The 72,089-nt window shown below is 40.9% G+C and overlaps 1 long non-coding RNA gene across 1 annotated transcript; it reads right to left on the reverse strand.

The window, feature by feature from the left end:
* Positions 1-4,799: 4,799 nt before the first annotated feature.
* LOC137206481 (uncharacterized) lies at positions 4,800-21,636 on the reverse strand. The gene is made up of 3 exons (XR_010934669.1): positions 21,498-21,636; positions 8,779-8,837; positions 4,800-5,160 (listed from the first exon to the last, which is right to left on the reverse strand). It is a non-coding gene; the product is annotated as an uncharacterized lncRNA (long non-coding RNA).
* Positions 21,637-72,089: the final 50,453 nt, after the last annotated feature.

Below are 72,089 nucleotides of genomic sequence, written 5' to 3' on the forward strand. Positions count from 1 at the left end.
GCGGGCCCCTCACTGTCGTGGCCTCTACCGCTGCGGAGCACAGGCTCTGGACACGCAGGCTTCGCGGCCATGGCTCACAGGCCCAGCTGCTCCGCGGCATGTGGGATCCTCCCACACCGGGGCACGAACCCACGTCCCCTGCATCAGCAGGCGGACTCTCAACCACTGCGCCACCAGGGAAGCCCCGTAATGTCTTGTTCTTTGGAAAATGCTTCAAATTGTTACCTGGTAGATATTAAATACAAGGAATTCTCTTTCAAAAGAGTTCTCAGTGCTGACATTGGTAAGCACTCTAATTAGGAAGGAAGATGTGAGGTACACTAATTAAAGGCAAGATGGTCTTGTGGAAGGAGAGCTAGTTCCTACCTAGGCACCAGGGGAGACAGACAGTTCGGTCCATTACAGATGCCTGTTTCTCTGACTCGGGTTCAAAAACCCCTAGAGTTCTGAGAACATAGCCTCTGGATTGGACTGTTCCCAGGTTTGAGAAACTGCCTTAGTAAATCAAATTCTCTTTGAAGGAAATGGTTGGAAATGTGTGTGCAGGCAGTGGTAAAGCGTGGAGGGAATCATAATGTAGGCTTAAATATATTGCTTGAATCTATTTTACAATGTGGAAAAATGATGTTTTCTTTGTTATAACTAAAAAATAAAGAAGTATATCATTTATGTGAAAATAAAATTAGCTAATGTTTATTTCAGTATTAACTTCCAGGCACTGTTCCATATTTTATTGAAAAATACTTACATACAGTAAAATGCATAGGTCTTAAGTGTATTGTTCAGTGACTTCTGACAAATGCACACATCCCTGTAACCAATACCCTATATAGAGCAGAGTTTGGCAAACTGCAACCCTTGGACCAAACCCAGCCTGTGGAGTGTTTTTGTGTGGGCTGTGAGCTAAGAATGGTTTTTATATTTTAAAAGGGTGATTCAAACAAACAAAGAAAGAAGACTTCACAATAGAGACTGTATGTGGACCTCAAAGGCTAAAATATTTACAAACTGGCCCTTCACAGAAACCTTTTCCAACTCTGAAGTACCACCATCACTCTAGAAAGTTCCCTCATGTTCTGACCCCCAGAGGCAAAGACTATTCTGATCTCATCCCCATAGATCAGTTTTCCTGTTTTTGAAGTTCATAAAAATGGAATCATGGAGCACGTCCTATTTCGGGACTGGATTCTTTCTCTGAGCATAATATTTAAAAAATTCATCCATGTTGTTTTGTGTATCAGTAGTTCATTCCTTTTTATCGCTGGCTGTTATTCCATTATGTGAACGCACAACCTGTTTATCCAATTTACTGCTGATGGACACTTGGGCTGTTTTCCATTCATTGTTTCTAATGTGAGTAAGCTGCAGTGAACATTCTTGTTCAAGTCTTTCTGTAAACATTAGTTTTCATTTCTTTTGGGTAAAGAAGTAGGAGTGGAATTGCTGAACCATAAAGTAGGTAGATTTAACTTTTTAGGAAACTGCTGAATGGTTTTCTACAGTGGTGGCATAGCTTTTTTTGGCACTCCCATCAGAAATGTGTGAAAGAGCTAGTTGTTCTGCAGTGTCATCAGCATGTAGTGTCACCAGTCTTTATGGTTAGCTATCCTGGTGGGTGCCAGACACTGTTCTTCATACCTTAAAGTAGCTTAACTTCCCCACCCCACGCACAACAGCACTGGGAGATCGACATTATTATTATCCCTGTTTTAGAGGTAAGAAGATTGAGGTCACAGGGGTTAAGGGATTGCCTAAGGTCATACAGCTGGTAAGGAACCCCATTAGTCTGGCTCTAAAGCATGCATATTGAATTACTGCATTCATTACTGTTCCCAGTGTTACTTAAGATTCATTACAGTACTGGTCCCGTATAGGACGTGGAGTAATGTAGGTGGGGATGCTGCCTACGAGAGCACAGCCTGGGACTGCACGCAGGTGTCCTGCCCAGGTAGTGAGGGGGGATCAGCTCATCAAGCAGCCCCAGATAGGACACCTCTTTCTAATCTGCATAAGGGCTACCTGTGACCCTTTTATAAGAGGCTCAATTCATATTACTTGAGTTAATAACTTATACAGGAATGTGTAAGTTACAGTTGGTAAGCATCTTGGAATATGGGAGGATCTTTTTGCAGCTGGTAATAAGTTCAAAATAAATCCAAAGGCAGACTAGTGAACCCAATCTTCTTATTAAGATCACTGCTTTTAGTTTATTTACTTTTATTGAAGTGATATTCACATAACATAAAATCAACCATTTTATTTTATTTTATTTTATTATTTTTTTTGTGGTATGCGGGCCTGTAGGCCACTATTGTGGCCTCTTCCGTTGCGGAGCACAGGCTCTGGACGCACAGGCTCAACGGCCATGGCTCACGGGCCCAGCCGCTCCGCGGCATGTGGGATCTTCCCGGACCAAGGCGCAAACCCGTGTCCCCTGCATCGGCAGGCGGACTCTCAACCACTGCACCACCAGGAAAGCCCAAAATCAACCATTTTAAAGTGAACAATTCAGTGGCATTTAATACACTGACAATGCAGTGCAACTAATACTTCTATTTAGTTCTGAAATAGCTTATGACCCCAAAATGAAACCCTGTACCCACTGTTAGTCACTCCCCTATCTGCCTGCTCCCTGCCCCCACCTTCCTGCCTCTTGGAAACCACCAATCCGTTGTATGTCTCTATAGATTTACTTATTCTGAATGTTTCGTATAAATGGAATCATGCAGTATGTGACCTTTTGTATCTGGCTCCTTTCACTTAGCATAGGGTTTTCAAGATTCATCTGGGTTATAACATGCATTCCTTTTAATGGCTGAATAATTCTCCATTGTATTTGATTGTCCATTCCTCAGCTGGTGGCCTTTTTGGTTGTTTCTGCCTTCTGGTTATTGTGAATATTGCTGCTGTAGACATGCATGTACTTGTATTTCTTTGTCCAGGTATTTGTTTGAATACTGTTTTCAATTCCTTTGGGTATACACAGAGCAAGGCTTTTGAAGCTGCAGTCTGTGGCGATACGAGATGTTTGGTGGTGCCGGTGGTGGGAAGGTTCCAGGAATCCCTAGGTTTGAGAAGCACTGTATATTTCCTTTTCTTTTGGGGGCTTCGCAGCCCTCTCACTGTTGTGGCCTCTCCCGTTGCGGAGCACAGGCTCCAGACGCGCAGGCTCAGTGGCCATGGCTCACGGGCCCAGCCGCTCTGCGGCTTGTGGGATCCTCCCAGACCGGGGCACGAACCTGTGTCCCCTGCATCGGCAGGCGGACTCTCAACCACTGCGCCACCAGGGAAGCCCAAGAAGCACTGTATATTTCCTTTAAACCAAATGCAATAGTAGAAAAGTGTCTTTGAGGTTAATGTGAAGGAAACATCATTTAAAACTTGCTTATCCATGTGGGAAAAAAGTGACCAATGGTTTACTTCAAAGCTCAGTGAAGCCTTTAGTAATCTGCTGAATAAAAATGTTCCACTGAGAAACATAGACACCAGAAGGCTTCTACATATGGTCAATTTTCCCAAGCTTTGTAGAGCATTTTCTCCTGGCATTTCGTGTAATGCCCTCCCTGGGGTAAGTGCACCGCCCTTCCACCTTCCCTTTAGTTTAGAGTTCCAGATAAAATGCAGGATGCCCAGTTCAATCTGAATTTCAGATAGGCAACAAATAACTTTTAATATAAATACATCCAAAATATTTTATTATTTGTTGTTTATATGATATAAACATATCTCTGTACTAAATCGAGCATTGTTTTTCTTGCTCTGAGAGAGGGTATCTGAATGGCATAGAATTGTAGGGGATACCTGTCAGCAGAGATGCTTTGCTCACTCATTTTCCTCTGAGAGAACCATTTCCCTCTTTATATAAATAATGTAAAAATTTGGAGATAAAGTATGTGGGGTATAAGGAAGGTGAAATGGAGCCTTTACAATGTAAAGTGCTTTCTCCCTGGCCCTAGTTCATTAGTGAAATCTAGTGATTTAAATTACCCAGCTAACCTCTTCCGCCACTGTAGGATTATAAATCAAGTAGGTGGCTACTACCTGAAGGGGTTGTACAGTTTTTGCAGGAGGTTCTCATCAAGCTAAGAGGGGCAGAAAATTTCCTATTACTGTGTCATGCCTAAGTGGTGATGCTTGCACCACCACTTACAGTGTATTACTATGCAATTCACTTGCTAAAATAAAAGAAACAAAATAGGAACATATACAATACTTTCCCTAACAGAGGAATAAATAAGATGGCGGAGATCTCTGGGCAAATGGGCTGATGATATATAATACTCCTAACGCTGCCAGACAGAGGCAGACTCATTTGGATACAGAAAAAAAAAATTAAAGGTATTTATCTGTCTGTCTTTCTCCCTTTATTTTTGTCTGTCTCTGTGCCTTTATTTTGTGCGAAATTTTGAGAGATGAATTCCATTTTCTATGAGCTCAATGGCTGTCATATTGCATTACATCATGCAGCTCGGATCATAACAATGAGATGTTAGGGTTTAAATTAATAATATTGCAACACATCACTTGATAAAGCAGTGCGCTTAATCCTATCTAGTCTGCTCAGGTAGCCTGACTTCTTCTGCCCGGTGCCTCAAATCTGCAGACTGCAGTGGAATTACCCAAGTTCAATTGCAAACAACCTATAATTGTGAGCCAAGACCTTGAGCTTCATGACAGAAAGCATTAAATTAATATGATGGTCAGATTTAACAAGCTTTATATATACATACATACATACATATACACACACACACACACACACACACACACACACACACACACACACACACAGTTGGGGGTGGAGGAACAGAAACTTTTGAGGTTTCTGAGTGCATTTTCCATCCTAGAAATAGACCCAACAAATACCTGCTCTTTATACAGTTGCCTTATATGCTGTGTTAGTAGAAGTCACCAGGAAAATGGAAGCTGGTGGGATGTAGGTAAAAGAAGATCCTCCAAGGTCTGGTGACGTTAGCTTGAAATCCAACCCCCTCCCCAAAACGACTGCAGCTTGAAGACCCAACCCAAACTGTTACAGGTTTGAAAGAGAATCATATCGGATGCCCAAAGATGAAAACAGGTCTAAAGCACATCAAAAAAATATTCCTTATCCAAAGCAGATTGTTCTCACAGGGCTTTTCTCATGTGCAGATGCTTTTGCTGTGAAAACAAAACAAAACAAAGCAAAAAATAACTATTCATTTTAGGAAGTAAGAGAGGCATTTTGGAAACGCAAATAATTAGTGTGCGCGAAGAGAGAAGTGCGCAGAGAGGCTCTCGGAGATACTGCTTTCCTTTCTCTCTCTGATAGCTCCCCCCCCCCCCGCCCCCCAGGCTCTCTCGAGCCCCTGCTATCTTCCTCAGGACGTATACATTTCCAAACACTACCAGCATTGGGTAAACAAACAGAGGATTTGTATGTGGCCTTCATTAAGGTGGGTTGCCAATTGTCAAATTACTTTCTGCCCAACCTGCGGAGTGCGAATGCAAATTCATCCCCCCCCACCCCCACCCCGGCGCTGCCTCATTTACAGCTATTGATTCATGTTTGACTGCAAGTTCAAAAAAAGTTGTCTTTGAAGCTTCCCCATCTATGCTCGGCTTCCTCGGTCCAGGTGGCACCTGGGTCCCTGGCAGTCATTTTGATCTTTGTATTCAGAATGCCAAGGAGGGTCATTCCAGGTAACTTAAAAGCAAGATACCATCAGAAAGGATTTGGAAATGAAGTCTTTGCCTTGTCACATTAATGCGGTCCTATCAAGTGGCAGTTTATCAAGAGCCACCTCACAAGGTTTTAATGAGCATGCTGCCTGTTCTTATACAATACTAATTAATCCCATTTTTTCACACTGCCGTGATTGCTTCATGAAACCCACATTGTTTTATACTCAGTCGCAAAGCGGCTCTTACTGATTAAATCTCCTTGCCTGCGATGGAGCCTGACAACTGAATTATACCTTGCTCAAAGTAATAATGGGTATCAGCTAATAAATACGGTTTAACACACACAAAACTATGCAGCCAAAATCACACCACAAAATAGGAGTTTGACTTATAGGCTCAGCAGTGTTTCATTAAACATCTGTATTATAATTCACTGGTTTTCCAACTGATGTAATAACTTAATTGATGAGAACAAAGACAAGCTTATTTATTCACCCAATTGCTTGCTTCTTGACTAACGTTTTTCCTGTGTGTTATTGTGGAAATAAATATGCAATATTCTTTTTATAGAAGTCTAATTTAGGTCCTTTTTTCCCCTTATCGAGAAGTCAGCATCACCGTCCATATCTGACAATTTCTTGCTGTTTTGCAACAGAAACATTTTGATAAGCTGGGTTCTGGTGTTTGCCCTGATGTCCAGACTGGCTAGCAGAGGTGAGAGGGGAAGGGCTTTACAGCCCTTCAGAGTGCATAATAACTGTCCACTGACTTCCTTCATAAAGGCTAGAATGATCTCTCATTGAAAACACACATGCACACACAAAAATTTCATCCAGTGCCCTAAATTCCACCAATGCTGAGATGATTCTGTACAACCCATGAATGACATGGACTTGTTCATGTCCAGCTTGTTTCTCTCCACCCTCATTTAAGTGATACTAGGGACCAGTAAATTCAGTGACAAAATCGCATGTGGCATTTTTTCCCCCTTGTATAAGATTTGTGTTAGCTGGAGACAGAAGTGAGAAACGATGCGATTTCATCATCCTTGTAGCATTGGGTTGTGTGTCTTTTGGTACAGTCCATTTAATAAATATGCAATGAGAGTAAATTCTCTTGTTTCTCTTTCTGGGAGGTAGGGATTTTACAGTAGCTTTTCTTTCAGTTGACATGTCAGGGCATCACCTCTGTGCTCTCCTAGCCTCCTGAACTACTCATGCTGGTCACATATTATAATTGCTTGCTCAGTTTTCTGTTCACCTGAGGCTGTGAACACTGTGAGGATGGACCCTTTCAAATAATATTTATTGAGAACTTGCTATATTTCAGGAACTGTTCTAGGCCTTGAAGATACCCTGGTAAACGAGAGATGCTCTCATGGAGCTTGTTATCGTTCTGGGGGAGATAGGCAAGAATCAAGCAAGTACAATGTGATATCTGGCATTGCCAAGCATTATGAGGAAGAATAAAGCACATGGAGAGGTATATTGTATGTGTTTTTTACTTAGTAGAAACTCATCCAATATTGGTTGGATCAGTGCAAACTTTGTTATACTGATTCCACATTTTTGTGCTGTACCTACTCTTCCTTCATGATATGATTAAAGAAGAAGTGATACTTTCAAGAAACTTTCCCTGGACACACTGTTATTCCTTTGCTTTGGCTTCCTCAGATCTACACTGGCCATGAGCCTCTAGCTGCCTGTTCTGTATCTCTTTTCTCTGACCTCATTGTAAAATTCTTCAGCGGAGGGCTGACTAGGTTGGTCTCGTGTCTTTTGAAACTGTCACTACAGAACTGAACAGTTTCCCAACCTCTACATCTCCTCCCTCTTCAACAAATCCTGTTTCCCTATTTCTAAGTATTTACAAGGTATCAATGTGGTTACTACATTGCTGTCTAGTTTAAATACATTTCTGTGCTGATCTCTTGTGTCACCATCTCCCAGAAGGTTACAACACAAAACTAACATCTTCCCTGGTTTCTAATGAGCCTGATATGATGAAGTTTCCTCCCCAAACCTCTCATCTTCCAGTCATGGAGGTTAGATGATCTGAAGCAAAGTATGACTTGGTATAGGTCACATACCTTTACTTCTTAAGTCTTGTTGCCACTTCTGTTCATGGATTGTTTTCCCCCTTTCTTTCTGTCCCCTACGCCTCTAAGTTGGCTGGGACCTCATTATTTCAGTCCAGACTTAAAAAGCATTTCTGATTCTAGCATCTTCGTCCTTAAATGCAGTCTCCATGCTAGTCCCTAAAATGTTACTTTCAGCAAATCTCTCCCCTGCTTCGGAACTTCTAATGACTATGTAGAAACATGGGCCTAGCATTGCCAAAGCTTCCAATTTTTTTAAACCCCAGAAATACACATTTACGTGTGAAATTTTATGAGTTTTGAATGTTGGAAAGTCATTCCAAAATATTTTAAATCTTACGCAGTCCAAATTAAAAGTTTGGCTGGGCCACAGGTTATGAATCTTTGCTCTGTGCTTTTGGTTGTCTTGTTTTCCTGTCTTAGACCTGTTCTTAACACTTGTGTGAACTCAGCCGTCCTCTCCAGTACTCATCTCAGTTCATCTAGGAAAACTTTTCCCACTCCTACCCATCTCTCTGTAGCCATTTGACTTAAGATCAGGTCTCTGTAGTGCTTCTTACGAAAAGGAATCTTATTTTATTCTTATTTTGAGTCACCTACCCTACCTGACCCATAAGGAAAGGTTCCAGGTGGGAGGGGTCATGGGTTTTGAAGTATGGAAGATCTGGTGTGACCTTGGCTCTGCCGTTTATCATGTGATCATGGGTAAGTTAACTTCATCCCACAAAGCTTCAGTTTCTGTGTTGGTAGTTGCATCCCCATGGTGTCTTATAACGTACCTCAGCTCATGAAGTTCTGCAAGAACTCCGTGTAAATTAATATTCATGGTGACAAGGAAGTAAGCATTCATTAATTATTAGCTATTATTAATATAATTATTAGTGTTACATTTACTACTGAATATTTAACAATAACTTTGTTCTTCAGCTGATAAATTTACTGTTGAAAGTATATGTTATACCAAAGAATTAACAAACAAGAAAATCCAATCCAATAAACAACGATTGGACACTTACGTTATAAGTGCATCTGGTCCACTGGATAGCAAAATCAAAATCATATTGGTGTTTGAGATCTAGAGGAAACATAAAACTTCTTTTAACATACAGGGAATTATTCATTTTTAAGTTTATAATAAAGAATTATAAACACACTCACAGTAGAACAGTACCATGAACCTTTGTGTACCTATCACCCAACCTCAACAATCTTCAGCTCTTACTCTATCTTGTTTTATCTAAATTTCTACCCACCCAGGATTATTTTGAAGAAAATCTCAGACATGTAACACTATTTCATCTGTAGATATTTCAGTATATATCTATAAAAGCTGAGGGCATTTTGAAAAAATAACCTTAGCAACCCTAAGGTAGTTAATGATAATTCTCAAATATCCAGTCAGTGTTCAATTTATTTTTAGAATTTGTTTGAATCAGGATTCAGATACAATCCACACATTGCAATTGACTGACTTGTCTCTTAAAGTCTCTGAATCTGCAGTTTTCTCCTTCTTTTTTTTCCCCCTGAAATTTACTTGGTCATTTATCTTACAGTTTGCTCAGTAGAGATTCTCACAGTCTGAATTTTACTAATTTCATCATCATAGTGTCATATAACATGTTCCTCTGTCCACTGTATTTCCTGTAAATTGATTGATAAAGAGGCTTGATGTAATTAAGGCTTGCTTTTTTTGTGTGAAAGGCAGGGCTATTTTAGAGGTAGTATTGGTACATCCATCAGGAGACATATAATGTATAGTTGTATCTATTTTTTTTTCTGATGGAGTAGCCATTGATGATCCTTGAGTAGATTCATTCTTTTATTCTTGCAAAACGGCGATATTCTAATTCAAATGAACTTTAAAGATATTAAGCGTAAGCAAAATGCTTTGTTTTTGCACTGATGTTTTGAACCCACCCACCTACATTTTTTACCAGTAGATTTTCCAAGAGCAAATTCATTTCTTCATTCACATGTGCAAGGAGATATGCTAGTACCTAGGGTGGATACACAGAAGGTGTTTTTTCTACTTTGGAAAGACATCAACCAAAGGGGTAGACAGGGGTCAGTGGGGGAGATGAATGTAAGAGCAAATAATTATAATAAAAATTACTTAAGGACTGGAAGAAGTGTGGAATTATGGAAGAAGAAATGCCTAACTTCGCTGATGGGAGTCAAGAAGGCTTCTCGGTGGAGGGGCTTAAGCAGCTGGATCAGGAAGTTCGCTAAAGGAAGAGATAATAATAATAACAACAGCCCCATCAGTACTAGTATTTAACACTTACCAAATATTGCCCTGAGAATTTTGTAAGTGTCAACTCACTGAATCCTTACTATAACCCCGTAATTTAGCAGGTAAGTTAACTGAGGCACAGAGTGTTTCAGCTTCACGCTCAAGGCCACGTAGCTAATAGGAGACAAAGATTCAGGGAACTATTTAGAGTGCAGAGTGAGATATTCACAGTTTATATACACGGTCTTCTCAGAGGCAGCCTTGTTATTTAGGGTCCACTTTTCAGAAGCTTCCTAGTTGAGACTGGTTTCATCATGGCCTGAGAGATATTGTCAGTTTTTCCCTGATGACCACAAGCCATATGAAGTGGCATGAGTGATAACTACAAAATGAAAAGGGAGACTAGCAAGGGGGTCTGACCTATCATCAGTGAATTAGGCACTGCGGCCCCACATCACACATTGAAGGAGAATCTGGACTTGTGTGCGTGGCAGTGTTTCAATAATCATATGAACTGTAATTCATTGATTTTCCAGCTGGTATAGTAACTTAATTGATGAGAGTAAAGGTGAGCTTTATTAACATTCATCCATTTACTTAATTCCTAATTTGTATTTTCTCCATAGTCATGGGAGAAACTTATACGTAGAGTTGCTGAGGATGTAAATTCTGAGAATGGGGATTTCAGGTTATTATATGCCACAAATATACCTAAGAAAGTATATGAAATGAGTGCTTAAAAAGTTAGCAAAAACTAAGTCAAGAAATAAGGGAAATGTGAGGTCATTTTGTCCAGTCCTCTGCCTCTAGGAAACACTGTTTGCCTAAGATCCCTTAGACAGTAGAGCTGAACTCATTAATCAGAAAATACATATTATATTTCTGTTGCCATGAACCCTGGGAAAGAGAGTGTGTTCACCTAAATTTGCACTTAACCAAGTCAAAAATGTTAGAGAAATATGTGACAACATTTGATGAACTTCAGGGAGGCAGCAATAAGCTCCTTTTTCCCTACGGGTATTCTTCTCATTTTTCAATTTAGGCATTAAACTTATCTGTGCACTTAAAAAATCAGACTTCAAAGTCTTAAAGGTAAAAAGAGCTTTTTTTCCCCCTCCTGAGGTAGTTGGACCCGTTCGGAAAATCTGCAAAATGTAAAAGAGCTGCACAGAAATCATCCCGAGCACCCATCCGTACTGTTACACGCTTAATCACATAGAGTTGCACTGATGTTAAGAAAAAAGTACCATTTCATTGTTTGGCTTTTCTTCCTTGAGTTTTGTTCGTTGATTATAATTATGATGTGTGAAGTAATGAGCCCATACGTGATGGACAAGACAGAAAGATGGTTTATTGTTTGGGGAGCTTTATGCAGGAAAAATGTGCAGACAACAGGGAATTAAGTCTCAGGATGTCATTTATTAGATAAAACGGGGATCCAGATCTCTTGCCTTGACAAGGTGCAGTTGCCTCCTGAATGATATGGGTTGATTTAAGTGTTTTGAGGCTAAGATATATAAATTTTTTGGGGGGTGGGTGGGTATAGGGATTAGAAAGTAGTTTAGGGAGAAGCTAACGTGTCTCAGTTTTATTGAGAAATAGTGCTGAGGCCGTGATTGCTGCACTGTATTGGAATGTACCATCCATTAAGTGTCCGTAGAGACAACATGATGTTCATCTCTTCTTTTCTCATTATTAGATTTGACCACCTTGTAGTTTACTGGTGAATGCCTACATTCTAATCAGAGAACATGATTGGGAAAACTGGATTAATGCATTCTCAGCAAAGAGAAAGTATCCATTTCTGACTCCTTTTTCCTCCCTTTGGACATCATTAAAGCATTTTGTCTTTTTCACCTACCACACTTGTATGAACTTGAAAATAATTTTTAAAGAGACTCCTATTCGTGCTTTTTGAAAACTAAGTGAAACAAAGACATTCAGTTTCAAGATTAAGTAGGCTCATGCTTTGTTGATGACCTGTGGCCCCAGTGAGTGGTGTTCGCTGATATCCTCAATCCTACTTATAGTTTTCTGTTTCTACTAACCTCCATCCCACAGGAAATCCACCAGAAAGTCTTATAAACCCTATACCAAAGCACATCACAGAACCTCCTCTTCTCTCCATGCCCGTTGCTACTGTCAGCACTTAACTTTCCAGCTGAGCTCTGCTTCCCCTCTTGCTGCTGTTTAATCTCCATACCACATGGTGGCCAGAACTACAGTGTCTCACCAAGGGTTACCCAGATCAGATATAAACTAGATCACATTGGTCCCCTGCTCAGGATGCTCCAGTTGCTTCCTGCTTCAATTCAAATACAATTCAAACACCTTTTCATGGCCTCTGAGATCCCATAAACTGTAGTTTCCACCTCTCACAAGCCTTCCCCTACTATTTTCCTCTGCCCTTTCTGCTCTAAACATTGTTTCATCTCTGCCCTTACAACACCAAGCTCCTTTTTGCCTTGGGGATTTTACATTTCCTGGACACTTTCCTTAGAATCGTCTTCCCATGGCTGCCTTCATTTCTCCATTCGTGTCTCACGTCTTCCAAGAATAGCCTTTCCTGGCCAGTCAAGCTAGAGTTTCCCCCTCCTCTGGTCACCCCCATCCTATTAATCTGACATTGTTACATGTTCTTAGCTTTCTGAAGGCCCAGTTTTTGCTTTTCTTGTATACTGCTCTACCCCAGAGCTAGAAATGATGCTGTTACCTGGTAAGGACTCTAATCTATGTTACAAGAAAGAAAGTATAAATCTGACTGATTATGGAAAACCATCATTCTTGGACTGTTTTGAGACCTTTTGATATATTGGAAAGAGTATAGGAACATTCAGATCTGAATTTGATTCTAAACTCTGCCACTTGGTTGCCATATGCTACCTTGTTTAAACTCTCTGTGACAGATTTTAAAAGGCCATAAATTCCTTGCTACATCTCTCATTAAGAGACAGAATAGATTAATTCTGGTCTTGGCCATGTAACTTGCTTTGGCCAATGGAACATCATTGCCCATTGTGATGGGTTGTGTAAGCTGAGCCAGCCCATTGGGGCTTGCCCTGTTGGAACTCTGCCCTGAGACCACCATACTGCAAGAGAGCCAGTTTGGCTTACATAAGTGAACACATGGAGGAGAACCAAGGTGCTCTAGCTGACAGCCAGCAGTACCTGCTGGATGTATGAGTGAGGCCAATTTAACATTACAGAACACACACCTGCCTGTGTAGTTGAATGCAGTTGTATGAATGCCAGATGAAACCACCAGAGAAACTACAGGCCACCAGATTGTGAAAATATAACATTTTTGTTGTTTTAAGCCACTGCTTATTAGGATGTTTTGTTATCCAAGATTGTTGGAAGAACAAATGAGATAAATTAATCTCGATTGCATTTTCAGTTCGTAATAGGAACTCAATCTTTCTTAGTTCTCTGTCGTTATCCCTGTTCTGAACTTGACTGCTAGAATTTTTTAGTCAATCTGAGTGTGACTTCTACTCTGATATGACCATGTAGACTAATGGTATTTACAAAATATGTCTGGGGATTGATCCGGTCATGCATAGAAGAGGTCTTTAGAACAATTAAACTAATTCCATGACCATTTATTAGGATGATTAAGGTGGAGAATTGAAGCACTGAAGCAGGTTGAAACTACGTGTAATATAGAACAACGGCTGCCATTTATTAATCACCTACTATGTGTCTGGAACCACACTAAAGTACTATGTATATATTGCCTGGTTTATGTTTGACATCAACTGTATTTTGCAGAAGAGAAAACTGAAGTTTATGTAAATTAAATAATTTGCCCATGATCTCATAGCTAGTAAATAGTAAAGCTCCGACTTAGACCCTGGTCTGTCTAACTCCAGATCTATAGACTTCAACGGGGGTTAAAGTCCCAGCGTGAGAATGGGGACAATCTCCGTCACAGGGATTGGACTGCTGGGCTGACAGATTATCACTGCAGATGATGTATGCCTTATAGCCAATACATACTGTATCAATTCTAAGTATTATGGAAATTCAAACAAGGGCAGTTTAGGCCAGATTGTTCAGAGAAATTAAGGCTCCCTAGAGGAAGGAGAACTAAAGAGGGGGCCTCCATGACCTACTACCTATACTGGCTAGCACATACTGTGAGTTTAGATCGTGTGCTTAGAGTATTATATGAATTCTTTAGTCCTCGTAGCAACTCTGTGAGGTAGGAATGATTGTGATTTCACTTCACATGAAGATATCAAGGCTTACGAAGGTTACTTGCTTGAGATTATAGACCTGGACTACAAATACTAGTAACCTGAGTCCAGCACCATGGTGCAGTATCACCCTTGGAAGTGCTGGCTGCCTCCAGAAAATAAGTGGTTTTTAGGGAAATTAGAACAGCACTGGGCAGAGGAATGAATGGTGTGTGTATGAGTGTGTGTGTGTGTGTACCATTTGTGTGTACTTCGTGAGTATGTGGGTAGGACTGGGAATCAGTGAAGGATACTATGGGGAAATAGCAATAGTTTAGGCCAGCGTTTGGAAAGGGTAATAAAACGTAAGTTCAGATTCCTGTGATAGGGCAGCTTTGAGTACATAAAGAGGTGTACAGTGAGTATTGGTCATTGTTGCCTATCCAATATCCACTTCCTTTTCTTTTGGGGCAGGACTCTTGTTGGCCTCTTGAGAGCCATGTTTCCTCCACTCTTAAGAGTCTGTGGCCTGGTTGGGATTTATGAGGTAATCCATGTCTGACCTATCAGAGCCCTGAATCCTCTAGGACACATAGTTATTAGTTGACAGACAAGCCCATAAACCAATCAGACCAAGTAGTGTAGGGCTCCTTTCTGCTGGAATTAAATAAGGTGAAATATCATATGAAACCTGGGAGTGAAGTGAACTTGAAGAATAGCTGTGGTAAGAGATGGCAAGAATTATGTTTTGAGGACATTGTTCCAGCCCAGGATCAAGCCAGAACTGAACTAGTCCTGGCGGTGGACTTTCTAGTTACATAAGCCAATAAGGCCCCATTAATAAGTAAGCCAGTTTGAGTTAAGGGTTTCTGTTATTGGCCACAAGAAAAAAATCTTTACATAAGATTTTTTTAATTTAATTTTTTTAATTAACCTTTTTTTTTTTGCAAACACACTGAAACTTTTACTCAGAAATTCAATTCAAAGAAACCTTATATAAAATATAGTTGAGGAGCAAAGGAGATTTTAAAATCACTGGCTTTGAAGTCAGCAGACCTGAGTTCTAGTGTTGGTTCCACTGCTTTATTTCAATGATGTGAAAAAACAAATTATTTGCTGTGTAATTTGAGAAGAGTTACTACGCTTCTCTAACTTATAGTTTCTTCATTTGTAAAATTGTAATAATAATTGTAATCACCTCATCATGAATGAATGAATGAATGATATTTTGAGTCATGTTTTACCTTTCAGAGAGAGAAGGTCGTTTGGGAAAAGGGTATCTACTTTGAAGGGGACGGTTAGGAAACAAAGATACTACACGTGTCCAGGGGTATAAACACTCTCCTGCCTGCAAGAGCTCTTATAAACTCTGAAGTTCATCTCCAAGTGTGCAATATTGGTTAGGATACAGAAAAGTCTGTCATTATAACACATCCAAAATTACACTGGCTTAATCAAAGCAGTAACTGGCCTCTCTCTCATGGAACATTCCAGGAGGTCATCCAGGGTTGGTATGGCAATTGAAAGGTATCAGGGATGTGGCTCTTTTTATCTTATTGCTCTGCTATATCTAGGGAGCAGCCCACATCCACATGGTATGAATCTCAAACTCATGGTCAAAGATGGCTTATGACCATACTGCCCTCAGAAGACAGGAAGGGAGAAAAAGGAGGGTACCCGCTTTTCCTGTTAAGGAAATGACATAGAATTTGGAAATTTACATTCTGCTTATGTCTCATTGGCCAGGACCCAGTTAGATGATTACACTGGGGTACAAGAGAGCCTGGGGAATGTAGTCTTTTGCTGAGTGACCTCATGCTCAACAAAAACTACTGTCACTATTGAAGACAGGAGAATAAAGATTGGGGACACCCACATATTCTGCCACATCTATTATCCTGTATTAGAAGGAAATAACATACATTCATTAGCTCCAAATCTGTTCTTAGTTCTGGGTTTCAGCCAGTCCTTGGGCAGCCAAGTGGGCCCGCTTCCATCTGGCCCGTGCTGAAAATCCTCTTCCCTTTGCAAAGGGCATTTCTTGCACATGAAGCACAGAAAGCCAGGGCCATTGGCCTCTTCTGGGAGCACGTGTGTATGTCCAAAGTCATTCTTCAGCAGAAGGCTACCTCTTTGCAAATAACGGGCCCACTTATACTTTATATTAGTTTCTGCCTTATTTCATAATTTTTTAAAGAAAATTCTCCTCTCATGCAGGAAAATCTAATTATGCAGTGACAGCAGTTGGCTGACTCGGGCACAACACAACATGTCAATTTTCAGTTGCTTACACGGTCTCACAGAAACTGTTAGAAATTGTTTTGAAATCTGGCATACATTTCAGTCATGTTAATTCCCACAACTGTGCCAAACTTGATGAAATTTGGCTCCTTCGTACTCCAGGGAAGGTGGGGGATTGGGAAAGGCGAGCTTCTTCTTTTTTTTTTCCCCTGGCAGTGACATCATCTCCTCATCCTCCTCTTGTGATGAACATTGTCCTCAAACAAGCCAAGTAATATAACTTTATATTTACAAGACTGTGTGACAAAATGACTACAGGATACTGGAGCTATGCTATAAAACGAGGGAAGAAATACAGATGGCATCATGATTTTTTTTTCCTTCCAACAGATTTGTGCCAGATGTGTGAATATTGATAATTTCTCTGGGGCTCAACTCAAGACACAATATAGATTTCTGTTTGATGAAGGAAAGAGAGAGTGAGAATCCATCCCGGCGATGGTATTTACAGGAAATGTTTTGCCTCTTCTTCCAAATCTGTCAAAGCAGAACCAGAAATCCCAAATCCAAATGAGCCTCTGAGTCATCCTTTGTTCTGGACCCAATTTTTATCTCCCCACTAATTGACAGACTGGAAAATTCATTTGTGAAAACATGTGGTAGAATTCTAAAAGTGGAGTTTGTCAACTAGCTGGATCTGTCTCTGTGTATCAGTTTAGAGCATGGGTGGCAGCGAAATCTTAGACAAACATCTTAGAAAGGTATCCATCTTATCACAACATATTTTCCTTCTAAACTTAGTAATAAAAATATTTTAATGAAATAATCATTTTCAGCATTTGCAATGAGAACACTGGAAGAAAAAAAAATTTCCAAAGCTTTTCTAGCTTCTTTTTAAAAATTATTCTTTTTATTATTTTTTTTTACTATGCCTGAACCCATTTTAAAATATGATTCTGAGAGCCAGAAAATTTCAATAAATTTCAGTTTCTTAGTCCAACTTTGATTTTTTTAGTATCAGAGAGAATTATTGAAAAGATTTAAAGAGAAAACAGGAATATTTATCATTCCTAGAAAGATTCACCTTTGATCAAATAATTAAGCAAGTTGATTTCAAAATCAGTATAAAAATGTTTTTTATTTTTACCTTGGATCTTCTGTGAAGTATTTCAAATAACTTCAAGTAGAGAAAGACGTATATAATGGGAAAAAGTATAAGTAGAGAAATAAAGAAGGAAGGGGAAAAGACAGAGTAGATCAAGAATTAGGGATGAATGGAAATTGCTCAGGACTTTGGAAATACTTATTTGCTATCGTTGAAACTTAAATTTGTCTTTGAGCTTCTTGGTAGCCACAGTGAAAATGGAGACATGGTCACTTACATAATTTTGTTAATCAGAAAGAAGGTACTGCCTCAGTTCCTCAAGGGATGAACATCTATTTCTAACATTAGGTTATGATGCTGGTTCTCAGCTGAGGATAATGTTCTCCTTTAGGGACATTTGGCAATGTCTGAAGACGTTTTTGGTTGTCACAACCCAGGGAGGTATTGTTGGCATCTAGCGGTGGAGGCCAGGGATGCTGCGAAACACCCTGCAGCGCACGAGATGACCCCTACAACAAAGAATTATCTGGCCCAAAGTTCAATAAGTCAAGGTTGAGAAACCCGGGGTTAGAAAATCAGTATATTGTGTGGATGTTCCTAATGTTGTCTATGAGATTCCCATAGCCTGTGGAATTGGAACAAGGCAAAATTGAATTTAAATCCGTGTTTCTCGACTTACCAACTGTGTAAGTTTTGGCACATTAGTTAACCTCCCTAAGCCTCCTGTCCTGGAGACAATTGTATAAACCCTACAGTGCTGTTATAAGGATCAGGAGGAATAACCTTTATAGCACATCTAGCACAGGACTTGGCACATTGTAAAAACTCAATGAATGTCAACCTTTAAAATAGTCCCACAGGCAGAGAGGGTAGCGGTAGAGTGTTATTCCTTACAATAATGGTTTGGGAGGGGAATATAGGATGAAGCTCTGTTGAGCTGTTTCATCTATGGATAGACTTGAGAAGGCCTATAAATGTGGTTGAACTGCATGTAATGATCTACCATCAAAACCACCAATTTGACAGTGTGAGACTGAACTCCCTGGTGAGAGTTTATCGTGCTGTTATTGGGAGTTGTCAATTGAGAGCTGCTCTTAATTCTCTAGGAATCAGACAAGCAGGTGGCAGAACACATATTAAGTACCTATCTGCTTGGTGCCTTTGCCTGGTGCCAAGGTGTTTACACAGATAGTCTCGGTAGACTCATGATCTAATACAAGCGAGACAGAGCCAGGCCATACTCCACCTTCTGGAAACATACTGAGGGGTCACTCTGTCAGAATTTACATCTCTTCTGAAAACAACAACAACAACAAAGAAATCTGTAGTTGCAAAGTGAAAACAAACAAACAAAATCAGTAGTTTTGCTACTATTTTAACTTCAAATAGGTCACTTTGTTAAGTGCAGTATGGCTGGCTCCTGAAACCAGTTCCAGAATTTCCATAGCTGAATGCAGTAGAAGTGCATTTTCACACATGCAACAGACCAGTCTTGGTGTTCATGGTAAGCATGTGGGTTACTTTATTCCAGGAAGTGTTTCGAGATCTAAGGTTGCTTCTGGCTCCACCATACACTGCCTCAGGTTCCTCAGTTTCTAGCAAGAAAAAGAGACAACAGAGAAGACATATGGGCTCCATAAAACCCCTCTCTGAATGGGGCTCATGTCATATCTGCTCACGTGTCAAGGGCCAGAACACGTCATCCGGCCGTTTCTGGATGCAAGGCTAGGAAGCAGAGCCCTGGCTGGCCGGATACCACCACGTGGAAGGGGAGAGCAAGTTTAGTGGACAGTATACCCTCTACCACCACCAGATGCTAGTGTGGTTTTGTTAATCAACTTCTGCTTGGCAAAGCATTTCCATTTTGAAAGCGAGGATAAAATACATGAGATTCAGTTTAGCCCTTTTCTTTTCAGCAGTAGGAAAAATGTAAAAAGTGGACATGTGACAAGTTTGATAGACTGGTAAAACTCTGAAAAGGCCATTATTCAAATATTTATGGATCCTTTTAGCTAATGGATTCAAATTTATGATGCTGCACTTGTCAACAAGATAATATTGCAACAACATTAAAGGCTGAGCCGTTCCGTCCCTTCTAACCCTGAGGCCTCTCTTCGCCACAGCAGATGGGCAGCTGTTCTGAATGAAAATGGAACACTCGTGCTCACCGTGTACTTCTGAGACCCACTGCACGTTGTGTGGCAGCCCCTAAGCTGTGCTTCAGGGAGGGAGCTGACATGTTATGAGATGTCCAGGACTAGGCTAAGGCATCCACTTATCCAAAGAAGAAAGAACAACAATGTGGCGTGGCCATAGACACCTTGCACCACAGGTAGATTATTACAATCAAAATTGAATAGTAAACCATGATTTATGACAAGAAGCACTGCCTCTCATCCACCAGGGCATTTGAGTCAATAGTACAGAATATCTGCTACAATTTTTGGTGTTAATACATTAACAGATATACTAGATCATGGGTAGTGGTCATGAAGTGACAAGTAGGAGAGTTAAATAGTATTTGTGGAAAAACAGACCTTGTAGAGAAGTTTGTAAGTAAGCGTACATGTTTGGGAATATTTTATATTTGGCTTAAATAAAAAATATTGAGTCAATAGAATTAAATAAAGTCTCAGTGAGTGTAATATTTTGAGATGCAAGACTTTTAAAGGGGAAGAGACTCTATAGTTGGGATATTCTGATAATCAACAGAGAGAAGGAGAACCCAAGGTGGCTTGAGAAGAGTTTGTTCAGAGAACACAGAACAGAATTGGATGTGTTTGCGTGTTGGGAAGGGTGGAAGAGCCTCACAGGGGCCTGGGAAAGACTTTATAGCTGGGATTTTTGTGTCAGTGTGTGGGATGAGGCCTCAATTTCGCAGGGTGAGCAGGAGCTAGAAATAAGCTTGTTGCATAAAGTCTAAAGCCACCAATTAGTAGTAAAAGGAGAACTCAGGAAACTCCCCCACTTGCCAACCTTAAGGAAATTTACTGTTTACCCAGTGCTATGGATGGATGGAGCCAACCATAAGAAACCTACATCCCAAGCCTGCTTTGTGCCTGGGTGTGGAGTCCACTAACTATTGGATATGAACCCCCGTGAGAAATCAACACACAAAAAGTGACAGAATTAGTTCCCCCGTAACTATTGATAATAGAACTTTCTAAAAAAGACTTAATATGTTAAAATATTCACAGCGATGAAGCCATATATAGAATTTGTAATCAAAGTTTATGAAAAGCAGTGGAGCTTAGTTAAAAAAAAAAACTAACAGAAATTCTAGAAATTATACATGACTATAGTTAGTCATTGTATAAGTTATCTAATGCTGTGGAATAAATTACTCCAAAAATAAACAGTTATTGTCTCATGGTTTTCTGGGTCAGGAAGTTGTAAGTGGCTTAGCTGAGAGATTCCAGCTCCTGGCCCTTCATGAAGTTACAGTCAAGATGTGGGTGGTGTGGACCTCTGCAGGGCCCCGTGGAACCGGGTGAAGGGCAGTCCCTTCCGGCCAGTCAAGGCTGTGGCCGTGGACCTGTTCCTGCAGACCCCACCCTGTGAGATGCTCATCCTGTTCGAGAGAGTGGAGCACCCCGATGGCGTGGGGGCCCTGGAGCCCCAGGATCCTCCAGTCCAGCCCTGACCAGGGCCCCCAGGTGACACCCACCAGAAACCAGGGCCTCCCCCGCTTCTTAGTCCTCTGGGGCAGCGGAAACCAGCCCTTCCAGAACAGCACCCAGACTGCATCACGGGCAGAATCCAGGGGCTCCTCAAGTCCTTGCCCTGCCCCGCCTGGCATAGGCAGCAGCCACAGAGGGTACGAGACCCCTGTCCCTGTGGGCTCCTGTGGCCTGCTCCCCCTGATCCCCCAAACGGGCCACAAGGGCTGGAATAAACCAGTGCCAAACTACCAAAAGAAAAAAAAGATGTGGTTGGGGCTGCATTTGGAAGGTGCCCTTTCTACGCTGGGTCACTCACATGGCTGGCAAGTTGGTTCTGGTTGTTTGTGGGAGGACTCAGCTCCTCGTCACATGGGTCTCTCCACAGGCTGCTTGAGTGTCCTCGCAGTAGGGTGACCTGCTTCCCTCAGAGTGACAATCCAAACGATAACCCAAAAGTAGCAATGACTCAGCTTTCCTCAGAGGTTGCACATCATCACTTCCTCCACTTCTTACTGGGTACAAATGAATCACTACGTCTGGCCCTCATTCAAGATGAGGAAAATTAGGTTCCAGGTTTTGAGGCAAGATATGTTAAAGGATTTGTAAACATTTTAGAACCACTACTTTTACTGAAGTAAAGAGATGTTCGTTTGTAAGTGCCGTGGTTATCTTTTGGTGAAGGGTTAAATGTGACTTTTTTTTTTTTACTCTTTTTTGTTTTTTCCAAATATCAACAATAAAAATGTTTCATGTTTATTAATATTTTTAGAATTTAAAAATATTTAATTCTACAATAAAATATTTTAACTTTATAATGAAATAAAATATGTATTTTAATATATTTATAATATATAATGTAATGTATAATTATATATTTTATTTAATTCTATATATTATATATAGAATTATATAATATTACATTTATATATAATTACATAATATAAGGCATATTATATTAGATATAATATATATTATAATGAGAAATAATAAAAATATATATGAATATATTAAGGGTCAGAATTGTTACTGTTTGGGGGCACTTCCTCTGTGCCAGGCAGTGTTCTTACTCCTTTAAGATATTAATTAATTTACCACTACAGTAACTCTATGAAGTAGGTACTATTTTTAAAGGGAAAAGTAAAGCACAATTGGTAAATATGTCTGGGAAAGAGCCACAGTTCTTTCTACATCTGGAGTCCTGTGCAAAAAACTTTTGTCATGCACTGAGATTTGTAAAGCATCTCCCAAAGTTCAGTGCAGTGTCCAGCATTTAATGATGTCATCTAATTCTGCTTTCTGTTTTTTGTAAGGCTGCTTCCTGTCTTCTCCTTTGTGGAATAATAAAGTGTTCAGGTGCACAGTGGGGATGGTATTAATTACCATCAGCCCAGTGTGAAGAAGTCTTAGAATTTCCTGAAAAGGCAATTGAGAAAGTTTACTATGTTTATAAGGGCTCCCTGATCAGGTTCAATCTTTCAGAGATTAAACATGTTGAAATGCGCAAAAGAATTTGTAATTATTTATTTCTCTAAACAGGCAGAATAATTTTAAAAAACAACAGTGCTGGGCTTCCCTGGTGGCGCAGTGGTTGAGAGTCCACCTGCCGATGCAGGGGACACAGGTTTGTGCCCCGGTCCGGGAAGATCCCACATGCCGCGGAGCGGCTGGGCCCGTGAGCCATGGCCGATGAGCCTGCACGTCCGGAGCCTGTGCTCCGCAACGGGAGAGGCCACAACAGTGAGAGGCCCGCGTACGCAAAAAAAAAAAAAAAGAAGCAAAAATAAAACAACAGTGCTACGTTAGATAGGAATCCCTTTTTCCTCTTGTTATGTTGACTACAAAATGAAACACCCTTGTTTTCCTGTTCTCTGAGTCTAATACCAATGCCACTTGATTGGCATCTAATACTCACCTGAGGGTTAGGCAGGAAAAAGAGATAAATAATTTATTCATTTGACATACACTTCCTAAGCTCTACCATGTGCCTGGCACTGTGCTAGGCACTGGATATACAGAGAAAATAAGACAAATGTGGTCCCTTCCCTCATGGAATTTATTATAGTCAAACAAAATATCGATAGAGATTATAAACCAGACAGAACAAGTGTGAATAATCAGGACAACACTCAGCTATTCAGGCAATCCAGAACATACCAGATATACTGTATCTGAGACTAGAAAGAATGTTGTTTGACTTGTGATCGAGCTGCAGCACACAAGATTAGAATTCTACCCTCTTTTATGTTATTTTGTTTGTATTTTAATAAGCATATCCTCTTTGCGCGTCTTCTTTCCTGATGATTAGGAAACATTTCTATCGATATGTGAAAATCTTATATTTTACTGTTAAGAGGAGAATTCACAATACAACATATAGTATAATCTAAACTGTGCAAAAGAATGCTTCGGCAAAGACCACCTAGGAACACACTAAAATATGTAAAATTATTTTGAGATGATAGTACTTATGATCGTTGAATTTTCTTCCTCATAATTCTCTGTATTTCAAAAAAATTTGTTTTAAAGGAGACCTATATACTTGACTTACTTTTTAGTAAAGTACATTGTTGGGTAGATGCCAGGTAACACATTGTGGTTCTCTCTCTTTTGACAAAAGGATTTTGGTTGGAAAATATGTGCATGTGCTAAGGATGATTTCCTATGTTCATGCGTGATTCCAGGGCAGGCAATGTGGCAGAATCAATGGCAAATTGAACACTGCACTGAATTAAAACATGAATGTGAAACAGAAGTTGGGCCAATGCAAAGGTGATTGCAAAGAGGCGAGAGAGGTTGATGGGATTTGAGAGAGGAGGGTTCAGTGTTTGACATATTGAAAGATCATTGTGTGAGTTCAGAGAGTGGTCATGATATGGAGAGAAGTTTGGATAGGGAGCTTCATAAATAAGTAATGGCCACCGAGGGTTTCGACAGTTTCATATTTAAAGAGATATTTATGAACTGTTGCAGGACTTGGAGAGGCTCCCTGCTTCTCTCTTCCCCTCTCATTACAGCCGAAGGGAAGAAATGAGGTCTAAAGAAAAATGCAGACACCCTCAGAACCGCATATGACCTGTTCATTAAAAGCGAATGTAAGAGTTAGCACAAGTTTATACGGAAAAGCTCACTTTTTATCTCTACCTCCAATAACTGCTTCAGAAAGGCATCCCAAACGGGGTGCAGCTAAAGGTAATGCATCCTGTCATGGAGTGCTTTTGATTCAGAAGCTGTGTGAGGCATTTCGATGAGGACTGCACACACCCAAGCACAAAACCCTTCTCTGCTTCAGGATTCAGGGTTGTTTATGAAAGAGACGAAGTGTAAATGCAGAATGCAGCTATTACCGTATTTGCATGTTTTGTTTCACTTTGTTTATTTTTAAATTAAGGCTTGTTGACAGCCACCCTGAGGATTATTGCAGTGCACAGTTATTCACTATTTCTGCATCTGTGCATTATCTGAGACTTCCCAGAGTGCAATCTGTAGACATACACGAGCCTCTGGGAGTGTGAACACAGTCGTACATGTGTATGCACATTCGTGTGTGCGAAATGAGATTATATATATAGCATAAATTTAGGAGTATAAACCTTAAAGTCACAGAGAACTGACTTCAGTTTCCCTATCCATAAAATGCAAATAGTGATTCCCTCCGCACTGGATTGCTGTCAGGATTAAATAAGATAGGATACGTAAATAATTTAGAGTGTTACCTGGCATGTAGTAGGCATTCAATACATAATATCTGTTATTACTTCTGACTTTATATAGATATATATCAATACAAACAACTGCTAATAACTATGAAAATGGTGGTAAGATCTGCATTTTAAGTGTATTCTTTTTATCTGCATTCTAATTCCAAGGCGAGCAGATCACTTATCAATATTTACATTGATTTCTCTCCCCAAATTTCCTTCAACCCATTTTATAGAATGAGAATTCTCTCTCTCAACTTCCCTGACACATGATTCACATTCCATGTTGAGGAAGGCAAGGAGAGTCCAGAAGGAAGATGACTCTCTTTCTTAGATCTGACAACCTTTCTTTATTCCCTTAAGGAGGGGAGAATTTGCCTAACCCAGTTGTGCAAACATCCATCTCTGCCCCAGCCTGTTGCAGTGGATGTATTGTAATCCCTCTTCTTGGGCATTCAAGACACTTGTATTTCATAATAAGTTATCAGCAGACAGGTGTCTTAGAAAAGCTCCTTGGCTTGAAATTGTCTGTTCCATCATCCTGTCCATGGAATAGACACAAAAAGATGGTTGAAGGGGTACATACACTTTTCTTTAAGTAAATTAAGTTTTCTTTGAGAGGTGTTTTCAGTCTTTCCCATGACTTCCAAAAGACACGAGGTCCTCAGAGATAAGTGAGTTCATTCAGTGATAAATGTGGGTCACCCCGTGGGCGTCTGCTGGACCACCTGTGCATGAGATTTCTGTGAGTTCAAGTATGGCGGAGTGAGAAAATCAGTGACCTCATGCCTGCCCCACTGTGTTGGGGCTGCTAAGGATTAGGTGGTACCGCAGTGAGAAAATGAGGCTATTTTTTTTCCAGTGATGGTTTTAAAGGCAAATAGTTTTGTCTGCAGAATCTAATAATGATGAAATATGACTTGAACCCCTGGAGAGAATTCCAGGCCAAATTAACTCCCACTGGTAGTCAACTATAAGCTTTCAATATATTTACAAAATCAGTTCAATATATGCAGTTACACAGAAAGGCTCACTTCCAACATGAGGAGGTCTTATTAGGGGCAAAGATGCTATTATGGGCCCCAGACATTCAAGTTAGACAGGAACTAACGCCAACATTTATGTTAGGATTGTATGAAAAATTGTATTTCTGTCTTTGTGTGAATAAGTAAGAGTACATGGGCTCAAAGAATGATAAGAATGATTTCTTGAACAAAAGGAAGAAAAAGAAGTTCTTAGAAGGAGGACTTTGGCCTAAGACAGAAGCATGCAGAATTAGGCCATGGTTAAATAATTGAACAAAGAGATTCTACTGTTAGCTGAGAGAAACGGATAAGAAGGAGATGATGTTTAGGAGTAGGAGATTAATGTGTGAAGAGTAGGAGAGCATCTATTGATCACTTCCTATGTGCTACACGTTAGGGATACATGTTAGGGTACTTAATACGTAAATACCTGATCTCATTTGATGATCATGAAACCCCATCACAGAAGTGCAGAGTAGGAGTTGAAGCACGAGGTCTAAGGCAGCCTAAGTTCACATCCTGACCTCACAACTTACTAGCTGCACTGTCCTGAGCATTTTGTTAACCCTCACTTTTTGCTCATGAAAGTGCGTGCCTGCACCTCGTAGCTATTATGAGATTACATCAAATGCTGCTTGAAAAGCACATAGCTTGGCTTGTAAGAAGTTCTCGACAAAAGCTAACTGGGATGAAATAATTATCATAGTTTTACAGTTGAGGAGATGGAGGCTTGGGAGGTTGAGGAACTTGTTCAAGACTGCACAGCTAGTAAGTGGCAGAACTGGGACTTGAACTCAGACCTGTGTCACAGCAAAACCTATATATGCAGCCCTGCATCACTAGGTAGAGAAGGGAAGTGTGATCAGTCCTTTGCTTCCATAACTTAGGACCGGCCAGCCCGAATGTGGATGTGCTCCATCGATCAGTGGGTTAATGCATTGGGAAAAAAACCAACAGTAGGGCAGTAAGTTCTCAAAAGTCCAGTTCTGAAACTTTAAAATCTATGTTATCCTTCCTAGTGGTCTTACAACACATTCCTTTGTCTTTGACACCAGAGCCAGATGAATTGCAGACTCTGAAAGCCACACTGGGATAATGAGATTCTATAACTGGAGGAGTAAAAACAGCTACACCTTTTATTAGTTCTAGTTAATTGCTTGAGGCCACACAAATACTCCTAAGTAGAAATTGTAGTGTATCCTTCATGCAGTCTTCCCTGACCCCATACTCTGCCTCTGATGCCCACATGAATTGTTCCTGAGTCCCAGGAGTTATAGCCATTTCATAGACTCACCTTTGCTTCAGAAGCCAGTTGGAGAGAGACATGGTGGTTAGGAAGGCTGGAACCCAACCTCAGGTCCTAGCTGCTGCTGTTTCTGGTGCTTCCACATGGTGTCACTGTTGAGAACAGGTCCCACCCACCTATGTGGCTTTGCCCACCCCTGAAAGGAGGCCTTTTAGCTGCTTAAGATTTTAGCCTTGACCAAAGTGATATCCCAAACTTAGAATCCCTCTTGGATTTCCCTTCTGTGCTCAACAGTTTCTAGGAAGTATGCCTGCTGAGTTGGAATGGCAGAATGTGAGGTCTCGCCAGCCTTAGTCACGTGGTATGCCCTGGGCAGGTTTCTCCAACAGACCTTTAGGGACTGATGTTGATTCTGGGTCCCCAGCCGGGGTGCCCCTCTTTCTCGGTGACCACATTTTGAGGCCTGTAAAAATATCTTAAGAATCCCTCAGTGAATCAGAGAAGGTCTAAAAATAATGAGTCACCAAAGGAAAAAGTCAGGAAACTTTTCTTTGCATCAGTCCCCTTGTCCCTATTTACCATTGCTTCTCCGGTAACCAGCTCTGATGGTAAAGTAGCTGCTGGACTTTCCTTGCATGGCTAAGCGGTGCCCCTTCAGTAACTCTTCCCAGAGTAAAGAAAATCTGCAGGTTTCCCTCTGGGTCTTCACACACACAGTTGCATCAGTAGCTTTTCAGGCAGGAAAAAATTAAGGCTTCACCACACTGTCATTGCTCTACATGATTGCTCATTTTTCCAAACCAGAAGTCGGTGTCCAGAAGATAACAAATGGGACTTAGTATTTGACACCTTTGAACACTGAAAGAAGAATTGCACAGTCGTAAGGAAGAGTGCTTGCTTGTCATGTCTGTGTGACCTGAGTCACTGATAGCTTAACCAAGAAGGAATGGCGATGTTGTGACTCTCCCCCAGAGCCATCCAGGAGATTGGATTAACAACACATTGCTGACGAGGCATAATTAACCTCACAGTGCATTATGAAATGCTGAATCAGTTATTCAGATACTATTTATAGTAGCCTTTGTTTTCATGCTGCTTTTAATCTAGTCACTAAACAAAAGAAGAAAAAAAAACCCTACAACGAACGGTGTGTGACATGCACAAGGGTGCCCTAGTAGAGAATCAGGGGAGAATGAGTTAGAATGATCAGGAAGACCTCTCTGGGGAAGGGGCATTGAGGCTGAAGATAGAGGCGGGACCAGTAGGCCAGGGGTTCTCAGCCAAGGGTGACTTTGTCCCCTGAGGGACACTTGGCAACGTCTGGAGACATTTTTGGTTGTCACATTGAAGCGATAGAGGAGGTTGCTACTGGCATCTCACGGGTAGGGCCCAGCGATGCGGCTAAGCGCCCTCTAATATACAGGAAAGACCCCACAGTAGAGAATTATCTGACCCCAAATGTCAGTAGTGCCGTGATGCAGGCTAAGAACTGGGAGGTGTATTCCAGCCGTGTGACAAGGTACATTGTTTTAGCCAAGAAATAACCGGAGGAAATACCCTCGGAAACAGCAGAGTTTGTTCAAACTGATAGTCCTGTGGTTGAGCGCAGGTGTTGACATCTGGGAAAGTTTGGGGTGATTTTAGGAGAGAGGCCAAAGTCAAGTTGGGTAAAGAGAGAGGGTCAATCACTTGGGCCTTGAGGGGTCAGGCGGTCAGGGAAAGGCGTGAAGCCGACTTGGTGTAAGCTGGGGGGATGGTGATAAAGCTGGAGAGGGCCACCAGCTCTCGAGTTCTGCAGGCCATGGCCATGAGGAGCAGTGGACAGGGTTGCTAGATACTCAGGTTGTAAAGAAAGACCTTCATCTTGAAATTCTATATCTCGGCAGATACTTTAATCATTTTTAACACTGTACCTTCTAAGAAAAAAATACCTGCAGGTGAAATTTTGGCCGGCAGAGCTTAAACTTGCAAGATCTGGGTCAGAGATACATAGGATTGACTCATTTCCTCACCTGTAGTGAGAGGTGTTTGGACACTAGGCTCGCTTTTCAAGTCCAGTGCTACATGCGATGACTGTAGAGAGCCGATCGCCCAGGTCCTCCCAGGTTACAGGTCGTTGATGTGCCACAGTTTCAAGTGAGGGAGGGTCTTTCCTTCCACCTCTACACTTTTCACTGCATCTTTCTCTGCACCTTCTCAACCCAGTAGTCAATTCCCAATGCACCATCGCCAAGACTGGCTTCAACAAGATGGAAGGAAAAGACAAAAATTCTCCTTAATCCCAGTTGATATGTGACTTTGCTTAGCACTTTGAATATTATTAAGTGTTTGAATTTCTTCCTGTGTCTTTTTCACCGAGATGACTGTCTTTCTCTTTCGTTGACAGCCTCTGCAGGACCAAATTGACAGCTCTTTAAAGGCGTCTGACGAAAAGCAGCATTAATTAAGTCATTGCCGGACTGTAATTGTGTTAAGAAGTAAAAATCTAATATGAGAAAAGGTTAGTGAGTCCTCTCTTGTGTCAGATTTTCTACTCCCTATGAATATTAATGTTCTTAATGAAGACAATCTTTGCCTCATCAAGCCGTTGTTCTGCATTCAGGTGCCAAATCCCCGTGCCATTGATTTGTTTTTAAAGAACAAATATGTCAGGAGAGAGTGACTGTCCTGTTTCTTATCAACATCATAGAGGATGCTTTTGTATTCCTGGAAAGAGTTTATAGATTTTGTGTGCGTGTGCAAGCTCTTGTGAAGGGAGAGGGATAATGACGTGCCGGCAGGGTAAATGAGTTACAGTAATTTAATATTGGTGCTGCGTTGATCGCATTACCTCCTTTTCTGTGTGTGTGAAAAATAGTCATGCGGTAGTGGGGTTGCAATCAGCAGTTTTAATGATAAAATAGAAATTCTCTCCAGAAAAAAGAGAGGCCTGCAGTTTAAGCATTGAAATGAGCTTGTGAGAGAATCTGATCCTTCTTTGCTGATGACCCTCGTCCTCTGATGGAGCAGATGATGCTGATGCTGATGAAGGGTGTTTCTTAAGTACGCTGGGGACCCCGAGGAATCCAGCGGTACGGTACTGAGGAATGCCGTGTGCCTTCCTTCTCTCTCTACGTTGACATCTACCTCTATCTCTCTCATTGTTTACTCTCACCTCCTGCACAGATGAAATCTTAACTCTCTTCATCAGAATTCTTGGCCAACAAGTGGAACAACCCTTTTGTATGGTATCACTTGAATTCCTCTGTTCTAGAAAGTCCAGGGTATCCTGCTCCTGTGAAGAAGGTCAGCATTGTCAATACTTTTGCTGATGAGAGCCTGATTGTGAGTCAATAAATTGAGTTTGTACCTCACTGATTAGGACCTGTTAACAGAACTGAGTTGGGCTGATAGTAAAAGGGAAACGCCGGAAGAGTGAGTCAGTTATGGAAGGTGTTGCTTGCGTACACAGGTCCAAGCTGATGTGGTTTTATGTGATGGTCAAGGGCTCCAGGCTCCCTCCAACTTTGCACTCGCCATCTCTAGTGTGGCTCTTGTCCTCACGGGCCAAGATGGAGGCCGAAACTCCAGCCATCACCTTCACTTTCAGAGTGGTATGTGGGTAGCTTCACATTCTCCAAGAAAAGAGGGCTAAAATATACTGTGATCATGTATGTGCTAGGCAATTTACCTTTATTATTTTATTTAATTTTTAAGTTACTATATGATGTATCACATTCTGTATTAGTTTTCTATTGCTATGTAAAAATTAATGCAAACTTTGTAGCTTAAAATGACATAAATTTATTATCTCACAGTTCCATGGATCAACAGTCAAGGAACGGTTTAACTGGGCCCTCTGCTCAGGGTCTCACCAAGCTGAGATCAGGTGTTGGTGGAGGCTGTGATTCTCGTCTGAGTCTGCGGGTCCTCCTCTGAGCTCACTGCTTGTGGGCATAGTTCATTTCCTTGTAACAGTATGACTGACACACCCCTTTTGTTGCTAGTTGCTGACCAGAAACTACTCTCGCCTCCTAGAGGTCACCTGGAGTTCCTTGCCATGTGGTCCCCATGTTCACAACATGGTGGTTTGCTTTCTTTCCAGGCCAGCAACATCATCTCTCTGAAGCTTCGTCCTCTTAAAGGCTCTTTTGACTAGGTCGAACCCACCCAGGCTAATCTCCATTTGATTAATTCCAAGTCAACTGATCAGTAACTCATTACAGGAATGATAGCCCATGATATTCCCAGGTTCTATCCATACTCAAGGGGAGGGCATCATACAGAGGCTGTAGCACCAGGGGTGAGACTCTTGGGGGCCATTTCAGAATCATGCCTACCACACTTCACCTCTTTTACAAATATGGAAATTGAGGCTTATATAGACTAAGAAACTTATCTAAGTTTGCAAGTGGAGTAGTCAAGGGTTATATCTATGTCTTTATGACTCCAGATACCATGATTATTTTCCGGGTGAGGTTATACCGCTCATTGTCAGTATACCTGGGGGGGGGTGGTTAGCCGTGCCTTTGGTTTTGTGCAAGGTCCTTTAATCAAGCGTCTGTCAGGTATAAACTGTTCATTAATTCATTCAAGAAGCGTTTATTGAGGATCTTTTATTTGCTAAGCACCAAGTAGGGGAGACTGTGACGTGAGGCAATATGGAAGGATGGTTAAAAGGTACTGGGTCTCTCTGGATCTAGAACGCCACGGTTTGAACTGGACTCTGTTGCATGTTAAGGATATGACCCTCTGCAATTCACTTAACCTCAGTTTACTCAATTTGTAAAATGGGTATGATAATAGTAGAACTTTGTTTAGAGAGTTGTTGAGTTGTATAGCTCGCAATCAACATTTGTAATTATTATGGAACATTTGTGTTCATATGGTCTGTTTTTGATTGCAAACTTTTGGAAGTAAGGGGTGGAGTCTGGAAACTCTTCTGTTGTACTATCAAGCCTTCCATCAAACAGCAAGACGTATCAAAAATTTAATTCTTCTTGAAGAGGATGCTGATAGTACACTTCTGCCATGAGGCAGATTTTTCCCATCTTAACACACACACTTGGGCATTTGGAATAGAGGGAAAAAAATGGCACATTTTACTAGTTCTCTCCAAACACAGTGCAGACTGCTAAGCTGTTTCTTCAGAGGGGGAGAATCGAATTGGCTCCAGATTCCTGCTCGGCTGCCAGACCGTGGGAAGTGAGAGAGAATGTCAAAGCTGGCAGTCGACAAACAATGAGATCGTTCCAAAATGAGAAGGATTGGCCTAAGCAATATCCTTCACAAATGCTTTTCTCAGCTTTTAATGAAGAAGGAGAAGGGAAAGAAAATTCTACGAATCCTACCAAGATATTCTGGAGCACTGGGGTCACAATTTGCAAACATTTCAAGTCTAGGAATGTACCAACTTTTAGTGGATAAAAAAATAATACATAGGCAAGTAATACAAGTAATTAAAGAACTGTCCTTCTAAATCAAAATGAACAATAAGGATGGTACTAGAGTCCTTTGACACCCTCACTTACTTCTCTTCCCTTCCCCTAAAGAAACCACCATTGAGTTTGAAATATGGCCTTCTAACCATTTTTGTCTTTAAATAAATTGTGCCTATGTTATATTCCCTGAGAAAATACATATAATAGTTTTGTTATTTATACCCAGAACTTATAGAATTGCTTGGACTTCTTTTTACTTTTTTTTTTTTCTCTTTTTACTTTTATATAAAAGTATCTTATGTACATGCTCCGCGACTTGCTTTTTTCCGTCAACAGTCTTTCTGAGGTCTTCCCATGTCGATACATAACGAGCTTGCTCATTTCCTTTGACCTGCTAAATATCCTACATTTAATTCACCTATTCCCATGTTGATGGGGTAGATTGTTTCCAACTTTTCAGCATCATAAACAGGGCTGTAATAACCATCTACTTGGAAAAGCGTAGCAAGGGGCCTGCCTGTCACTCTTCCCTTTGCTCATGTGGTGTCAGGGTATTGTCACTTAAAGGTTTTCCATTTCTGTTATTTTTTTGTTGTTTTTTTTTCTCCCAGATTGACCAGTTGATAGCAGATTCATTCATTCCTTTAAATATTATACAGGAACAATATGTCAGGCCTTGTGCTGGGTATTGGGGATATCACGTCCAGTAAGATAATCCCCCCAGCCCTCAGCAGCTCAAGTCATAAATTGTATGAGAGAGGCAAGCCCAGGGATTCTGATGGCACATAGTGGGCCATCTAACCCAGACAGTGGAGAGGTTAGGGTTAGAGAAAATTCCCTGGGAGACAGTGGTTACTTTGATTCCACTCTTAGGAATCATCCTTTGACAAGAACAGGTCATTCCTTCGAACCTGAACAGCAAAGACAGTCTGTAGATGGTAATGTGATCTTGTCTGGTGACTTCAACACACTGTAGATATCGCTGAGGGTATCTGTTGGTTGGATTATGATTTAAGACTGTGCACGGAGAGACAAAAAGAGGAACCACAGAGAGAAGATGGAGTTGTGAGTTATGCTGACCTAGGGTGTGTCTTGGAAATTAAAAAAAAAATCATGATATGAATGCGTGCATATACGTGTGTGTGTGCATTTCAAGAGGGGATGAATCTGCTGCTCTTAGTTAATCTAGTGACTCTATGAGCTAGGTTTCTAGTATCTGAGGATTCAAATTGTACCTTTATGATTAAAAGTCATTTTCAGTTTTCAGCCCCCAGTTTCCTCTCATAACCCTGGGGCCTCACTTTTCGTCTACCATGTTCTAAGACTGTAAGCTGTTTCTCTTCATTACTTCTAATCCTTAGACTGCGAGCTGTGTGTTTTTCCTGTGAGACTGCCGGTAGGTCGGGCCCATGCAAAGGCGGAAGGATCAAGGCAAGGCCCCGACGTGGAAGTGGGAAAAGCAAAATATCTTCTTTGTAGGACTTCCTTCCACAGTCATTGTTATCCCTGCTCTGACCTCAAAGTCTGGCAAATCGAAACATCATATGGGCTGAAACCCCCATGTGCTAAAATAAAATTATTTTTTAAATGAGAGAATGTCAAATATGGATCTATGTTTTGAAAATTCCTTCCCTATTTTGAAAGGGCTTCAGTGTTGTCTCACATTTTTGAACTTTCTTGAAAGAAAAAGCGTGTTTTCGAGGAAAAATTAGAGAAAATGCATTCTGTGGTGTTGTTGTTTTGTGAACTCTAGCTAAAATAGAGTGGAAGTAAAATCAAAACAAATGTCTCCAACTAGAGGTTTTTGAACTTTCTTTTCTCTTATGTTCTGAAAAGTTAATTCAAAGTAAACTGTTTGCCTTTAAGAGGGGGTGGTAGATATCTTTGGAAAAGTAATATTTCAAAATGTAAATATGTACATTTTATACATGTAAGTAAGAAAGTCAGGATGAGTGGGAATTTGTTTTTGAAATAGAAGTTGTATTATATATTAAATTGACTCGGGTTCACCAGTTAGAGATCAACTCACCTGGTAGACATTGACTCACCAGTTAGATTTCAACTAGTAGTGCTTGTAGATGGATGAGCACTAAAATAATAATAGAATAAGTGCCCGTTTAGATAAAAACACATGGAATTTTCAAGAAGAACATCTTCAATGTTCAAGAACATTGAAGATGTTCTTCTTGAACATCTATTACAAGTCAGGGAATTTAAAAAAAATATCCCGTTTTCAAATGTAAAATGAGGACTTTCATTTCCAAAAAGATAGAGTAGATGCATTTTTTCCTATTCTTCCCACTAAGCACAACTAAAGACCCTGCACATTATATATATATATCAAACATAAAAAGACTGAAAAGTGAAGAGAAGAAAGCAAAGGGAAGAAAGCAGAGCAGCTAGGGACCTCGGGACTCAAGAAGTGATGTGGTGAGTTCCTTGGTTTTCTTTTCGCTTCATGCATCCCAGACTTGGAGCTGAAGAAGCCAGAAACCCAGAAACACCAGCAGGTGCAGGGAAAAAAGCCCCAACAAAACCCTGCTCTCTCCAGCCAAAGGACCAAGAAAGGGGCAGCCTAGTAAAGTAGAAAACTTTTAAATAACAACCACCAAAAGAAATGTGGCAAAAACACCACCTACACCAGCAAAGGCCAGTGGGAAGCTGAGATGTCCCTTCATGAGGCTGTAATAAGGTGCCTCAAAGCCCACACCTGATTGGGGTCAGAGGTGGCCCCTGGGAGAGTCAGGACTTCAACCACTGCCCACCAGTAGCAGTTCCATCCCTCTCCCCTGGGGGTGTCAGTGAGGCCCAGTGGAGAGCTGGAACTCCCACCCACCCAGCAGCGATGAGGAGCCCTACCTCCCCCTTTCTGGTATCAGCAGAGACGGAGCAGGGAACCTGGACTTCCACGTGAGGGCAGGAGGAAAGTAGCTACAGAAGGACATTGCCACGAGGCATCCTTGTGATGTCGGACATGTTCCATATTTGACTGCATCAATATCAGCATGAGGGTGGTGATACTGTGCTGTAGTTTTGCAAGGTGTTACCATTAAGAGAAACTGGACCAAGGGTACATGAGATCCCCCTGTATTATTTCTTGCAACTACATGTGAGTCTATAATTATCTCCAATTAAAAGGTTCAACTTAAAAAATGCAAAATGAAAAATTAAGTTTGCTGTTTTCTGGTCTTCATTCATCATCTCTTCACATTCATTTATTTATTCACAAAGGCATTTAGCAAGAACTTACTGGGCGCCAGGCAGTGAGGATCCTAACATGTGTCGTTTCGGTGTTTGCTCCCAAGGATTTATTAATCTCTATAGGAGAAGCCAATATGCAGAGCAATAAAAAAATCCTACTTAAAGCAAACATGGATTATTTGGAGGCTCCATATTGTATCACCCCAATCAACTGGTAAGGGTCAAATGGCCAAAAAAAAAAAAAAAAAGTCACAGGACAAAACCGTCCATATGGTGGATAATTGGGACATACCTGTATCTTGCATTTTTACTCCTTAAAATTGCCATAAGCGTCATCATCTTTTTTCATCTTGAAATGGTTTAAATGACATATTTTCAAGGTTTTAGACTATGCTGGCTCATCTTACAAAGTACCACTTCTGCTGCTTCTTGTTCTGACACAAACTGCTCAGGTCATCCATCCACGTTGCATCCTGATCATCACTCTTTCCCGTCAATGCCGGGCCGTACAGGGCAGCCCCTGGAGCTCCTGCAGGAGCGCAAACCCTCCCCAGTGTGACTTCAATGGAAGATCAGGATAAGGGAAGGGAATCTCCAAAAGCCACTCCAAGGGAAAATCCACTTTCATCTCATCCTTGTCTTTTCTCCCTGTCTGCGTCAGTGTGTTTCCACAGCTCATAGCAATCCCTCCCTTGGAAACCTAGCATCTCTTCTCTCATGTGGGAACTATTTTTACAGTGGTTTTTGAGTTTGTGTTGTTGCCAGATTTAACGTAATGTAGACCAATGTTTCCCAAATTCAGTTTTGCACGTTGGTGACAGTCTGTGACAAAGTTTTTACAGATCTTCAATGAAATAAAGGAAATAAGAAAAACACAGGATACATTTTACAAGCCAAATGCATTCAGTGGAAAGGGTGGTCCTTGATAGAGATATTATTTTTCCTACTTTAGGAGGTGTTCAAAATGACTTCTCTTCTCTGTAAAGGTGTTTATGTTGATGGTGATTACATTTTGCTTTTTAATGATCCTACTATGAAAAATCAAAACTTCTCCCCTTTCCACCCCTTTCCCCCACCTCTGTTGATGACTTACCCCTCCTTTCTCTGAAACTTATCTGTGGTTGAAAACAATTAGCAAAAATATTGGAGACTATCGATACACATTTTTTTATAGGCAAGAAAACATGATAGTAGAGCTTTCTGAAGTTCCATGGAAAACTAGGAAGTGCTCATGTACTGTGCCCCCGCCCTCCCCCGGAAAGTCATAGAGCACATTTGCACTTATAGACTCTGAAAAGTACTGATGCAAAGACACTTTTAACCTTGTGTACTATTGAAGTTTCTTAATTAATTGAACCATAGTATCCTTATATTTCCTGTACACAATATGTATTTGGTCCACAGGGTGCATTGGGGGAAGTGCTGCCTTAAATGAAATATGATATATTTGGGTGGAGAAAATAATCGGAGGAAGAAATTTGGATAAGCTTAGTCAAATAAACTTTTATGGAAGCAATGCGTTTGGAACCAGCTTATTTGAAAGTGAAAAGGGACTTGGTTTGGCTGCAGGAAGTGGCCAAATACAAAGATAAAATTAATCTGTACAAGCCGCTGCAAACAGACATGCCAAATGGCTCCAGGCAGCTAACCTGAACGTGTGAAATAAGCAAGGATTAGTATTGGGGAGTGGTAGGGAGTGTGGTAAACTGGGAAGCACACTCTCTGCTGCTCATATCCAGTGAATCGTCAACCTTTAAGAAGGTGGGAGCAGATCTTCTGGATTGTGAAGAGAAGCCAGATCCAATTTTTTTCATGCAAATTTCTTTTTAAGTGTTGACAATTCGAAGCTAAAAGCAAACTGTGAGCCATATACGTATATTATTATTACATATATGTATGTACGTATATGCATATATACATATATACTATATATATTTATGGGTTGCTAGTTTAAAACCTATGATCCATTCTTTCTTAGGGAAATTGTTGCTGAAATTATCTGACATATAATGAAATGTACTATATCAAAAATTACCCTGGTGTTGGGGGTATAAAGCATCCTAAGCAACAATGAATTTTTAGGTTCAATATCTATTTAGGCTAAGATGGCACTGTTTTGAATTTCCTTTCCCAAGGAGGTCATGTTAATGACCCTTTTGTTGAAAAAACGGAATCCACCTAGCTGCCTGCCACACGCTCTACTTCCCCGTCTCTCTCTCTTGTTCTGGGCTCACCTCCTGGGTCCTCCCTGCAAAAAAAAAATGTCATCCACGTGTGCGTCTGCTCCTGGTGTTGCAGCTTGGGGAGCATTAGCTATGGGCAGACAGGAAGATTTAGTCGAGGTTTTGTCAGCAGCAGAGAGAGAATTCTGAGATTCCTTATCATGCCTGGCCCATGAGTTGTGCAGGGGTCACAGCACACAGATTGCATTTGTGCCTGAGCGTTTTTAAAACAACTGCTACAACACCACCCCAACCCCAAAGAGGGCGTACGACTCTCAGCCTTGGATCAAACTGAACAAGTTTTAAGAAGTTATGCCCCTCTAGGTGGTCACAAAGCACCGAGCCGATCTCCCTGTGCTATGTGGCTGCTTCCCACTAGCTGTCTATATGACATTTGGTTGTGTATGACCACCTAGAGGGGTGGGATAGGGAGGGTGGGAGGGAGACGCAAGAGGGAGGGGATATGGGGATATGTGTATACGTATAGCTGATACACTTTGTTATACAGCAGCAACTAACACACCATTGTAAAGCAATTATACTCCAATAAGGATGTTAAAAAGTTATGCTCCTAGTCGTGAAAATTAATCTCCATAATGTTATTAGGAATTATCAACATTGTCATTTTTAACTGGCATCCACCCCCCACCTAGGTGGATGTGAAAATACACAAGGGTGGTTTGAATTGAAAGGGTGGTTATTGCATATTACAGCTCTCCAAATATTCATTTTTGAGAGTATTTGCTTCCAACATCTAGAAGTTCCCACAGAAAGAGGAGGATGTTTTCAGTGTATGCCAGTACTTCTCAGCTGAGGGGGATTTGGTCACTCCTCCATCCACCCAACCCTCCTGGGTCCATTTGTCAAAGGCTGGAGACAGTTTTGATGATCATATCGGGAGGAGGGATGCTACTGGCATCTAGTGGGTAGAGACCAGAGATGCTGCTAAACATCCTGCAGTGTACAGGACAGCCCCACAGCAAAGACTTCTCCGGCCCAAATGTTGATAGTGCAAAGGGCGACAAACCCTGGCACATGCCAAGTTGAAGGGCCGCTGCTTTGGATTAATACCATACATAGGGTGAGTTGCCTTCGAAGCCGGCAGAGAGGTGTTTTCCTTGTGCTGCCATCCTTGCCAGATTGGCTGGCACCCTACAGAACCACTGTCTCATTTCAGCCTGGAACCCATCTTGATCTAAGTCCTTTTTGCAGGAGATTCGTATGGTGAGATAAATGTGCATCTGTTGCCTGGGCCACCGTGTCGCACTGCTGCTTCTCTAAACACGTGGGACCCAAAGGTGTTCTCTTGGAGGAAGGCTGTGTGCTCTGAAACTATCACTTCGAAGATTTCATTGTAAATAAAGTCCTAAAAAATTGGCAGAGGTGCAAGGTAGCCTGCATTTCTTCTCTTTCTAGCTATTTACTGGGATCTACTAGGTCAGACAGAACTAGGAGGGAAGGAACAGCAGGGCACAGGCAGACAAATGTGGCCCTTGCCCTCATGGGTCTTACGGTCTACACCAGGAGTTGGCAAACTTTTTCTGGAAAGGGCCAGATAGTAAATATTTTAGACTTAAGGGCCATATGACCTCTGTCACAACTACTCAGCTCTACCTTTGTAGCAAGAATGTAGCTGTGGACAGCCCATAAACAAATGGGCGTGTCTTCATCCTTATCAACCTTCATTTAAAAAAAACAGGCCACTGGCTAGATTTGTCCCAGAAGCTGTAGTTTCCTGATCTTTGGTCTACATGAGTGAGATAGATGTTATTCAGATAAGTACTTGATTAATTGTATTTTTTCCGACCTTTCTGGTATTCTATTCTCCTGTCTGTTTGCATGATAATTCCTTTGCTATACTTAGATCTCAGTGTGAATGTCACCTTCTCAGAAAACTCGTCCCTAACCACTTATGAGAAGTGTCCCTCTCTTAGTTTTCTGTCACATCATTCTGCACTATGAACTTCATGGTGCATGTAAGCCAAATTATCTTGTTTATATATTTGTTAAATTTTTTTCCCCCTTGCAGAAAAACAGCAACATGGTCTGTTTTGGCACTTATATCCCGACCATGGGGAATAGTGCGTGGCACAGAGCAGGTGCCCCCCCCCCCCACACAGCCTATAAAGGAAGCTTACAAGAGCATACCTAACAGTAAGATGTGACTGAGTTTGGGGGCTGGGGGAATCAAGTTGCACACGTGGTCACTACAGACTGTCATTTGAAGTTAACTACTAACGTCATTAGCTAATGGATGAATATTATGTTCCAGGCAATATTCTAACCGTTTACGTGACAATTTAATGAAAAATTAATATTATTTCCCATTTTATAGGTGAGAAAAGGACTGAAAGATCAGTGACTGGCTTGAGGGTACTAATGAGTTTGGACTGAAACCCAGGAAGTACAATTCCTGCCCTTTTTTTTTTTTTTTTTTTTTTTTTTTTTTTTTTTTTTGCGGAACGCGGGCCTCTCACTGCTGTGGCCTCTCCCATTGCGGAGCACAGGCTCCGGACGCGCAGGCCCAGCGGCCATGGCTCACAGGCCCAGCCGCTCCACGGCATGTGGGATCTTCCCGGACCGGGGCACGAACCCGCATCCCCTGCATCGGCAGGCGGACTCTCAACCACTGTGCCACCAGGGAAGCCCCAATTCCTGCTCTTAAACACTGTCATATGCTGCTTTCACAATATGCTTCACCAACAATATAAAAATTAAAAAAAAACAAACCCCAAACTTGACTGTACTAAAAAAGTTTATTTGTTTGATCACATTGTTCTAGTGTGGTAGAAAGAGGAACCTAGTAAAATTTCAAAATGTGAATGTCCCCCTTCGGATTGATTTTGGGCAACTTGAATCCTGAATCTCCCAATGCCTAGGGTGAATTTGGGTCCGGTGGTCTTCAGGCTGTGGGGAGGGGATGTCACATCCTTCTGTATGGGGCTGGTTTTTGCAGCAGGCACAGCAGCTCAACACACAGCTGCCCTGCTGTCCTGCCTTTCTTTGGGTGAGGAATTAATCCAGTGAGGATGCAGCTTTATGGGGCAGGGCAACACATGCGCCAAATATTTTTTGCCAAAAAAAATATGTGTTGTGTTTACTGTCAACTACCTGTACATGAAACAAGACGTCGTCCCTGACCTAAAGAGCTACCAAACCAGGAAAGGGGTGAAAGCAGGCTGCCTTGAGGTACAGCCAGGGGAACAGAAAGGAGGGGGAGATTCAGGGGATCAGGGATCAGCGCATCTGTGTAACAAAATGTGGTAGATTGGGGCCAGAGTATGACGTTATGAGGGGCACGTGGCATTAGGAGAAGGTGATCCTGCAGGACCTGAGTGCCCTCCTGAGATGCCATCTGAACGAGCCCTAGTGGGACCACATCTTGTCTTAATACTCACGATCTAATCAACACCGAAGGCTCACTCAGCATTGGGCACCGTCCTAGGTGTTTTACAGTATTATCTCACTGTTCTCACAGCAGACCTACTATTATTATCCCCATTTTCTGGATGAGGAAACTGAGATTTGTAGGGGTTAAATAATTTTTCCAAAATCACACGGGAGAGCCGTGAATGGAACTCAGGTAGATTGGCTTCAGGTTGCACGCTCGAACCTGACCCCATCCCCATTCTGTAGAAAACGAGGCTTAGAGAAGGGCAGCAACTTCTCTGAAATGTGAACCTGGATTTGAGCCCAGATCTTTATGATAGAGAAGCCCATGGTCTTTTCATCACCCTAAGAAAGTAGCTGATCTGGTTTTGTTGGCTTGAGAAGGGGAGGGGAGGAGATAGATCTTGTTGGATAGATCCAACAAGACTCAAAGACTGCCTGGATCTGGGCAGAGAGGCACAGGAAAGGGAAGGTTTCACTGGTGAGTGCCTAGTATCTTGGACATGACATTTTGCAGTGATAAAGGAGACAAATGGAATAGTTTGGAGAATTAAAGCAATTTTATTAGTAGTATTTTTGATCATAAATAACCTCACGTAGGCATTTTCTTCCCCCAGAACTAGCTACTAACTTCTGGGAGGCCATCCTTCTCCTAGTCAGAGGTCATATACAGTATTTCAAGTCTGAGGGCATACTATTTGATCAAAAATCCTGACCTCTAGTCTTGAAGACAAATGCTCTGAATTTTAAAAGCCTACTTCTGGAAATATTTAAAGCCAACCATTTCATTAAATAAGTCCCAAATATCCAAACAGTATGACTGGGATAATACGGAATTATTTATAAAGATGGCTTGTTCTGAGCAGCGTATTGTGCTAAGGAGATGGAAATCCTACCTTTTCTCCTCATTCACTTACTGTGATTAGAACCAGTAGATTTCAAATGTATCCGAGAGGGATAAAAGGTAAAGTGGATTTGGGGCCCCAGCTCCCCTGTGGGCTACACTGATTATGTGATGGGTCTCTTTGTTGCTTTTATGCGAGATACAGCTTTTGGATAGGCTGTAGCACATTTTCGCCTCATGACTGCTGACTTCTTGGATTTAGAACTGGCTTGGTTCATCTTGTATAACTGAACCTCTTTTATTTGGGCTGCTTAATTCTTATCATTTTTGGATGTAATCTTTTATCTAATGATAAAAAATAATGCTTAAGCGGTTCAGGCTAGAATCCATTTTATTTTCCAAACCAAGAACTCTTTTTAATGTTACCTTAAAACTGGAAGGTTGGATTAATCATGCTTTGAACTGAACTTGGGATTAAAAGATTCATATACATTTACTGGCTTTCCAAGCCTTAGAAGGCCTGACCCCCACTTACCTCTCTGGTTTTATCCCACACTTCCTCTCTTGTTGTTTCCAGATTCCAGCCACATGGCCTTCTTCCATTTCTTTGAGTCAGCAAAACTCCTTCCTGCATATTCTGTTTTGTGGGGGCTGAGAAATACTCTTTGCGCTGCCTCATCCTGATCTGTCTCAAATAACCCTTTCAGTGATGGCCTAATGTTACCTCCTCCAGGAAGCCCTCCCTGACATCTTTCTTCTCCTCAAAGTTGGATCATTTTCTCCTGTTTCATATTATCACTGCACTAATTTCTTCTCCTCTATAGAACTTACATCAATTAAAATTAAATATGTATTTGTGTTATTATTTATAAGTGTTTATTTTTCCAAGAGGCTACAAATTCCCTATAGACATGTTATTCATGGTATCTCAGTGCCTATAACAGTGCTTGACACATAGTGGTTTTTGTTTTTTTTTTAACATCTTTATTGTAGTATAGTTGCTTTACAATGGTGTGTCAGTTTCTTCTGTATCACAGAGTGACTCAGCTATACCTATACATATATCCCCATATCCCCTCCCTCTTGCGTCCCCCTCCCACCCTCCCTATCCCACCCCTCTAGGTGGTCACAAAGCACTGAGCTGATCTCCCTGTGCTATGCGGCTGCTTCCCACTAGCTGTCTATTTTACATTTGGTAGTGTATATAAAGTGGTTGTTTAATAAATAAGAATAAATAAGTGAACAGTGAATGAATAATTGGTTAATCAGTTGCCTAATTCTGTTAATTATGATTGGGAGATGTTGCTGAAAGGCAGTTCAAGGTCTTCAGAACTCAGACTCTGAATTTTGATACTTAATTCTGAGGTTTACATAAAATTTCTACATTATTTTATGCAAGCATATTTATTATTTTTTTCGAACTTAAAAAAAGAGTTTAATCGAATCTTCTGAAACCTATTGAGATGCTCCTCAGTTGCATACAATCTATTCATTAAAAGCATAATATGCCATTGAAAAATCAGAAAATATTAATTATGGCAGCATTACCCAAAGTGCTTTGTGGAGCATTAGTTTTGGTGGATGTTAAAGGAAAAAGAGTCACATGATCAAGTGCAATTGGGAAATTTTTTTTTTAAAGTTAGATTTTGTTTGTTTTAGCAAAGGACTTCTAGAGCCTTAAATACACTAATTTGCATTATGAAAACCAAAGAGAGGGATTTAAAATGAAGTGTTTTCTAAATATGTTTGACCACAGAGAATTGCCTGGTCATAGACCATCTTTTGTAAATGCTGATATGTGTAAAGAAAGGCAGGTTATATGTCATGTTTATGGCTGCTTTGGGAGAAAGAACTGTATTGGTTTTTTATAAAGAAATTCTTCCTCTCTCACAAACCAAATTTTAGGAACTGTGCTTCCTTCCTTGCATTGGCAAGCAACTTCCAGTTAAATGCCAGCTCTGTTTTATGGATTGAGCATCAGTAATAACTATCACTGGAATGAAGGCCTGCAGTTCCCATTGTCATATTCCACACTGAGCTCTCATTGAAAGTAGGGATGGGCAGTGAGCTTAGGGATATTTAAGAAGTGAAATCAGTGTTTTAAATGACACTGTTGTTGGGGGAGTAGAAGCAAGGAGGAGCAATATTCAGATCTGGGAAAATAATCAGACTTTGAAATATAGCCTCAAAACTGGACAGTTGGGCTTCCCTGGTGGCGCAGTGGATGAGAGTCCGCCTGCCAATGCAGGGGACACGGGTTCGTGCCCCGGTCCGGAAGGATCCTACATGCCGCGGAGCGGCTAGGCCTGTGAGCCATGGCCGCTGAGCCTGCGCGTCCGGAGCCTGTGCTCCGCAACGGGAGAGGCCGCTGCAGTGAGAGGCCTGCGTACTGCAAAAAAAAAAAAAAAAAAAAACTGGACAGTTGAGGAAAACTTGCAGGGGTTATCTCCTGCCGCTCCGCGGCACGTGGGATCTTCCTGGATGGGGGCACGAACCCGTGTCCCCTGCATTGGCAGGCAGACTCTCAACCACTGCGCCACCAGGGAAGCCCAGGGGGTTATCTTCTAAAGGAGAAGAATAATTCAGAAGTTCAAACAGAGAGCTTATGTTAGCATGGGTGCTGGTAAAACGCAAGTAACTTCAAAATAGCTCATGTCTAAAACCCAGAAGAACATGGGTCTGTGCCAATATGCACTTGTTAATCTGCTGAGAATAACATTTCTCTTGTATTTAATGACTGGAGGGTGTGACTCATGAATTTGATGGTTAACAGGGTAGTCTTACAGCCTCAGGTATTTTTACCCATCTAAGCAGAAAGGGGAAATATTTAGGGTATAAAAAGGACATGAATTTATAATAAAAATAGCATGAGGGTTTGGTGGATGGGGTATCTCTGTGGAATATAGAGTTAAACAGATTACCATATGTTCCCTTCAGGAGCATTTGAAAAATGAAGACCAAATGTGTTTTATAGAATGATGTTCTTCCTAATGCAGATAGCCACTGATTCGAAGCTGCAGCTAAAATAAATGTGATACCTTTTGAGTGCTATTCACAGACACTAGTGACCTATCAATTTCCCTATCTCGGGAAAAGCAACCTGGAGGATGACAGCTCACTCCCAGAAGAGTGGTTGATATACGTTAAGTGGCTATGTCTCTGCTTCTGATTATTAATTGTGGCTAATATAAAGCAAACAGATGTCCCCAGACTATGCAGATGCTTCTTGGAACAGGGAGTTCTTCAGGCATCGTGGAAAGAGGCCCTGTTGCAGAGTTAGAAGTTCTAGATCTGGGTTTCTGGCTGCACCGATATACCTCGAGGCCAAGCATGCTTAACCCTCAGAGACTCGCACATTTCAGGCCCTGGGAGGGGGTCCTGTGTTGCCATGGTGATATGTATCTATTAACATCTGTGAAAGTAAAGTGTTTTAAACACAGTTGGTTAAGATGCGGTCTTTTCCCACTCTTACTTCCCTTTGAATTAGGTGGCATTAGAATGGCCATTGTCATTTTAAGGTCTGGTTATAGGAAATATGAGATGATCGATTTATTGAGTGCTTAATGTAATATCTTTATGTCCTCCTCTGTCACTTTTATTTATGGTTAAGGTACAGCCGGTGTCCTGGTGTAGGAGTGACTTCTGGGAACACTCCTATAACCACTGTGCCAATAAATGCAGTGCTATGGTGGGGAGGTGCAAAGTCAGTGGCAGTCCTCCAATGTGAATATATCCTAAAGTGTCTGCACCACCAGTGGGCAGTAGAAGAGAAACATGGTTTAGCATGTAAGGAGTGAGAAGTTAGTCTGTGGAATATGCTTCTGAATACGAGCTATGTACACTAGTGGAGGATTTGACTCTTAGCAACACTTCGTCCAATTGGAAGTTCTGTTCTTTCAGGAGTATACTCATTAATACAACATACATAATTATAGATGCACCGTATATTATTTTTAATGGAAATTTTAAAAATTCTCATAATTTCACTGTTTAAATTTCTTGCTGACTTGGCACAAAATTCTAGCATAGATGAGAAAACATAAAACTCAGAATACACCATTAAGTAAGAGCATCAGTAACAAACCGGTAACTGGGAGTCCTTAATTCAAAGAATTTAAGATTAATCACTACACAAAAAACTTGAAATTTCTCTAAAATTCTATAGTTCACCTAGGGAAGAAACTTTGCCAAATTTGACAATTATCCTAAAAATTTATAGGATATTACCAATAATGAGTTGTAAAGCTTGCATAAATATTTGTAAACTACCAATAATAGAAAAGATTTTGATCAACCATGCTAAGGGAAAAACTAAGTAATTTTTCTATTTTCTCCATAGAAAAATGTTTTATAAAAGTCTTTGTCTTGATGAGATAATCAAAGAGCATGAAGCAAAAAAAAAAAGAAAATGTAAAAAAAGTATTTTAGAGATGTCAGGCAGTTAATAAAATATTATTTGCCCCGATTTTGTGATTTTGTGGTTTGTTAGCTTTTTAAAATTTATAATTTGTCCTGATTTTTTATTCCAAATAGATATTCACTTTTTAATCTAATTTTGTATCAGTAATCCAAGTTGAATAAGTTTTATAATTAACAAACCTGACTGTATCCCTGCAGCTATGTGGCATTAAAATACTTTATTCATGTCAGCCTCAGTTCCCTGACCTGTAAAATGGGGAGATAGTAATGCCAGCAGAGTGGTTGTGAAGAGAACATTGAGAGGATAAAGCATTGGAAAAGGCTTGCATGACAAAATTTGTGAACCCAGAATTTGTACAGAGCCTACAAAGGCTGGAAAGAGACCTAAGGTGCCAGGTACCTTAGAAACTCCTTGGTAGTTGTCTTCAAGTTCTTCCTTCCTTCCTCATCCTTGCCCCACCTTGCACCTTCCTAAGAAGTAGAAGACGGGCGTGAGGTTGAAGTCACTTCTGTGGTTTCTTCTGCAATGGATAGTCATGGAAGATTGGGGTTTCCATAGCAGCATTAAAAGCAGTCCTAGTACCCAGCTGCTGGTTTTGTGGGTATCAAGAGGCAGCGTGTGGAGCATCTATGTTATTACCAGTGCAAATATGGCAGGCATGGCTCTGGAGCCAGCTGTTACGGATTCATCCTGAATCAGGAAGTGGTCCTGAAGCCAATAGTTCCAGGGGCAGCTTCCTGATTCTTCATATTTCTGATGTTTGCAGAGGTTGCAGCTCCCTGGCAAGTCAGTTCTGCCATGTGGTTTCAGAAGTCACACCTAGAAGGTGACACTGCAATCCTTCCAGCAATCGTTAAGTGCCTCAGTGTACAAATATTCTCTGCGACCACATCTGGACTGATGCAGGATGATAGGCAGATGGTCTAATGCAGTGCCCAGCCTTCCCTTACCATAGTGCAGAGTGGGGAGAATCAGAGTTCAGACATGGCCTGGAAGTTGCAAGGATCGCTGTTGGGGCTTTGTGTGTTGTGGTGAGAAGAGACACCTTTAACTCTCATGACCAAGATTAAATGAGGACATATAATTGCATATCCATACAGTAAGTAACCGTGGCCAATGACCTGAAACTCCATCTCTGGAATTTAAGATTCAACCTCAAAGAAAGGGAGGAAGCGAGACCCTGAATCAATTAAGTTCCTACCACCTGGCGGAACAGGGCTTGAAAATGAAATTAAATTTAGGATTAGGAAAATAAATGTATTATTTGTACTCCTGAGTATATGGATTGAGCTCAACCCACTGCAGGATAAAAGCCGCCGCGTGCTGAGGGTTAACATGTGCCCGTTACGGTGCTTCGCTAGCTCGCAATACATTCATCCCACTTACTCCTCACAGCAACCCAAGGAGGTGGGCTGTTATTGCCTCCACTTGACTCCTGAAGGAAAGGAAGATGTAGAGCAGGAAGGTTATCCGGTGGCCCCCAGCTACCAAGGAGCCAAGTCCGAACTCAGATTTAGGATTCGCACAAAGGACATTAGGTAGAGCATTTCAGGCAGAGAAAGAAGTGTGAGAATACAATTTGGAAAGAGAAGGAGAGATGGTTGGTCATGGAGCAGTCATGACCCCATTGCCTGGGAAAGCGTGTGAAACTCTTAATGAGAGAATCATAGAGTGAGAAGAGACTGTAAAATGGGATGGTTTTCACCCCTATTATGAAGATTCTACAAGTTTATATAGATCAAGCACTTAGAACAGCGCCTGGTACATAGTAGAAGCTCATGAAATCTTAGGGCATTTTCCACCCACTCATGTTCAAGCCATATGTTCCCAAGGCTCACTTATAATACCAATTTCATCATTATTGTCATATCCAAGTAACTTTTGGTAATAGTAATATTATATTCACTTAATATTTTTATTTAACTCGAATTGTCCGAAGTAATAATATCAATGATACAAAGAATGTGCAAATTAATTTTTTTCTAACATCTATTTAGTCATTCCTTAGCAACTAAAATTAAAAAGTTGTGTATTCCTCAAAATTATCTGTGTCTCACCAATGGGATGGTCACTACACCTTAGGAAACACTTGGGTGAATAATTGTTTTCATGTTCACTTTCACTTATTTTATTATTAACTCCCTAATTTACCAACTCCCCTAGTTACTTGTTCAATTACTCACTGAGTCATTCCCTAATGAAATCGTTTTTCGACGGTCATTTACTGAGCACCTCGTGTGCTCAGGCCCTGTGCTGGATGCTGAAGGGATACAGATACCATGTGAGTTCTTGCCCTGGGGAGTTCATAGTCTAAGAGGGAGGGAGCGCACCGTGCAAACAAGCAATTACAGCACAATATTACAACCACCTGAGACAGGTGTGCTGCAGAAGTTCTGGGAGCCTGGGGGGAGTCAGTGCTCCTGATGCAGTCACTCCTGGCTGTTGCCAAGAGTGTGAATGTCAGCAAGGAAAGCCTTCCCTGTTGAATTAAGACAATGGAGAAGGTGCAGGTGGAGAGGATCCTGGCCGAAAATGAAGATGCTTCATTCAGTCTTTCCTTCATTCCTTCTGTCAACACACAGTTACTGAGCACCAGTTATGTGCCTGACGCTGAAATCATAGTCTCTGCCATCATGGAGTTTAAAATCTCTCATGGCGGGCTTCCCTAGTGGCGCAGTGGTTGGGGGTCTGCCTGCCAATGCAGGGGACGCGGGTTTGTGCCCCGGTCCGGGAGGGTCCCACGTACCATGGGGCGGCGGGGCCCGTGGGCCGTGGCCGCTGGGCCTGCGCATCCGGGGCCTGTGCTCCGCGGCGGGAGGGGCCACAGCGGTGAGAGGCCCGCGTACCGCAAAAAAAAAAAAAAAAATCTCTCATGGGGGCCAGATGTTATGCCGCAAACAATCACACAAAGAACAGTTTACTATGATAGTGACAATTGCCAGGGAGAACATGGGTAGAGTTTGAGAGCATCTAGAAAACTCAAAGTAGACTAAGGAGTTAGGGGTGTCAATTCTGAGAATTTGAAATTTAAAAGTGAAGGAAGATCCAAAGAATGAGAAAGAATTAGCCAACGTACGGGACGGGGGACAGTAGTGTTAGAAAAGCAGTGTTACGGGCAGAAACATCTTAGTCATATGGAAGGGCTTGAGATGGGATGAGATTGATGGCTTTGAGGAACGCAGAGACCTCCTCTTTGCTGGATGTTAGTAAAAGATCTCGAAAGGGGGATACAGGAGATGAAGCTGGTGGGGGAGGGTGGCACAAAGGATGTTCAAGATCACCTGGGATGTTGTAGGCAATGTATTGTCCATTTTATCCTAAGTGAAGTAACGATTTTAGGCAGGGAAGCCCCCCAACTAGATTTACATTGGGAAACTCACTCTGACTACAGTGTGGAGAATGAATTGGCAAGGGTGTGAACTTGAGCTAAGTGCTCACCTCAAGGGTAGGAAACATAAAAAAGAAGGGTGATGAAAGTGATGAAGCAGTGGAGAAAACATTCTGAATAATTCTGTAAATGAATTAATTGCCAAGGTGATTCCCCCAGAGACCAAGGAAGGTGAGGGTTCTGTGGAAACCAATGTCACAGTAATATTTAGAGTTCCCTTTGAATTTCATGCTGTCGGAAGAGCATGGGCTTTGGACCAAAGCAGACTGAGATTCGTATCCTGCCTTTATTTCTTGGACAGTTTGACCTTCACCTCTCTCGCAGTCTTCCATTTCTTCATTTATAAAATGGAGATAATAACAGCACTGCCTTCATAGTGCCATTGTAAGGCGTGAGCAAAAAATACATGGAATTCCTGGCGCATAGTAGGTGCTCAGTAAAGTATAGTATAGAAGTAGGTTTGTGTTATGGTCTTTTTTCCACAGATGCTGCAGGAACCAGGCTTTTGACAGTGTACTATAGAAGAACAGCCATGCTGTAAAAATATTCTTTCTGATATTCTGCACATTATAGTAAGTGGCATTATTCATGGATGTGTCAAAGCCATAAAATAGATTTTGAGGCGATCACAGCTGTGAATGATTAATATTTTCATCCCAAGATGCCACGGAGGTAGCAAGGCTATGTTAATTATTACATGCCTGAGCCTCACACTGTGGGCTTCCTCCCCAAGTGCCTGTTAATTTGCTCATATGTTGTGCAGCTGATGGGACTAGAAAACCCTCCACTCAGAAAACACGGTGGGTCTCTGGCAGTTCCTCAGGTCCCTAATAACTGCTTTATACTTCTGCAGGAGGAAAAAAACCCAAATCCAATGGCAATGATGGGATTTAAGGAGGAATGTTAGCAGAGAAATGCTTTATTAAAGATGACTCTAAGCTTTTCTTTTTGTTTGCAATTTGTTTATCTTTTCTTGACTTTCTCTTGGAAATTTCTATGCTGCATTGAAATCATGAATACCTGATATGCAAATACTATCATCTTTTAAACTGTTTTCCATTGGCATTAAATTTTAAAATTCTCTGAATCAGCTCCGTGTTATTATTTAAAATCTATTCTTACATACATCAGTTGTTTTCTTTGAAAAGTGGCTGCATTTTAGATGTAAGGAAAGCAACTCTATAAATACTTGGTTAGGCTTTGGTGTTGTATCTCTTTATTTATTTATTTGTATCTCTTTATTTTTGAGGAGGGTGATTTTATATCTTTACCTCTAAAACCTCCTTTAAAAATATAGGTAGATAAGAAAAAGAGAAAGGGCCAAGAGTTGTGTTCATCCTTGAGGTGAATTTGTGAATTTCTCTACACCCTAGTGTGCCCTTTTACATGGAACCAGTTCCTCCTGCAATTTCCGTAAATCTCTCTATTCACATGATTTCACTAGGATCAGTCTGTGTTGAAAATCTAGTTTAAGCTGCCTGGCAGACTGAAAAGAGGAAGATCTATTAATTTAATCATTTGTATGAATCATGTCTAAATGATCTCAGCAGAGAAAATGTGTTAGCCATTTAAATCCCATCATTACATATTATATAATAATTACTGCTAATTCTAGTTTGGATGGGCCACAATTTGGCTTCCCATCCCCTAAAAGTGGAGGGTGGGATGACCTCACTGAATTTAGCCTCTCTGGCCTTCAGGCCTTCTTGTGCCTTCCTCATTACAGACCTAATAGCCACATTCAGCATCAGCGTCTGGCCAACTTAAAGTCTGTTCTGTGCTCGTAATTAGTATTCATCTTGCGAACGTGGAGTTCACCCTCAGCGCAGAGCGGAGCCTGATGTTAATCACTGCTGTGTCTTCCTCCCTTTGACTCTGATCTGTCAGCGTCGTGCGGCTTGTCCCATACCTAATATTTTGCCCTTACCAGCCGACTAGCACCTCCGCATCGCGCGGTGTCAGAATTAGAAACTTTTGACAGATCTGTAATCATGCAGTTCTCATCAACTCTGTACATGCTACTCATTTCATTTCCACATTCTAACAGTTAATATGCCTTAATTTCTCTCACTTTGTGAATATTTAATTCCTCCCTTTTCAACATCATTTTTAGGTTGTGTGAATCATTTTCAAAGCCTTTGCTCCTCTCCCCGCACCATCATCTGCATATTTTATGAAATGGCACGGTTGAGTCTCGGAGGGCCCTTGATAAAAATGGAACTGGCAGCCTGCTCATTAGCTGTTTACCTGGAGCTGTGTGAGTCCCCGATAATGGCGAGCTCCCTTTTGGATTCGAATTAGGACTCTCTGACAAACAACAACCAGCAGCTTTCTCGGGACGTCCGCCTGCCTTCTGGTGCCCTCCTTTCCTCACGGAGAGAGTTTCTCGGAAACTCGCTTTGGGGGGCTGTTACATCCTGGCTTCATGGGCAGTTTAATTTTTGAAGTGGAGACCAAAAGCTTTAGCAAATTAGCACCTCCAAGGAGAGTGAAATTCCCCCGAAAGGACACATTCTAAAGGTCAGGTTATTTGACCTTCTGGAGTTTTGTAGATGCCAGAAGCCAATTCTCTGCTTTAACTAGGTGACCATTCATCCCACTTTGCCTGGGGCTGGGGTTTCCCGGGGCCTTGGACTTACAGTTTTGAAACCAGGAAAGTCCCCGGCAAACGAAGATGAGTTGGTCACCTTTGCTGTAACTAACTCCAGGGCCTTGGTGATGTTCGAAGGATTGTAGAAATGAGCCTTCTCTGTTTACCAGGGAGCTAAGACAAAAGCACAAGCCGCAGACCTGTGGTCCATGAGCCTAGCTTGAACACCGGAACTATTTTTACTGGGTGATAACCTGCATTTAGAAATTAGGAGATTCATATATAAAAATTCAGGATTTCCACTTCTCTTGAAAAACTTTCAAAGACATGGCTACACTGTGTCCTCATTTCTTATGGAAATGATTGATCAGCTGGAGCTGAACAGTGACTTTCCCTTTAGGTGGGGCATCTACTTTCCAATTTTATAACCCTCCCTGTTCTGCTCCCAGCTGGCACCATCAATGCTGTGTACCTACCTGGTCTTAGGTTGCATTTGACTTTGTACCTCTGGAAAATGCTTAAGAGTGCAGGCTTTGCAGTAGACTGATGTCTCAGTTCTGTTATCTCTGAGCTGTCTGACCTTGGGCAAGATAAACACACTGGCTCTCAGTTTTCTCATCTGTAACTTGGGGATAATGATACTAGTATGATTCTATGATGTAAATATTAAATACGATACATACATTGTGGAAATGCATATAGATGGCTTACCATGGGCCATTTTTAAAAGGGGGAAAACAGAACATAGTGTTCATCAAAAATACTTGTTGTTTTACTTATTATTATTATAATATCATTAGTTTTCAGAAAAATAAACTGGAACCCAGAATTGCTTAGTGAGCTAGTTAGTATATGAATAGAAGCTATATGAATAAAAAGCAATAGAAGAGGAATATTATCGGCATTAAGGAAAGTTATTTTATAATGTCTATTGGAACCAAATATTGAGGTATGCCCGAAGCAGTTCCAGGTGACCACCTGTGCAGTTAATGATACCATTGATTAATGCCATAGGAAACGAAACATTCCATTCTCAAGGTACAGATAATCTCGTGTGCCTCCTTGCATTAGTAAATCTTCTGACACGTTTTTGAATTCAACAAACCTATACTTTTTATACAAAGTGAATTCCTTTGTAGTAGAATCTGTTTCCTAAAGATGTTCTCCTGCTGAAATGGTTTTATCCTATAGTAGCCTTGTGTCACTGATGCTTTTATCACTGGGCAAAAATGATATACTATTAATATCTTGGCTTTACATAACATTTTTTTTTTCTAAATAGTTCAGAGGTACTAGGCGATTCTCAAAGAAATGGTATTTGATGTTATGCCACAGGAAGCAACTATCAACTGTTTTAAATTATTTTTTCCCCCTTTTAAAAACAGGCCAGTGGGATACCACATGCTCGGAGTCTTTTTAAGGCGATATTTGAGAAGTTCTGTGGTTTGGTGAAAAGAATTCTTGATTCTGCACTGTTGGGACCTAGATTTGAATCTCTGATTGGTCCTTGGAACTTCCTCAGCCTGGCACCTACAATATGCATATTTTTTAAAGAGTTATTAATAAAGAGGCTGTTTACAAAGCTGTGGGCAGGTTACAGGGAAACCTCCAGGAACAGTGGAGAACCTGAGGGCTATAACCCCTGTGCCTGAAGAGGCAAGAGAAAGGACAGATGATCAGACTCAGAGGACAGAGGGCTCTGTGGAGAGGACCGCCTCATAACAAGGGGGTTCCCATCAGCTTGTCATGACCACTCAGGAAGGGAGCCTGAGGGAAAGTATACTGAGATCGCTCTCTCCTCCTTCGTTCTAACTTCCTATTGATGTTCTCCATTGGCCAAACTCAACCAGAAGCTTTGGGAAGAAGAACCCTTTGCGCTAGTGAGTACTGCTTTGTTTTCCAGGGCACAGAGAGCATGGCGATGGCCAGAGGAATAAGGAAGGGCCAAATGTTATCAACTGTGACTCAGGGCAAGTCTTTTAACTTCTTTAAGAGTCAGTTTCCATCTAAGTATGAGAGCTGCATGACACCTCCCTCAGAGTACTATGTGAGGATGAAATGACATCACACATACAATCACCTGGCACCTGACACAGAGTAGGTCCTAACTTGAAGGGTGAAAAAGACCAGCGCTTTGTGTAGGGCCTGTGAGGCAACGTGAGCCAGGAGTCTGGGAGGTAGAAGTGCTGTGAGGGGCTGTGAAGATGTTTAAGCCCTGAAAACACAAACCATGGTTTCAAAATATAAAGTTTAACTCAGTCACGATAGATAAATCCCTAATTTTATATGAAGCATAATATGTCAGCGAACCAGATTGGAACCAACTCTCATTTAGTTCTACATACGTTTATTTAAAGGGGGGTGTGTTTGATATGTCTTACCGAGGACTTACAAAGTTCTTAGTTAATTTGTTCTAATACTGGTTTTCCTGGGGAAGATTATATTTTAAAAGGTTTCTGTTTATTATCATTTCAATGTTGTTGACTGAGTAAAATAATCAAATATTAGAGCTAGAAAGGCTATTGGAGAACGTGTGGACTAGGCAAGAATTAAGAAAGCAAAACCGCTGGCCAGTGGCTCAGCTCAGTCCCATGATCCTTTTACATATAAGTTAGAACTTTGTAAAGCAAAAATCATAAACTATTTAGAAAAACATAAACCTACTATACTTCACTGATTCTAGAAAGCACTTGGAAAAAAGTTAACTTCTGAGAAATTAAGATGCATCTAAAATGATGGCATCTTAGAGGTGATGAATACAGGGGTGGCCGATATTTAAACATCATGAGCTTCACATAAAAATCCCAGTTTCTAACTAAAAGTTGGAAGGTCTCTGAACCCTAAGCCTGGGCGCCCACTTGGCAACTGTGGTGGAATGGAGTTCTTGAAAGAGGAGGCTCTCAGGTGTACCCTGTCCTTAATCATCCCTTCTTTGTTCATTCGAGTTTGAGGAACCTTGTCTAGTACTCCCAGCTTGGGGCCCCTGGACCTGTAGAGGCCCTGATAGGGAGGAACAGAGAGGCGTGGACTGATTGTAATGTTCTGCTGCATTAATGGATGCTTAACCCAGAGTAATTCAACAGATCAGGTTGTTGGTTCACTTGGGTGTAATAATAATATTTATCTCCTAATCAAAAGTTGATTGGCAGGTGATGAGCAAATAACAATAATAATTAAAGGGTGAGGAGCAATAGGTCGATGATGTAGGAAATGAAGTGTGACAGATAAGGGTGGCTCTTCTGGGATGGGAGAAAAAGAAAGGAGTCCTTGGCGGTGCAAACATAAAGGAAATGTCACTCCAGAGCCATGTAGTGACCTGACTAAAAAAATCACATGCCTCGCCAGGAAGAAGCAGGGTCTCCTGGCTCCCAGGCCTTTGCTTTCAAACTGCATTCTGACTTTGCAGTCAGACTTGTAGATTAAGTATATTCAAACTGTATAAGCAAATACTCTCTAACAAAATGACTTTCGGAGAAAAGATGTTTTCTCTTTTGTCCAGGTACATGCCAGCAAAAGGTTTGAATCAAAATAGCTGTGCTGCATTGCTTACACTGAATATTCCTCATATATGTGTGGGGACATAAGAGTTTTGTACTAGACTCATTTCTCATATAGGATCCTTCCTATATTATATTTCATTTTATGTATAATAATACATCTGGTATATTGGAGATAATAGATCACTTTTGTCCTAACTTCCACATCTGAAAATTTGGGATTACAATAAACCATTTTGTCATGATGACCAGAGATTCAAACATGCTATATGTGAATTGTTTAAGCTCCTTAAATGAAAGACACATTATAAAGATGAGCAATTATTTCACATTATTTTTGAAAAAGAAAATAGACCATCCAGTCTTGAAAATAAAAGATAATTCCTCAGAAGACGTTCTCTGTGTCACCTTTCTAGTCTTCAGTGTTTCAAGTGAAGAAGCTTCTGGGCCTCCGCTTGTGTGATGGTTCACAATCTAACTGATCTCACTGTCTGAATTGTCCTTTCTTAATTTCACTGCATTACTCATTTACTGTGCTCGCTGTTCAGTTATCTGCGAGAGGTAGCAGGCCTCCTCCCAACCTCAGTCAATTAGACAAGCTATTGTTTCTGATTAAGATATCACATCCCAGAGAATAATAGCAATTAGAGTTGGAACGGAGACCCTGTGGGTTGCACAGTCCACTTCCCTGCCAGCTCATGAGGATGTTTTACATTACACTGTAGTTGTGTGGTTTTCCTGATGTTGGTTTTAAAAAATCCAAGCACCTGTCAGTGTTAATTATACCCCTGTCCTACATCCCCACCATGACTTAATTTTCTACTTTGCATTGCTGATTCTCATAAATTGGCATTGAATGATGGTGTCTTGATGATATCATCTTATGCAAAGACAGGGATGTGTGGGGCATTCTTTCAGAGCAGAGAAAGCAATTGCCATTGTTTGGTTTGGTTTTGGTTTGGTTTTTGTTGGGAGTTGGAAATTCAGTTTACCCAAGCATATTTATTTGCCAGGGTTCCAGAGCTTCAAAGTACCTGGAAAATAGTAAGTCAGTTTTTTATGGCCTGTTCCTTTTTACATCAGTCTTCTCCATTGCCCACTATCCAGAAGGGTTCATCTATGGATGTAGAGAATGGTGTCTGTAAGAAAGAAGCTCGAATTGTTCAGAAGCTTTTCTTTGAATCAGTTCTTCCTTTGCATGGGGTTCAGGAGAATGGTCTTAGTAGGGGAAAATGCCCCTGAGTGTGGTTAATATAAGATGATGAGGATAAAATTATTATTATTACCATGCACTTTAGAGCCCTTACTATATGCTAGTGCAAAGTGCTTAACATGCGTTATCTCACTTAATCCTCACTGCTGCCCTGATGTAAGAACAATTATTACACTCAGATGAAGAAAAAGAGGCCAAAGAAGTTATAAAACCTGCCAAGGTTGCTATGCTAGTAAGTTGCAGAACTAAAATGATAAGAATAATATTTAACAATGATTATTAATAATATTTAATAATGTTAGTAATAATAATTGGAAGCCATTTCCACCTTAAAAGTGCCAATCTGGGAAACGGGGCCATGGTCATTTTCTCTGAGTTTGAGAATTTACAAACCTGTCACAGCATCATGACCTGTATGTTGCATTGCTCACTACAATTTTCCATTAAATATTTTATTTGTTGAATTCATGTAGATCAGTGTCAAAGTGATTTAGTAAATAAATGTTTCAAACGTTATCATTAATTTTGTTATTGGCTTTTTGGGGGTCATTTTACAAATAATGCAAGCACTCTGTTTTAAATGAAAAACAGTACAGATGGGAATAAAATGATAAAATGGCCCCATTCCCGGCCAGTCTTTAGCCTCTGTTAACAACTTCTAGATATATCACCTGCCAACAGTTTCTTGTATCTTCTTTCAGAAAGATATTATAAATATTGGTTATGTAACTTTCATGCAAGTTTTTTTTTACACAGGTGGGATGACACGATACATATTGTACTATGTCGTTTTTCTATCTTAATACATAATAACGATCATGCATACATATTGTATTTAATATACATTAGACATTGTTTTAAGCCCTTTATATGTATCCACTCATTTAATCCTCATGAGAGGTCCATATTCCTATCCCTGTTTTACACATGAGGAAACAGAGGCACAAAGAGTTTAAATAAACTGCTTCAGGACATAAGTTATTAAAGGATGAAGCTGCAACTTAATTATACCTTGGAGATCTTTCAACTTCAGAGAATAGTAATGACTCTTTATCCTTTTAACCTCTATATAATATTTCACTCTTTACTGTATCAGTCCCCTAAAACGAACATTTAGACTATTTACTTTTTTTTCCCTCTTTTAAACACTGTTCCAATAATAATTTTTAAGTACACACAGCTTTGTGAACATGGGCAAGCAAACACTTCTGATTCAAATTTCCAGAAGTAGAATTTCTCGGTTAAGACCATGTGCTTTTAAACCTTGAGAGATAAAGCCAAACTATCCTTTAGAGAAGTTGCTCTGCTTTCTCTACTATTATAGAAGACTCCAACTTTATTCTCCGTTGTAAAAATGTCCATTTTCAAAGGCTACAAATGGAGTCCACATTCCTCAGATTAGCCTCATCCTTTTGGAAAGCCCTGTGCTCTGGCCACTCTGATCCCCTTTTTGCTGATTGGGCCTGGCTCTTTCATTCTTCTTTTTACCTGCTGTTCCCTCTACCTTCCCACTGCCTTCAGTTGGCACACTCTTAATTATGTTTCTTGACCCAACTCAAATATCTTCTTTCTATTCACCCATGGACAGACCTAGTTATTCCTTTTTTTAGCTCTTACAGCAACTTGTAACAGGTTCACATGTTGATGGTCATAGACTCTGGGCTGCAAAAATGTAGATTTATTTTCTTACAGCTAAAAGAAAATTTTAACTCAGGGGCCCTTATTTATAGCTAGAATCTCTTAATCTCATGACCTCCATCACTTCCAAATTAAATCTCAGTAATATTCAAGATTCTGTACCCATCACCCTCCCCTCTTGGTTCTATAATTTTGGGAGCGTTACAGTATGATGAGAAGGTCATCTGGCATTAAGGGAGGAACTTTCAGGGTCACACCACCCTATGGCCCCACTGACCTCCACTGCGGATAGGTTATTCCATCTGGTGTTTGGGGATCATGTTCTGGAATCTCCTTCTCATGTCTGTCATCCCTGCATTTTTTTGTCCATTTTGTCCATTCTCTGCATCCCTCTGCAGCTGGGAACTCAGGAACTCTTGGCTGGCACAATCAGTATTCTATGACACTGTCCTTAGAAGTCTGCATCTAGAGATGTCCCTTAGCCTTTGCTAATAGACTGTTTGGATGCCACATTTCTTTGGTGCCGTGTTTCTCTGTGCTGAATGGGCCAAGCCTTCTCTAAGAGGCCTACAGGCTGACTGGGCTGTGCCAGAGGAAGTGAGTTACAAATCCTCTTGACCCAGAATTTTCCCAAACCTATCCGGACATGTGTCTCACATCCCATGTCTCCCATCAAAGGCTGTTTCTCATGTGGGGAGAAAGGCAAGAGCTTTTTCTTGGATACCCACCAATGGCTTTTCTGTTTTCCAAAACTCTTCTCCCAACCATTTTACTTTTGTTTTTTAGTTTCCTTCTCAAGTTGGAATAAGAATAATACATCATCATATATCTGCCCGTATTTTTCTGTTTATTTATGAAACATAGTGTTTATCCAGTCTTCTAAGTTCTAACATTGATATTTAGAATTCTGATAAAGCCTCTTTATTTCCCCTGAAAAAATGCCTGGTTCTTGAAAATCAAAAGCACTTTGGCTTTCACGGTATTATTTGTTTTACAAGTTCAATGAATTGAAAACTGGCTTGAAAAAAAAAATTCTAGGCTGTATCTACCGTCGCCTTGAAAGTGTTTGTGGGGGTATAGACATGTGGTGAAAGACACTGAAAACCCACATATTTTAATACCAACATTTTACCCATTACAAGACCTGTACTGTATTATAACAGGTATCATACTGCTTTTCCATCCTTTGTTTACCCTTCACACCTTACCTGTGGGCTCCTCTGGGACCATTTCATTCATCACCTCAAGAGCAGCCCTCTGGGCAACACGTGTAAATACTCAATTTATCAATAAACAAGTATTTACTGAGCACCGCTTCATGTAAGACACCGGGGCAGGCAATGAGGATCAGTACTGATCAAAATAGAGTCACATAAAGAAGATGCGACCCAGGTATGCAATGGGGTGTTACTCAGCCATAAGGAGAAACGAAACTGAGCTATCTGTGGTGAGGTGGATGGACCCAGAGTCTGTCATACAGAGTGAAGTAAGTCAGAAAGAGAAAGACAAACACCATATGCTAACACATATATATGGAATCTAAAAAAGAAACAAAAAATGGTACTGATGAACCTAGTTGCAGGGCAGGAATAAAGAGGTAGACATAGAGAATGGACTTGAGGACTTGGGGTGGGAGGGGGAAGCTGGGGTGAAGTGAGAGTAGCATCGATGTATATACACTACGGAATGTAAAATAGTTGGCTGGTGGGAAGCAGCAGCATAGCACAGGGAGATCAGCTCCGTGCTTTGCAATGACCCAGAGGGGTGGGATAGGAAGTGTGGGAGGGAGGCTCAAGAGGGAGGGGATATATGTGTACATATGGCTGATTCACTTTGTTGTGCAGCGGAAACTAACACAGCATTGTGAAGCAATTATACTCCAATAAAGATCTATTTAAAAAAATAGTCATAGCTTTCATGGAGTGTACATGCTAGCAAGGAAGGTGGATATTAAAAAATTCATCACACAATTTATTAATTATAACTGTGATCATTGTTCCTTGTTATTTGCTGCTTCTTCTAGTTGTGAAGGGATACCGTGGAGTTTCCCAGTTTGTTTTCTGAGAAAGTGACACTTGAGTAGAGATGTGAAAGATGAATAAAAGTAGGCAAGTGATGGTCAGATAAAACGGAAAAAGAGGGCACTGAATGAGGAGACATGACAGAAGTCTCTGAGGGAGGGACCTCGGCGTATCTGAAACACTCAGAGAAAGCCCATTTGGCTGTAGGACAAAGGGAGAGGGGGTGATCCTTATAATGATCTGATGAGGGGATTGGGGCCGGAGCAGGCATTTTAATGTTCATTGAATAAATAAACAAATGAATGAGCTCAGAGCAGTCTGAGGCTTTAACTTCTGCTCCAGTTGGAAAAAAAAAAATCGTCGCCTGAATTCTGTAGTTATTGTGACATTGACTGGTATAATCATAAAACAAACCAGAGATCAGGACGAAAGCAGAGCCGATGGAAGTGTCCAGCTCCTTGAGTACAGATCTCAACCGGTTACATCTCTACAGCAACATCCTTAGAACTAAGCTGATGCAGAGCATTTCCCCCTCCTCCCTTCCCCTTGGTGGTGTCCAGTTGAGTGAAGAAGTGCTTGAGAAGTAAACCATCAAACACTCCGCATCCAGTGTCAAATGGTATCAAGGCATCTGTTGACAGAATGGAATATTGACTGAAGCCCCAGATGGGGAGAGGTTGATAAGCCCTCTGATCTGTCCTCATCAGTGAGAGTTGGAACAGACAGAAAGTCCAGGAGGTGCAGGCATCCTCAACTGATGGAGAATCGGAATAGATATGAACAGAAGTCATTCAGGTCCAGTAGGTGCCAGGCTGAGAGGTGAAATTTCGCGAGGATCAACCCAGTAACCATTGCTTTGAGTTAGTAACCTAGAGATGTCAAGGGAAACATGGTGGGTACCCTGTGGGTCTGGTTTGTGGCCATCAGCCAATTGGAACAAGGGTTTTGCCCTCACTGTATTATCTGAAAGCTCTAATAAAAGTCAGATGGGAGAGCTAATCAGATCGTTCCCTTGGCCTGGGGCCCTTTAAATCAAAGAGGTCTATTTTGGCTCTCTACGTTAAATAGACCCAGAGACCTGACATTTTGTGTTTGTTTGAAATGATAAACTTAATCATGAGCGAAATGTTAAGAGATGACAGAACTGGCCACAGTAAGGTCACACCGTGTCCCTGCCAAACATAATACAAGCTCTCGCCTTCACCGGGTTGCCAATCCCTGCCACAGGGGCCCAAGGCGCTTGCAAATGGGGACCGGACTCTGTCTATGTGATAATTAATCCATGGAGCTCAGCAAAGACTGCCAAATCTGCCATATGGTAGTTTTATGACCTGGACTGCTGTTATCTCTGGAGAAAGCTAACATCATAATCTCATTTACTTGTTATCTGTGGTTCAAAATTGTACTTTTACAGGGTAAAATGTAAGTATGGTGAGGAGACCTGGGATTCCAGAGCCCTAAGATGTACCTACTGAACTTCTGTAGTAAAACTGTGCAGGAAAAGGCACAAATCTCTGACCTGGGCACCTGCATGGGTCCTGAACTCACAATGCTTGAGCCTCATAAAGAAATCTGACATATGTTTTATCAGGACTCTACCGTACGTGTACTGGAAACTCCTGCCCTGAGAAGGCGAGAGGGACTGCCTCCCAGAAGCACGGTGGAGTAGGGTCACATTTCTCCCTCTCCTGTATTTCTTTGGAACATGCAGACCAGGTTTCTTAATCCTTTTTTTTCACGGTGACATCTAGTTTGGGTGGTGGAGTCACTTATAGGACTTCCAGTGGTGCATTTAGACTTTGATGAAAGCTCAAAAGAATTTTATTAAGAAATAAAACTTGAAAGTAATCCATAACTGCTAGAACTACAAATGACACGTTGTAATAGTTGGGGCTATTGGAGAAGAGAGACTGTGTGCTATTCCCAAATCCATGTGCTCTGTCTATGACTGCATTCTTTTCTCTCCTACTCAAGGGGAGACATCATCCATGATGAGACTGGTGCAGATCTCAGGCCACAAACTCAAGTTTACAAGAAGAAACATAGCATCTCTGATGTTCTCTAAGTCAACTTAATTTCTCCTGTGAGACTTGTGATGGAGACTACTGATTATAGATTGCCAACTGCTTTCCTCATATCTATTACTTCCTTTCTTCCTTTGCGGCAAATATCCAATTTTATTCAGGGTCATAGTGAGCCCAGCTAAAAAGCAACATTCCACAGCCACACTTGAAGCCAGCAATGGTCATGTAATACCTTCCGGCCAATGAGATGAAAGCACAAGTTGATATGTGGAAGCTAAAAATGGGACATCTAACTGTTCTTTGCCTTTCTCCTGCTGCTGCTGCTTCTTTTCGCCCTGGAATGCTGATGCAACGGTTGGAGCTCTAGCAGTTCTGTCGGACTCCAAAAGAGAGCTTGAAGTTGGAAACCTCATCTAAGGATGGAAAAACAGAAAGAAAGGAGCCCAAGCTCCTGGTGATATACTGAATCCATCATACCAGCCCCAGAATGCCTACCAACAGGCATTGCTTACATGAGGGATAAATACTTCTTTATCTCATTAAGTCACTGTTATTGTGATTTTCTACTATATACTTTTGGACCTAATTCATAACTGATGCAAGTCCCTATCAGGTCAAATGATGAAAATAAAAATTTCAATTCAGGATTCTCTCCTCTTTCTCAAGATTGTTTTCAAGTTCCAGAAGATTACATAGGAATTAGAGTTGGGTGTGTGGGATCTTGTCTTTGTTCTCATCCTCTATTTATGCAGCATGTACGAACTTCTTTGCTATCATCTGGCCCTTGGTTGCTAGCTGTGCAGATTACACCTGTATCCTCCTTGTTCTGACCACAGTATGGCTATTATTTATTCATTTATTTGTTTGTTTGTTTGTTTGTCTCTTGGTACCACATCTACCCTGGGTTGCACAAGGAACACTCCACTACTCCCAAACCTTTCTTGTTTGAAGGAAAATTCATAACATTGCCTCAGACGCATCTGCCTGGGTCGTACTCAAAGATATACTTTTCCTTCCACATAAACAGATGCATCAAAATCAGAGAATCCCATGATCCTACCATGTTTACGGGGGCCTACTCCTGCCATGAATGTGGTGGTCCAGGCCATATGTAGGCAGACATAAGCTTGTACCTATTCTAATTCATTACTATTTTAGATCATTACACATTTTAGTACCTTATTATTGGCAATGATTAGCTTGAAACCCACTTCGCAACACACTGTAACATGCCGATGTGTAGAAACACCGTGGTTGATAATTGCTGCAAAGATGTTCTTGTGGTGGCCTTCCAATCAGACCCTGGGAGCTGCCTCATCATCATCTTCATAGTAGAGAACAGAGAACCCCTATTCCAGTGCATCAAAAATCAGAGGCCGTGGGCTTCCCTGGTGGTGCAGTGGTTGAGAGTCCGCCTGCCGATGCAGGGGACACGGGTTTGTGCCCCAGCCCGGGAAGATCCCACATGCCGCGGAGCGGCTGGGCCCGTGAGCCATGGCCGCTGAGCCTGCGCGTCCAGAGCCTGTGCTCCGCAACAGGAGAGGCCACAACAGTGAGAGGCCTGCGTACCGAAAAAAAAAAAAAAAAAAAAATCAGAGGCCGTGAGGATCTGCCAACCCCATGGTCACCTTACAAAATGCTCAGGGGTAGAGTCATTTAAGCCCCAAGAGAATCTCAGACCTGGAAGCCACCATTCCTTCTTTTAGCAAGTTTACATCCATGTGCACTTCAGATTTATTTTTGAGAACAAGAAACAGGAGAATGTTGCTGGTCATAGGCATTTTATATACACACACACACACACACACACACACACACACACACGCAAATATATATGACTTTATATATACACACACATATATATAAACATACATACCTCTATATGCTTATATCATTATTACGTTATAGACATATATACATTGCTATTTAAATTCTCTTCTATAAGCTCTTTCTTCAAAATATAAATTGAGGTCAAATTGATATATAGTGGAATGCAAAAATCTTAAGTGTACAGTCCCATGAGTTTTGTCCAGTGTATACCCTGATGTGACCCCAGTCAAGACAGAGAATATCTCCACAGCTGTAGTCAATATTCTGGTGATATATTAAAGGGATGGTTCAGAAGTCTTAAAAAAATGTGTGCACGCCTGCAGCCCTTAGGATGGATAATATCCCATTGTTGATAGGGACTTGGGTCAGGCGTGTCTGGGAAGGGAGGTCAGGGAGTGGTGGCTCACGGGAAGATCTCAGACCCCTGACCTTTCTTCCGTTGATCTTTTGTGTGGTCACTCTTATCACAAAGTCATGTCAGGCTGTTTTCCACAGAAATATTCTGATTATGTGAACTGGATCATGTGGCCTACGATAAATCACCCTCATCGTCCCTTGGTATTTTGAAAACTGATGAAACCGCTGATTCTTGGCTCCTTACTTTGTATGCAAATGATGAATTATAGATGGGAAATAGGAAAAAGAAGATTTTCCCTGGGTCGCCAGTTTGAAGCGAAGTGGATTAGAGAAAGAACACTGCGACTCTTGACTATTTATTGTGACATTGCTTAGAAAAATTCAAACCCCAAAGACTCCAGATCTCCAGGGACATTGTTAGCCTTCTGCAAGAATTATTAAAATGTACAGAAATGTAGGCGCTGCACTTTATAATAATTAATCAGGGTCTGTTGATTAATAAAGCTCATTTTTTAGTCTCGATGATTCCGAGTATCATACAAAGGACAGTGTCCTTGTCATTTTGATTAAGAAACCAGACTTTGCAGTGGAAAGAAGTACAGGAACAGTCACGCTTTCCTCCGTCTCCCCATAAAATAAATATTGAATGAGAATATTAACTCGTTAACCTTGACAACAATTTGTAATTTTCATAAGGGGGAAAAAACTCGCATATTCAGCAAATAAATTGCTGCGGGGATTTCAGGAAAACAAATTGGAGAGAATGAAGAATGCTACCATATGAATTCTGTCACTTTTATGGGCCAGGGTGATTAATTTGTTTGTTTAGGTCCCTCAATTAAGGCCACAAATAGTGTAAGGTGTCGGGAGCAAGTTAACTGTTACATCTGGTATGGTACAGTCAACTGCGAGTGAGGAAGAAAGGTCATTTGGGGGAAACGAACAACTTGGCCCCCAATCCTGAGTCTTAATACCCTACCCGAGCCATATTACCTGGGGTTAGCTGCTGAAGCTGTAATTTCACTCTATTAATAGTTTAAAGCTTGTTTTAACAGATAACCCCTTTCACTGGGTAACTTCACGGGAAAATCATTAGGTGGAATTAGCAGTACCAGCCAGCTTTTCCAGGGTTATCTAATTATTTTGAACTCAGTTTAACTAGGAATAGAGATAAAATAAATAACCCATGAACTATTTACCTTGCCGGTTAGAAGGCTTCTTTTGTCATTAAAAGAAAGGAAGAAAAGAAGAGAAATCAAAAGGATTTGAGGACAGAATCAAAGCCCTGTTTTCTTAGTTTTGCATTCATCCTGCGGACCCAAGATATATTTCTTCCCTCCGATGACCTTTCACACTCCTTACCCCTGAGGATGTCATTTGTTGAAATATTTGTCATTATGTGTGTGTTTAGCGTACTGTTTTCTCCCAGCTCGCTTGGCTTAAAACTTACTGCCTAGAGACTTTGGATAATCCACATTTTTGTTTGTAAGGTTTGTTTGTTCTCTTTGCTGGCTCCACTGCTATTCCCTCTGGAGGGGATTGAGGATTTAATATGGTTATTTTTTAATTTTACTTGAACATTGACTTTTTGAAGGAGAGGCAGGAATTAATATGTTTGTGGCATGGTTGGAGCATGGATTTTCTGCAGCACCTTGCTATAATGTCTATCCTGGCTTTGCCACTTTCTAGAAAGAAGATCTTGGTCAAGTTCCTTTATCTAGTAGAGCCTATTTCCTGTTTTGTAAAAATGGGGTTAATGATAGTACCTACATTATGTGGTTTGATGTTAGGATGAAATGAAACACATTACAGTATCTGGCCCATAGCTAAGTATTCAAAAAATGTTAGCAGTGATAACAGTGGTGAAGATGGACGTGTTTGCAGACAGAGACAAAAAAGACAAGAAGGGACATTGGGCAATTAACGGACTTAGTCTTTAAGGCAATAGGAAGAGTATCAAGACTGGAGATGAGGAAACTGGCTTTGCATTATAGGAGGCAGAATGGAAGGGAGTAGTGGTAGAAACAGGTCTGTAAGTTTGGAAATGAAGAAGAAAGATGAATGATTTCATGCATTAAAATCTTCTTTCTAAGTACTTGTTATTCAGTGAGCAAAGTCAATGCTGAAGGGGAAGACACATAAGGAGTAGGTGAAAGATAAGAAATAGACATTGTGAGGAGTGAGAAAGGTAGCTGACCTGGAGTGCTGGACAGCAGACTAGGAAAAGCTTTTGATCTCACTAATGAATCAGTGAATGAATGTGAGGTAGAGACCACTCCATGAGGATATCTTTATAGGGAGTGTTATGGAAGCCAGTCATTGGGCAAATGGGTTCCATGATGATATCAAACGCTTGATCTTAAACAAAGAATAACAAACAGACAGGTCAATGGCCAATTGCATTATTATCTGCACAAGAAGTCCATTTCACTGTGGTGTACAGTGGGTGCTCAATAAATATTTGTTGGGTGTTGACTCAATGGTCTTCAGGTGTCTTGGGTTGGGGTTGGGCAGTGGCTTTACTCACCATCATTATTGGTGTTTCACATCAAACAATATGAGCATTAAAATACACAAAGTAGTATTAGCCCAAATTCTAAAATAAATATCCACGAGTTCCCACTGATATAAAAAGGATTGAATGAACAAATAAATGGGGGAGAATAGACAAATACCCCATGTGGAAGAGTTACAAATAATTTATATAGATACCCTGCTCTCACAGAGGTGGAACTTAACTCCTTTAGGTGTAGGGTGTGTATAGTAACATCCTTCCAAAGATTACAGTGTGGAAAAGGGGAAAAAAGAGTAACTTTAGAGTGGAAACATCTGACCAAAACTACCTCAGTCAGGCCACCCAGGGTGATATTAACAGTGATGAGTTGTGTTGATAGAATGAACCTTTGATATGATGTGATGAAAATGGCACTTGTGTTCCTCCCCAAAATCCATAACCCCAGTCTATTCATGAGAAGAACATCAGACAGATCTCATTTGGGGAACATCCTACAAAATACCTGACTAGTCCTCCCTAAAACTAAGGTCATCAAAAGTAAGGAAAGTCTGAGTAATTATCACAGCCAAGAGGAGCCCAGGAAGACATGATGACTAAGTGTAACGTGATATCTTGGATTGGATCCTGGAACAGAAAACGGACAATAGGGAAAAATTAGGAAACACTGAATAAAATATGAACTTAGTAATAGTGGTTTACTGTTGGTTTGTTAATTGTGACAAACGTATCATACCAATGGAAGATGTTACACTGGTTTGGGGGTATATGGGAACACTCTATACTGTCTTTGCAGTTTTTCTGTAAATCTAAAACTATTCTAAAATTAAAAAGTGCTTTTTAAAAAAGAGCAAAAAATAGTGATTCTTTATAGAGGGTGATGAGTGAGGAGTGAGGCTTAGGCTTGAAATAAGCATTATCTGTTTAGCATTTGGGACGGAAAGAATCCTGTTTCTAAAGGGAGATCAGAAATATCAATGTTTCACAGCAGCAGATAGCAACTCTACTTTCTGCTGCTGAAACAAAAGTATGCTTGGGGAAGATTCTCAAACACAGCAAGAGAGATGTACCTACCGCCTTAACAGAGTCTAGGCTGCCACTCGAGACTTCTAATACCTCTCTTTCTTTTCCTCTCCCCTTGAGGCAATTTTCTTAAATTCCCTTTGAAAACAGCACTTCACTTCTGTGGTTCATAGAACTGTTGTGACGATTTGGTGAGACAGTTCATGTAAAGCTCTTAGAACAGCATCCCGCTCACAATTACATTGTAAATTTAAGTTTTTATTGTTCCCACTTTTCCCCTTAACAACATAATTCAAATAAAGTTTAAATAATATACCTTTGTTAAATCATCTTTCAACTGTTAAAAAAATTGAGAGTATTGTCAACTTTTTTGGATCAATATATAAGGCTTTGGTTAATGAGTATTTGCTTCTCTGATAACTTCCTTTGGATAAATTACCAGAAGTGGGATTATTATAAAGTCAAAGGATATGAATGATTTTTAAGCCTATTGTAGCATACTGTGAAATGGCTCTCAGATAAAGAATAAGCTACTTTATAGTCTCACAGGTAATACAAGATGCTGTCTTTTGCTGGTGTATATATGCTTTGTTCTTTTTTTCCCTATATACCATAAATCCTTTTCTGTGTTTAAGAAATCCCCTTAGTTTTGAGGTAGAGGCTGTCTCCCCCAATAGCTGCTGAAAAGTCACATGCTCACCTCTCCATGCTGCTTTGAAGCGGTTTTGTCATCTAGGTTCTTCCAGTGAGATGCCCAGGCTTGCCCAGAATTTAAAAGGGAGCTGGTGGTACAAAGAAACAAGGGGCTGCAGGGACATCCCCGTGGCAGCTGTAGGGTTCTGAGCTCCAGATCAGGTTCCTGGGGAAGCAACTGGCAGGGTGCTGAGGCAGCAGTCAATTTCGTGGGATATTGGCCGGCCGTGGGGCAGCATCTAATGCTGGACCAATTCTCTTTGTCATCTGAGGCCATGCAAATGGCTTCTAACCCTGGACTTAATTCTCCAGCTTTCCCAGAAATGCTGTGAGTGACCCAATAACATTGTAACAAATTACCTTCTTGCTAAAATCAGGCTAAATAGGTCACTACTGCTTGCAAGGAAGACCCCCTAATATTTATATACATCATTTTACCATCCTTCAGCAGCACTGAGTATTAAAATAGTTTTCATCTCTGTTCACATGCTAGGTGAAAATCTGATATTCCTTTGTTTTAATGATCGCTGTTGAGTTTGAGAAGCTTTTTACATGTTTACTTGTCCACTGGATTTTGCACTCTACTTTTTTCCCCATAGAATTTGCTCCACTTTCCTTGTAGCCCATGAAGCTAAGGAATCTCAGCAAAGGAAGAGCACGAAATGATACATCGTGGCTCTTCAACAAGGAGTGTTGTTTTTTTCTCCCACTTTTCTGTATTTTTTTCTTAATAGTAAGAACAGGTAATATTTCTTGTGTAATTTCTATCTGCTAACAAATTTTCTAGGGGCTTTCCATGCAGTATTTCATGTAATCCTGCAAAAATCCTGTGAGATAGTGTCACTGTTCCCATTTCCTGGGTGAGAAAACTGAGCCATAGAGAGGTTATTAACTCCTGTCAGGTTACCAGTCCAGCAAGAAAATTGTAACCCAGGCAGCCTAATTACAGAGGTGGAAATCTTTCCCATTTCACTAGGCTATATATTATTTCTATGTTCATTAAAAATTACCAACTACCATAAAACCCTAAGAAGAATGATTATATAAGCAAATCGTCAAAATCACTAACAAATCATTACCAGAACCTGTCGGTTACTGGGGGTTGTTCTTTTAACATATCTATTGCCAAAGGATTTCAGGTTCTCCATTTTAGTTGAAATTGGAGGTTTTCTGGAGATCAGTGGAATCTGCAACTTTTTATATGTAGCCTTTTGATAGCTTATTAAAACGAGGCAGTAGGGAAAATGCTGGCGGAGGTCGTCATTCATTTATTTACAGCAGGTTTCATTGACTAACACCAGTGCCAATTTTTGTCCTGCTTTTGTTTCTCAAAGAGCTAATAGCAAGATTCTGTCCCTGCAATCTTATTACTGGTGGCAATGGAATATAATCAGGCAGTACTTGCAGGATAAGTCAAAAGATTAAATTAAGTTGGGATTTGAATCCCCACTAAACACAGAATCAAACAAAGATTAGATTTCTGGACCCCAGTCTCAGAATGGCTTTCAAGGGCTCCCCTTAAAGAACAACAAAATATATCATTATTCACTTTGACCACTGGCATGTAAAAAGGAAATGCAAACATACAGCAATGAGGGAGAGAAGGAACTCCAACAACATGCAATCCCATCCTGTATTCCCTAAGTAAGGACATTACGACTTTGCAGAGTTTGCTCATTTCCTGACCGGCCCTGGAAGAGTCCCTAGTTGAATTCGCCTTTGGCTCCATGAAGGATTCCAAATGGAAGAATGCGTATTTCCACTCCTAGAGTCCTGACAGTCCCAGCTTGATCCACTGCTCTGCTCCTGAATGTGAGGTCAAACTAGTACAGGACTGGACTTGGTTTGGAAAAGCTACTGAGAAGAAATTCTAAAAAAGCTGCAATTTAGGTTAATGATGGGCACGAAAGATGTGAAAAATCAAAATATTGGACGGGAGGGGAGGATTTTTCCTTCCTTATCTTTTCTTTTTTCCATGTCCTGTGTTTGTCGGTGGTGGTTTTGCTGTTCCTAAATATACTACATGATTACCTTTGTTAAGCAAACCAAATTATATGCAGTTGAGTATTGACAGGGATTCTTGAAATTGAAAATGTGTGTTCATGCTCCTGGCTTTCTCCTGATGTCCTTCCATCAAGAGCTAGTGCTTCCTGAAGACATCCTGACACCAAACAACCTTATAAAGTTCTTCTAGAGATTTCACTCTTCTTATGGTCCTCTTTGTAAAGAAACAAAGGTTTAAGCACGTTATAATATTAGAGAACAAGAAAACCACACTGAAGTGAAGGTACCAGTTGGTGCCTCAGAAAATTTACAGATTTCTGCACATCAGTAATCTTCAGAACCACTTCTGGATCTGAAAGCAGCAAGAGCCTATCTACTGTATAATATGTATAATTGAATAATATCAACTATTGTAAGAATAACTAAAATTTATTGATCACTTAATGCATGTTGGACACTCTTCTCAGATCTCTACATGTGTTAACTCATTTAATTCTAATAACAGCCTTATGAGGCAGGTTCAATTATTAGATGAGGCTCTGGGAACCGATAGGGAGGGAGAGATCACTTGTCCAAACTCATACCACTGGCAAGCAGAAAAGTTGGGGCTCAAACCCCAGTGGTTGTGCTCCTAATAATTATACAGTACTAC

Source organism: Pseudorca crassidens, chromosome 15 (genome assembly GCF_039906515.1).
Source record: "Pseudorca crassidens isolate mPseCra1 chromosome 15, mPseCra1.hap1, whole genome shotgun sequence".
Lineage (NCBI taxonomy): Eukaryota > Metazoa > Chordata > Mammalia > Artiodactyla > Delphinidae > Pseudorca > Pseudorca crassidens.